Here is a 72,089-nt window from a genome sequence, read left to right as displayed (position 1 = left end):
GCTTGCTTTGAGTGAGGAAAACACCCATGACCATTGTTTGTTGAAGGGGAGAAACACTGGGGAGTGATGAAAAGAAGATAGGAGGAAGTCAAAGGTAAAGAAGGACTTGGCTTCTGAGGGTCCTTCTATGGTCTAGTCAAGTGGTTCTCAACCTGTGGGTTGTGACACCATTCACAGGGTTGCACACCAGATATCCTGCATATCAGATATTTATATTACAATTCAGAACAGTAGCAGAAATCAATATTATTAAGTAGCAATGTAATGATTTTATGCCTGGGGGAGGGGGTCTCTACAACATGAAGAACTGTACTAAAAGGGTCGTAGCATTAGGGAAGTTGAGAACTACTCTTCTAAACGTTTCTACTACAAAGTTCTGTGCATGCCAAAATATGGTTCTTTGTGTTTTCACACTCTGATCCTCCAAAATATGATACTTATTAACACAGAATCTATGGTGATTCATTCTATGTAAACCAAGCTCTCTCTCTCTCTCTCTCTCTCTCTCTCTCTCTCTGTGGTGTGTGTGTATGTGTGCATGTCAATACTTTTATTCTGTTTCATTTACATACATCTCTATTCAACCCTACAGAAAATATTAGTGTTCATATTTTGGAATGTTTTGAAATGAATGCTATGGTTTGGATAATTTTATGTAATTTTTTTTTGCTCTTCTGTGGAAGATCAATTTTTTATTAGATATTTTCTTTATATTTCAAATGCTATCCCAAAAGTTCCCTATACCCTCCCACTGCCCTGCTTCCCTACCCACCCACTCCCATTTCTTGGCCCTTGCATTCCCCTGTACTGGGGCATATAATCTTTGCAAGATCAAGGGGCTTCTCTTCCCAGTGATGGCCGACTAGGCCGTCTTCTGCTACGTATGCAGCTAGAGACACGGGCTCTGGGGGTACTGATTAGTTCATATTGTTGTTTCACCTATAGGGTTGCAGACCCCATTCAGCTCCTTGGGTACTTTCTCTAGCTCCTCCACTGGGGGCCCTGTGTCCCATCCTATAGATGACTGTGAGCATCCACTTCTGTATTTGCCGGGCACTGGCATAGCCTCACAGGAGACAGCTATATCAGGGTCCTTTCAGCAAAATCTTGCTGGCATATGCAATAGTGTCTGGGTTTAGTGGGTGATTATGGGATGGATCCCCAGGTGGGGTAGTCTCTGGCTGGTACATCCTTTTATCTTATCTCCAAACTTTGTCTCTGTAACTCCTTCCATGGGTGTTTTGTTCCCTATTCTAAGGAGGAATGAAGTATCCATGCAAAGGAATCAAATGGTTATATACATCAACAAATATGCATGCGATTTATTTATTTCTTCCAGTATATTTGAGCACATCATAAAAAATACTTGAACAGTTATATAGATTCAATGTATGTTTATGTGATATAAACAAAGAAAATACAAATTTCTACAATAGGGCATGTGTAATTGTCTCACTTTATATTCTGTTACTTGATGTGGTCATAAGGAAAAATCACAAATAAAAACATCACACAAATATCTAATAGCAAAAACTTAAAGAGAAGTTTCTTACATCTGTTTTTTTTAAATTCAGTTATCAGGCAAATGGATGGAACTAGAAAATATCACCCTGAGTGAGGTAACCCAGACACAGAAGAACACACATGGTATTTACTCAGTAATAAGTGGATACTAAGCCAAATGCTCACAACGCATGATACAATCTACAGATCATATGGATCATAGAAGGAAGGAAGATCAGTCCTGCATGGAGAGGAAAGAAGGATGATTGTGGGAGATGCAAGGAGAGGGGAACAAGGGAGGGAGAAAGGAGGATGAGGAAACAAGGGTGGCCTTATTAGAATCTGGAGGAGACAGGAGACATGAGAGAGGTACAAAGGGTCAGGAAATCGAATAAACATAGGTAGCAGGGGGGATGAGGAACTGGGGATAGTCACTGGAGGGTCCCAAAAACCAGAGAAACGTGAGACTCACAGGACCCGATGGGATTGACTTTAGCCATTGAAATTAGCCATAATGCGCAAAGAAGGGAATGATAGAACCTGTGGAGACCACCTCCAGTGGATAGGCACGGCCCCTGGCTAAGGGATGGAGCCACCCAACCATCTCAAAGTTTTTTTGTTTTGTTTTGTTTTGTTTTTTAACCCAGAAATGTTGCTCTCCAAAGGAAGCACAGGGACAAATAAATGGAACAGACACTGATGGAAGGGCAAACCGGAAATGGCCCCACCCGGGAGGGATACATCATTTCCGCAGACACCAAATCCAAAACTCTTGCCAGGGATCAAGAGGTGCTTGCAGAGAGGAACCAAGTGTGGCAGTTCCTTGGGGAGGGCTGCCAGCAACTGGTCAAGGCAGAGGCAGAGGCTTGGAGTCAACCATTGGGCTGAACTAGGAGGGGGGGGGGGGGAAGGCGGGGGTGGGGGGAGGCTGGTGGGGGAGCTGGCAGAGGGGGATTGCAATCCCATCTGAAGAATATCATAGGCTGGCCTGACCACCAAGTTCTCTCAGAGACTAGACCACCAACCAAGGAGTGAACTAGTGATCTTTGGCTCCAGATACATTTGTAGCAGAGGATGGCCTTGCCAGACAGCAACGGGTGGGGAGGCCCTTGGTCCCAGGGAGGTTTGATGCCCCAGAATAGGGGGATGATGCCGGCTGTGGGGGAGAATGTGGGGGAGTGGGGGAGCACTCCCATACAGGCAAAAGGGAGAGGGGAGGGCAGATGTGGGTTGGGGGTGGTGGTGGCGGAGCAGGTAACCAGGAAGTGGGATATCATTTGAGATGTAAACGAATGGAATGATTAATATTAATAAAAGAAAAAAATAAAATTTATACCGTAGGATCAATAGAATTAGTTGAATTTCACAAAGAATGCTATCTTCATTTTTACCTTGAAAGATATGATATTGGTAAAACTACTACATTTTCTTCATTCTCATTATTATTTTTTGTGATGAGTATTTTGCCAGCATGTATATCTCTTGAATGCCTCATGGCTATGGACGATCCTGTTGAATCCCCTTGAACTGGAGTCAAAGATGTCGTGAGCTACCAGGTGAATGCTGGGAACTGAACTTCGGCAAGACCTGGTGATGCTCTTAACCACGGAGCCATTTCTCTAGCCCCTCATGCTTACCCCTTACCACTATTTAGAAGTCTGATTTTATTCTGAGTCCTGGCAATTTATATTTCCTTACATTGATAGTGCCTCTTTTACCATCAAAGAAAAAATTAGGTCAATTGCTCTCTAAATTTAGGTATGGGAAATAATTTGATAGAAAATATTTTTCAAACTTTAGGGAAAAGGCAGTTTAGTTTGTATCTATAATCACAGGTATTTTCCCTGGGTTTGAAATGAAGCAGTGTTTACACAAATATCTAAAAATTACCATAGAAAAACCTATCACTTCTCTTTTCTACAGTAGCAATTGGCCGAGAGTAAATATTTGTTTATTCAGTAATTTGTTTAAAAAACACTAAAAAAAGGAACTTGGGTTTTAGAGCAAGCTTTGGGTTTGCTAAACAAACTCCCACTTGGCCACAAAGTTCTTTGTAGCTACTTAAATACATTCCCTAAAAAGGATGAAACATAAAAGTTGTTTTTGCAAAGCCTTCCATTTAGGCAGGATTCAGTGCAACCTAAAATGAAATGTTAAAGCTCCTGGTTTGGGAACTTTTACTTTTGTCCATAGCAGATTCCATCCCACTAAGTGCTTTGTCCTGAGGATGTTGCACCGTGGTCCAGGTAAGTATGACATGTGGCTCTTTATTAATCATCTCCCAATGACATCTTAGATTCCTACCTGAGATTCTAACAGCTTCTGCATTTCTGGCTGCCATCTAGATCCTTCCACTAGTCAGAGAAAATGCTTTTGTCTTCATATTAAAGACACCGGAGACCTACTTTGTGTGATATGATGTCTCCCCATGACTGGAGGAAAGGGGAGGGGTCAGGTCTCAACTTATCTGTTTCATAAAGAACATGACTGCTATACACATACTGCAATTTGAAAATTTGGTATTGCATGCCAACAAGATTTTGCTGACATGACCCTGATATAGCTGTCTCCTGTGAGGCTATGCCAGTGCCTGGCAAATACAGAAGTGGATGTTCACAATCATCCTATAGGGGTCTGAAACCCTATAGGAGGAACAGCAATATGAACTAGCCAGTACCTCCTGAGCTCTCTAGCTGCATGTGGAGCAGAAGATGGCCTAGTCGGCCATCATTGAGAGGAGAGGCCCTTGGTCTTGCAAAGATTATATGCCCCAGTACAGGGGAATGCCAGGGCCAGGAAGCAGGAGTGGGTGGGTTGGGAAGCAGGGCCAGGGGAGGGTATAGGGAACTTTCGGGATAACATTTGAAATGTAAATGAATCTAGCTGCATATGTATCAGAAGATGGCCTAGTCAGCCATCATTGGAAAGAGAGGCCCATTGGTCTTGCAAACTTTATATGCCTCAGTACAGAGGAACACCAGGGCCAAGAAGTGGGAGTGGGGGGAATGGGAGTGGGAGAGGAGGGTATGGGGGGACTTTTGGGATAGCATTGGAAATGTAAATGAAGAAAATACCTAATTAAAAAAAAGAAATGTAAATGAAGAAAATATTCAATAAAAATTGTTTAAAAAAAAAAGAAAGAAAACTTGGTATTGTAATAGAGTGTATTTCTTTTCCATTTGACTATAACACCTTGGGCTGCCTGGAACAAAAGATCAAAAAATCATGAGATTCCATCGAGTAAATTTTTTTAAATTAAATATGACTGTATCATTTTCTCCTTTTCACTTTCCATTCCCCTGATTCTCCCATAGACTCCTCTCATTGCTCTCTCTCAACTTCATGACCTCTCTCTCTATCATTAATATATATTAAAGAACATGTGTGTGTGTGTGTGTGTGTGTGTGTGTGTGTGTGTGTTAGTGCATGTGTGTCACACAGACTCATAAAATCTGCTCAGCCTGTGAAATGGTAATGTTTATAATTTGTAATGTCCTGATTCCATGTTTAGTTGGTTGGTTGGTTAGCTGGTTATGTATATTTTTAAAGATGACTAATATTTCTCCATTTTGGACTTAAACTTATTATGTATCTGAAAACTTAGTATCTCCTGCCTCCCAAGTGCTCAGGTTACATTTCAAGCCAAGCTGGTAGACCTTGTTTTTGTTGTTGTTTTATTAGCTATTCCATGTCTCCTAAGCTTTAAGGTATGTCAACAGAAGGCACCCATTTTCAGCAAAAACTTGAGGTTTCTGGGTATTTTCAGAGCCAGCCCTGTGATTCTGAAGTCATTTTCCTAAAGCTTCACTGAGCTGGTCCTGCTTCAGCCCCCTGGAGCTCAAGGTGTTGAAGAAACAAAATCACACCACAGAGAGGAAGCAAAGAGACACTGACCTGACAGTAAAGAAAATTCCCCCTTGGTGGATTCATTTTAAATCACATCCTGTCTGCTGTCTTCTTTAAAGATACAGGCTGGAGAAGCCACACCTTTTGGGGGCCCAATATTCATTTTCATCATGTTTCTGTTTCTGAACTCTGACCGTACTTCTTCATACTTTGGAATTTGGCTTTCAACCTGATTGAAGAGTTAGAATGACCATTTACCCACACACCAAAGCAGAAAAGCGAAAACAAGGCCAGCCTTTCTTCACCTATCTGGGTAGAGAGACTTGTTTTACAAACCATAGGTCACCTTGGCTATATATTGTCTTTGCTGGGACTGAACCTCATATTGATACACAATAGACATTTTAATAAGGTAAAGTATGATAGGAGAATAATTATTCAGTAGCAGCAAGGAGCTCTTTGGGACTTAAGAGATGGCTTACAGAAAATGAGCTTGGTTTGCAAACCTGAGGGGTTGAGTTTACAATTTCAGATCCCATATAAAACTTGGGTGTTCATAGCAGTTCTAATTTTAACCCTGAAAATGGAGACAGGGAAGGCCCGAGCAAACTGGCTGTACAGATTAGCTTGAAACAAGGAAGAAAGGGCTCCTGTCTCAATACATCAGTAGCTCGATATTGAGGAAGACATTAGGACTCCAGTTTTCAGTCTTCATATACACGTTCTGTACACAGGCATGCCAGCATACATGTAAGTATGCGTAGACACATATCACTCACATCTCCAGTTCCTTCACAGGTCCTTTTCAAAATTAAGTCAAGTGTAATTAAGCCTCTCAGATCTGCAGCATGGAACACGGAGGACCTTAAAATGGAGATGAAGTCACATGACTCCACAGCAGCCTTTCCCGTGCCTGCAATGCCTACAAATGGCCTGTCAGGGGGTAGGGTGGGGGGTCTGTCTCTTGCTAACCCAGTTCTGGAGAAGTCTGGCGGAATTCTGTGGGAAGGTAGTAGCAGGGAGTAGCAAGGCTGATTAAGCCATCGTTTATATTGATTTAGTAGCCAGCGGTTTGAACTGATGCTTTATCAACTCCAAAATTCAAACCCTGGCTGGAACCCGAGTTATCCATCAAGAAGGATTACAGACGGAAAATGATCCATAAATTTAACAGACTGATTCTTGTTATCTCCAGAGATTTCTCTGCCACTTAAAAATGATGTCTAGAGAACAATTTGCATCTAAAATGGCCTTGGAAAGAGGCAAAAGGCCAGCGCTTCAAATTAATGAATCGTCGGGTTACAGAGGAATGCTCCTAGCAAAATGAAGCAAAACACATTGCGCCAAATTCCAATCCAATCAATAACAACCTAGTGGATTGCTGCTTCTTTACCCTTTTTAAAGTGTTCCTACTCAAATTTAAGTCTCAGTAAGGGTAGTGTATTGAGAACAAAAGGTTCTGTTAACATGGAAGAAGCACGGGTTCTAATGCAAGCTGAGCTATCACTTTCTGCAGTGATAGTGGCCTCCCTGGACTCCTCCTTCATCAGTTGTGAGAATTAAAACCAAGGACCTTTCTGAACTGTTACTAGAAAATATTGCAACTTGTGATTTTATAAGAAAAAAAATCTAAAAGCTAGCAGTATTTTTTCTAATGAATTTCCCCGTTCGTTCTTTTTCTTCTAGTATAAAAGAAAGGAGATTTCATATTTTAATTTCTTTGAAAATTCATTTTTTAACTTTTTTAACAGTTATATGTGTGGGGCTGGGGGTGTATTGTGAAAGCAGGCTAGTATTTACAAGAGAAGGTTCTCTCCATCTACCATGTGGGTCCTAGATATCTATCTTAGGTCATCAGGCCTCATGATAAGTGCCATTATCTGCAGAGCTATTTTACTAGTCCTACACATCTGCCTTTAAATAAGATTTGTATGTGCATCTCCATGACAAAATATCCACAGGCTATGTCAATATGATATTGCATCCTGTCCATCACTTCCAGTGAGGTTGTGTGCATGTGTGTGTCTACATACTATGTATGATTATGTGTGTGTTCCCCTTCTATGTTCCTCTTATTTATACTTTTAATCTGAGTTTGAGGCCACCCTGGTCTACACAGTGAGTTCCAGGACAGTCAGAGCTACACAGAGAAACCCTGTCTTAAAAAAAAAAAAGAAACGAAAAGAAAAAAGAAAAGAAAGAAAGAAAGAAAGAAAGAAAGAAAGAAAAAGAAAAAGAAGAAGAAAAGAAAAACAAAAAGAAAAAGGATAAGAAAAAGAAAAAACATGTTTCACTTATTTGCCAATATTATTTGGCCAATATGGTAAAATGCTCAAACAAAATATAAGACCAAGGTTACATATACCAGACCAAATAAGTCTTCTAAAAAGTATTTATTTATTTGCTTACTTACTTACTTAAGTTACAAATATATACGTTTACAGGAAGTTGTAAGCTATCCACAGTTAATCTGGGGTCCTCTGCAAGAGCAGCAAGTGCTCTTAACTGCTTAGCCCCCCCTTTAGTTCCAAATGAGTTCTTCTTTTCACTGAGAAGCATAACAAATTTCCTTGATTGATGAGAATGTTGCAAACCAAACAGATTTTTATTAAGAGAAGAGATAAAACCATTAAATATAGCATATAAAATGGTGCATCACTGATGAGTACAATATTTTCAATATAAAACACTAAAAAATGTATAGCTGTTTCAAAGGTAATGTTTTATGAGTTAGAATATTTTTGCTGATTTATGGTTGCATTTTCATTAGAATTTATTATTTTAAGCAATCCCACATAGATGCCAAATGCCATCATATGTAAGTAGAAGTGCTAACGAGATATTTATAATAGGAGAGATTGCCTGTGAGGCCATTTGTAAGCTATGATATGTCATTAGACACCATCAAATGGCAAATATGAGTCAAATTCAGGATAAGCGAACTTTTATAAAACATAAGGAAATTCAGTAGATTTCTCTCTGCAACTGCATAGCAATATACAAATTATTATTGTCATAATTTTTTGTCTATTATTTTGAAACCTACTAAACATAAAAACCAATGTCTCATGGATGGCTATTTATTAAAGCCAGTATCCGTAAGAAATACAGCAAAGAATTTTGACCTTTTGTGCCTAACCCAACATAGATTAAATATTTTATTTGCTCCAATAAATGTGTGTGCATGCGCATGTGTATGTATTTAGAAATGTTTTGGCCATTCCAATTGTATGCTAAAGAATACTCATTGTCTATCGAGAAGGTTATAATAACTGCTTTTCAGAAAAGCAATGTTCTTTTTGCAGGGCTCCTCTTTCTTTATACAATACATGATATTTTATAATTATTTTAAAGAAAGAGCTGTGACTGTCCAATGCAGTGAGCTCAGTATGTTTGACCTCTCACTACAATGCTGCCCCATGTGTTTGCAGATGTTAGTTTCTTGAGTGAAATGTGAAGGAAATTTTTACAAAGAAGCCTGAAGCTGTTAGTCCAGAGAAAAATCTTTATTAGAAAAAAAAATGCTCAGTGATAAGTAGCCTCATTCCTCTATGGTAGAACCTCACCAAGAGCACTTGAAGCTAGAGAAGCTGACTTGGGAAAGGAGAGTCTGCTTTGAGGATGAGGTTGGGGCAATCTCTATGCTGTTTGGGCTACTTCTGTAACATGCTTCTAATGTTTTCACTTTCTCTAGCAGAAAGACGGATTCTAGTGATGAAAGTGGAGACCAGATAAGAAGGAGGAGTCCATGTCTCACAGTGTTTCCCTGAATTCCATTGTGCAAACAGCCAGTTGGTCTACCTACCTTCCTGTTATTCTACAATGTTGTTCTAAGATAGGACAATACCCTACTGGTGAGTCAGTCTGAGGGCTTGAAATGTCACATTCTGCTACTCTTAGGCCACCTAATTATGATATATCCCTTGAAAGTGACTGTATTGTTTAGACTCATAGAAGAAAATCTTTGCATTCTCTAGAATCTATTTTTTTTTAGAAGCAAACACACAAAATCTCCAAGTGAACCCAGAGCTTATCACAGATCCAGCACCTGCCCCTCTGTGATGATATCCTACACTTAACATGTGCCACCCAAATCTCCCATACTGCTTTACTTCTGTTAGAGAAGAATTGCAAAAAGATTATCTTTCAGAGTTCCCTAATGCTGGGCACAAATTCCTGCTGTTTGGTTTGTTGGCTTGCATCCTGAATATTACAGTATTACTTATTTGCTTTTGGCTATGATTTTTAACAAGGCCTGCCTTGACTAGATTGGGTATCTTTGAGGACATAGTCTCACATGTAGATATTCACTCAGAGATTAGATTTATTATTATTATTATTATTAATTATTAATTAGATTTATCCAGAGAGAAAATACTCTTAAAGTACAATGCACATAACAACTTAATAGGCATTCCCTTGTAGCCACTTATCAACATTTTTTTAAAAGAATAAGATTTTTTTAAAGATGTATAAATTCATTACTTTCCCATAAGTGCTCCGTGAATAGCTGTTCCCCCAATATACATACTCAAGGAACAGCGCTGGGACAGGATAGATAATGACAAATATTTCTTGAATGATGTTCAGGAAGTGGAAAATGAATAATTAAGGGGTTTTGAGCCAAAAACCACATTCTCACTCTTATGTTCCTTTCTACTTTTGACCCTTTCTCTGTTCCATGGCCTTCAGTGTTGGCCTCACTAGGGTTAGTGTACTGCTTCGTATCAACCTAATATGATCAACCCACGTTCACAGGGGGCTTACCACAGTGTTCAATTAAGGGGTCTTCGACTGGTACCCATTGATATCACACTGTCATGGTTGTACTTTGATATGAAAGGGAAATACCTGGTGACTGGTGTAAATTCTGCTGGGTATTGCTCGCCTAACACATAACCCCGACCATTTTCTCTCTGACCATTTCTCTGCTCCAAAGCAGATCATTAAATTGCTCCCAGGCAGAAAGCACAGGACCAGAACAGCGGGACACTTTTGTAATAAGACCTTGTAAATTGAAAGCCCTGGATCCCTTCCCCACTGTGCGAACCTGCTGAGACTGGTTCCTTTTAACATTGCATCAATAGGACCTTCAGACCTAGTTAATTAAAGGCAGTATATCTAGGCAGACTTTCATTGCTTACAAGGATTGCATGCTTGACAATCCTTAAAAATCAGTTCCTATCTTCATACATCCCAGGACAAATGGAAACTTTCAGTGATCACCTTATACTGCAAGTAGCTCTCGCTTCCTCTGCAATGCAGTTTCTAACTTATATCTTAGGCTAGAACTGGAGTGGCCCGACTTAAGAATCCTACCATGCTCTTACATATACACATGCATTTCCATCCAGTCTGATATGAGGACCATCTAGCAGTGATTAACTAAGTCCATTTGTTAAATCCCTGCTGGTTAAAGGAAAGGCTTATAATTGCAAATATCACGGCCATACAGTTACAAACTGGGTGCCTGCTGGGAAATGTGGACCTCAAAGTGGAGGTGTCATTAAAACCTCTAAGTGAGCCAGCATAGTTAATCACTCAATTAGACTCTCATTATCATCTGCCCTGCATCAAAAAGGCCTCCCGCAGGCCAGAAGGGGTTGTAACCAGTCACTTTGACAGGTGATCCCCTCCTCACATACAATGGCCACAAAGGGCCTTGGAGGGGTTATCAGCAGGACATGGCCTGTATCTTGGCCTAAGCAGACGCCCAGGGAGTTTAGACAGCCAGTACTGAGGAGATCAAAGGGAGAGAAACAGCTGATTCCAGACTGGCTGGTGTCAGCCTGGAGTTTCCTCTGTCAAAGGCAGAGGGAGAACTATCTTATTGATTGCTGGCCTTGGTGCTCAGCCCGCACCAAGGCCACCTCTGGGAACGGCTTGGAGGAATGTCTGGCCTTTGGAGGCCTCAGCGGTGGCGACATTAAAACTAGGCTTCCTCTCAGTTCAGAAAATCCTGTTAGAGAAGATTGGGGTGTGAAATAGTCACCTTGACACCACCCAGTGGCAGGCAAATGACTAAAAACAGCTATTGGTACTGTGTGAGCGACCATTCCCATCGACTGACATATTGAAATTACCAGCCAACTTTTGGGAGGTGTAGTAGTTCGCTTCTCCTGTGTCCACCCAACATCGCTACCCTGGATCTAATTGTTACAGGTCACTAAGCTCCTCCTCTGGGTTAGGGAAACTTCTCCGACTTGTTTTCCACATCCTGGACAGCTCTGACAATGGCGCCCATGTTTCCCAGACTTCCCTTCAATTCAAATTTGCCTGAATTGTTTGCTTTGTAGTCTTCATTATCATCAGACTAGGATTGTGCCAGGCTTTTGGAACTAAAACTGTTAAAAGACATTTCCCCCAAGCGCCGAGGTGTCGGGGGAATGTTGCTGGTCACCATATCCAATATAATTGTGAGGGTTTTATGGACAGATTCATGACTGTTCAGTTAGATTCTGGCCTTCTTGGCTAACTTCTCTCACCATCACATGAGCAGTTTCTGACAGCATGCCTTATCGTTGTTGATGTTAGCATTAAGCACTTTAGGTAGCCTGTGTTAGTCATTTTCTCTGTGGTGAAGTTGTACTTTCCCAACCAATGGTTTATATTGTAATCTACAGAAGTCAATAAGTAAACAAGCAAACAAACAAATAAATAATAAACCCTAAGAGATGGGTTGCAATAGCCCTCAAGAACAAGTGTTGTATCTTTGATATCGGACATCTACTCTCCTCCTGCATGTATTTTTTAATAAATAATATTACATAGGTTTGCACTCATGACCTGACGTTTTTACTTTGTGATTTTTATCTGACATATCTAGCTAATTTTAAGCCTCTCTTGTTTCTTTGCATATGTTGTTGGTATTCCTTCTAGGCTCCGCCCAACAGCTACCTGTCAACATCCAGGTAGGCTGGCTTGCTATAAAAGTGACTGTTTGGCCCCCTCCTCACTCTTTACACCTCTCTTTCTTTTATCCCTCTTTCACCCCGCCTGCCCTCTCTCTGTCCTCTGTCCCCTCTCTTTCTCTGCCTCTACTCCCTTCTCAACTCCGCCTCCTATGCCCTAAATAAGCTCTATTCTATACTAGACTTGTTCTATGTATGGCTGGTTCTGGGGGAGGGGTGCCTTAGCAAGGACCAATGCTGCGCTCTATAAAATATATCCTTGACTTTTTAAAAATATAGCATAGGTCAACTTCTTTTCAAAGTGATTTAAATAGGCAACTTTTCCCTTCAGCTCCTCAAGCAACATTGCTTTATTCATGAGTGATACTGTAGGTATTTTCTGTATTTCTCCAGACTACAAAAGCTACTTTTTGTAAGTTCTTTATTAGTAGGGAACACTCATGAGATTTGACAGTATTTAGTATGTGTATTAAGCAAGAGAAACAAAAACAACAGTGTGTGTGTGTGTGTGTGTGTGTGTGTGTGTGTGTGTGTGTGTGTGTAGGATGGATAGATAGATAGATAGATAGATAGATAGATAGATAGATAGATAGATTGATAGACAGACAGACTGGGGAAAAGGAGCAACTTGACCATACAGTAATTAGATAACGCAAGCCTACCTCTAGTGACTAAGGTTAACATCAACAATGTGTGTGTGTGTGTGTGTGTGTGTGTGTGTGTGTGTGTGTGTGTGTGTGTGTGTGTGTAAAACACAGGAGATAAACTAGGTTGAATCTCATGTTAGGGGATAAATCAACCCAATAATAGCTTCCTGCATTCTAAGAGGCAGAAACTTTAGTAGTCACTCAGCCCTCTAAGCTGGATACCTCGACAGTTCCAGTATAGGCTAAAAGTCTGGATGTTCACAGAGTCTATCTTGGAAGGCTGAAGCTCAGTGGATGGTGGTGGCAACCGCAGGACTGATGGACCCACTTGCTGAGGAGGAAACTTAGGCAAGCGTGTATACCTGCTCTGCTCAGGGACCCTTCTCGGATCTGGACCACTCATTGGAAAGTGAAGCCCAATTGAGAGCAGATCTTTCTCTTTCTGCTAATCTTATCTGGAACTGGTCTGGCAAGCACTTGTGGAGATGAGTCTCCTTGTTGAATACAAATGAAAGAGTGTTTGAAAGGCTCATCCTAATATTTGAATAGGATCTGAGTAATTCATCCATGGACAGAAAGTGCTTACAAACAAACAAACAAAAAACAAAACAAACAATATTAGCAGAAGCAAACCGTTAGCAGAAACACAATAGAAACATAGGAAATGATTTAAAACAGCTGGCTAAAGTTTATAAACAATAATTCGGGGAGAGTGAGCAGAATTAAAAATTGGAGGTATTTACATTCTAAATGCTTAATTCTTAATTTAGCAGAAATAATTCATGTGCTAGTTTGCCACAGAAACTCTTTGAATCCAGCAATTAATAGAGAAATCTGTATGAATTTTAAAATGCTTTAATTCACCAAAAGAAAATGATTATAGTAGACCCCCTCACACTTTCTTAAGTGCTAAAACACTCAAGGAAATATTATATTCTATATTTATTTTCAAAAGTTGTTCTTTTTTATAATATTTTTCATAATTTTTTCATAATTTTAAAATAAGTATTTTGTAGTTTGTAATTAAAATTTTGGTATAATGAGTTTTGCTAAAGGCTTTTGAATTATGAGCTTAGACTAGTGACCAGACAAATGAAGAACAACCCATCAATACATTGATTCAGTCATTCGTTTCTTGAGATATTAAACAATTTTACATTAAACATATTCTTTATAAAATATTTTGACACAAAATGGGGTAATAGTGAAAGATTGTACTAACTGATTTTGTGTCTAAGGAAGAGGGTCCTGAGAATCTTTAGTCACATAAAAAGATTTATTTTACTTTAATGTATATGTATGTGTGTGTGTGTATGTGTGCATGTCTGGGAGTATACAAAGTGTATGAACCGATGTCTGCGGAGGTCAGGGAAGTCCTTGAATCCTCTAGAGCTACATTAACAGGGAGCTGTGAGCAGGAAAGCATCTTAACTTCTGAGCCTTCCTCCCATGCCAAATTCATGCATATACCGATTGGAAACTAATATAGCTATGTGCAGTAATAAGGTTACCAAAAATAGGGGGAAAAAATCTTTGTTCCTGTACTCCCAGTCTTCTCTGTACTGTAAAAACATTAATGAGAAATCTCCTTCACAGCGCATGACAAGATTTACACATACACTTGAATAGTTAGTGAAAAATTTTGTTTCTGAAATTTCTGCCTCCTTCCCTCCTCCTCTTTCCCTCTTCCTCCCTCTTCTTCCTCCTTCCCTCCTCCTTTCCCTCTCCTCCTCCCTTCTTCTTCCCTCCTCTTCATTTTTATCCTTTCCTTCTTCCTATAGAAATACATGTTGTGTTATACTTTGATTTCTACGAATTATAAAAATGCTGTCATGAAAAGATACCTTCCATGCACACACAGAAACATGCACCCTTACCTTTTCATCAGAGCAAAAGGCAGACTTTATTCTGCAACAGTAACCTTTGTATAGATTTCTCATTAACATAGTCACAATGAATTAAGTGACATTGCAGCTTTTCTGTAAACATGACTCTTGGTCACCCACTGAATTTTCCACTTGTAGCTGTCCCCTTTCCCCCATCGTCTTTTCAAGTGAGGACAAAATTCATATGCGTCTTTCCACACATTTATTTTAAACAAAAGGAAAGGGAGCGATGTCCTGTGGCGGTTAGAATACCAATAGATCACTAGCAATGCACTTGAGATGCACCAAAGAATTTCATAAGTGATTATTAAATGAGATACAATTAATAAGAATAATTCATCACATATATTATGATTATTGAAGGGGATGCCCAAACCATATCTATATATTTATTTGGTCTTGCAAATCAACGTCTCACTTGATTTCTGTACCTATGAGAAGAACCAACATAGGTTATGCAAGGATCAGTGATTGACAGGTAAGGCTTCCAATCTCAGCTTCCTTGTCCCAGGTCCTGCTTCTTCTTTACCTATCTGCGCAAAAATGAGAAATACATTATTCTGTGCCCCATTTTCCTCTTCTTTAAAATGAGCAAGAATATCATCTTCCTTACAGGACTCACAGTAGATTTGATAGTTAAAACAAGTAAAACCTCCAGAAGAATGTGCGTCTGAGAGTGATTCCTAATTGCCCTGTGAGATTCCGAAATGGTACAGGCACCCTCTAACCACGATCACCATCACTGGTGGGCATCAAAGCATTCAACATCTGCGGATACCCTGCTAGAATATGCTCCTAACCATTATTCTTTCATGTCTCCTACACACAGTAAGAAACACAGGGGTACCAGGACACCTCTGGGACTACAGGACCATGGAACTTTTTTGAGCCAGGGCTTCCCGCAGGAGTGTACAGCAGAAGCCCAGATGAGGGCAGCTGTCCAGGCAGTGATGTATGACAGATGACTTGTTGCTGCAATGGATCATCAGAGCCCGGCTACGCTGGTGACATGTCACATGCATACTTCATCTGAGCAGTGCCTGGCAGGAACAGCAGCCTGGAAACCACCCTGCACCATAAATTTCAATCCAGCCAAATAAAAGAGCTGTAATTTTCTTTTCTTCTAAATTAAAGATTGACACTCGGGAAAGGCAGCACAGAAGAACCTTTCATATGACCCAGTTGCTTGCCAAAGATCCCAGAGGTACCGTAGTCCTCTAAGCACTGTCAGCAGCAGCCACATCGAAGAGGGAAACCCTGGTACTTGATGTTGACTGTTTCTTAACCAGACTGTTCCAATGTGTGACCTTCTCATGCAGACTACTATGTGAACTGGATAGAGCCTGTCCTGCTCTCTGGGTGCAGCAATGGTTTTCCTATGGGCCATTAGTCTACATTCAGTTTTGATATCATTTGCTAAGATTATACACAATGCATTTCTTCATTGATGTGAAAATGGTGAACAGGCATAAATTTAGTGAATTTTAACCAGAATGGCAATTCATCCCCAGTTTTTTGGGGGGATAAAATAGAGAACAATATAAATCCATCCAGCAGCTTGCATTTCATTGCAGCTGAAAAGGGATACTAAGAATTGGTACACATGAGTGAAATAATTGCACCTACTGCTAAGAATGCTATAGGAGAGTGAAGGCATGGTGACAAGATGAAGAACAGCCTGGCTAAGTTGGTCAGGACGACCTTAACTAAGGAGATCCCTATGGTCTCAATGAGGAGAAGCAAATAAGGAAGATTGAAGGACTAAATTGCCCTGAGCAGATGGAAAGGAAAATTGATGCTCTGAGACAAAAATCCCTTGACAAGGAAGACCCAGAAGTGAGACTATGCAGTACCCACATGAGGAAACTTGGAAAGAATTGAGAGAAGGGAGCTGAGGTGATTGGTTAATTTGTAGTTCACTTTGTGTCTTTACACTTTGCTGTGAGATTGGGAAAACTGCTTAGGTGCACGCGTATGCTTGTGGGCACAAATGAAGTGGAAGAGAGGGAGGAAGAGGAGATGTATGGAAAGACTAGGGAGTGAGAGAGAGACAGAGGGGGGAGACAGAGACAGGCAAACAGAGAGGCAGAGATGGAGACAGGCAAGGACGAGGACACAGACACAGAAACAGACACAGACACAAAGACACAGAAACAGACACAGACACACACAGAGACACAGACACACACACACACAGATGTGAAGTCCTACAAGATTGACTTCAATGTTGCAATATTTTGAAAAGCATACTTTCAAGAAGCTAGTACCGATCTTCTCTGCCATTGGATGCTGAAGGACTACAGCATCAACTGTCAGAAGACAGTAACTTTAATATGAGACAATTCCAGGGAGTGGACTGCAGAGAACTCCTTTTTTAAGTTTATATTTTGAGACTTTTATACATGAACACTGCATCAACACCTCTCCCACTCCCTCCAACTTCCCCCATGTCTCCTTTCCAAGCTTCATGTTTTCTTCATTAATTATAATTGTTACACACACACACACACACACAGAGAGAGAGAGAGAGAGAGAGAGAGAGAGAGAGAGAGAGAGAGAGAGAGAGAGAGAGAACGCATAGTGCATTTGTCATTCCTTTTATATATGAGTCCAGGGTTGACCACTTGGGACTGGGTAGGCTGTGTAGGAGCTTGTCCTTAAGTGATTCTCTCTTTCTGAGTAGCTCTTCTTCTAGGTATGGTAGTCCTTCACATTTCTTTTCTGTCCACATTGAAAACTTGAACGAACTAGTTGGTTTCAAAGGGATCAGATAAAAGGAGTTATTTTAGAAGGTGGCAGTTAGACCTGGGGAATTCTCTTAAAGATGGAATATAACAAAGCAAATTAAAATATTGAATAGCATCAACCATAAAGAGAGAAAAAAACAGTTGGAGAAAATGAACTTCCATGAAGCACGGGGTCACAGACCCAGCATGTAAGACTGGTAAGAAATGTTTGTAGACTTTATAGAATGAGAGATGGCCAGAGATGACATACCTCTGATGGTTGTGTATAGTAGATGTGGGAATCGTTCAAAAGTCTCCTCTTAATGAACAATTCTCTCTTGCTATACAGTGTCTGTGCATTTCACCTGTAAGCTTTACCTTTTTCTTTTTTTCTGTAGAGTCCCAGCCATTATAAATCTGCTCTTCACTGAATCCATACTTCTTAAGAAGGTCAATGCTATGAAAAGATGCACTGTGAAATATTTTCTTTAAATGCAATTTTAAAGGAGGGAAAAGACAGACACTCAAAGACCGTTCCTGAGTTGAGCATACTTCTGTAGCTTGTTTTAAAGAAGTGTGTTGTCTCTGAGTTGTAAAGGCTACAAGACTGAATACGAGGAGGGAGAGACAGAGAGAGACAGAGAGAGACAGAGAGAGAGAGAGAGAGAGAGAGAGAGAGAGAGAGAGAGAGAGAGAGAGGTGGATAACAGAAATAGACAAAAGCAGACGGAGGTCACAAGGCTATATTGTTAGAAAAGTGTCTCTAAAATACTGGAGGAAATCCATACAGAGTAAATGTTATGCCAAACATCTCTTGGCTTATGTGAAAAAAAAAAGTGAACATATTCCACTGACTGGCTGGAAAATACTCTCTGGGGCCATCGCTGTTTTTCCTGCGGCTGTACCTGTGTGGTTTCATTGAAGACTTACTTGGGCAGACAGTGTTGGCAATTCAAGGCCGAGGCGCCAAGGGTTTCTTAGAAATGTATTTCATGGTACAGTATCAAGGAGTAACATTTATCTTGGAAGTGCTTCCACGGGAGAATCGGGATGCTGTGGGGGTAATTTTGTTGTTTTCCCATATAAGGTTAATGGGCCTAAATTAATTATAAACCAACAGTTCCACGGAAATACCTTCATGTTTCTCTTTTAGTTTTCAAAATCGTAGGCTACTTGGCTCGGAACAGACTCTACTCTCTACCTATCAAAGGATCCAGTGTGTGTTCTGTTAGTCACCCAAATGTAGAGGTTTCTTTTTTTTTTCCTTCTTTCCTTTCTGTGTCTCAACCGACCGAAAGAAATATTGCAAAAAGAACATGGGCTGGGTTTAAGAAATCTACCAAATAAATGAATCTGAAAATACTTCTTCAGCACTCAGTGAATTGAGGCAATATTGAAGGAGGAAGGAAATAGCTCTACCCACCTTGGTTCTCCTCACAAGAAGAAAATTAAAAATTTAAAGTCTGTGTATGGTCCAAAGTGTCTCTTGTCCTAGACTGTAAGGAAGAGGTCCTGTCTCCTTCTCTCTGTTGCTACCCATACTCAGTTATGTACCAAGGATAGCCATGGTCCTAAACACAGCTCCCCTAGACCACATTACAGTCTACTCTCTCAGATGCTTGGCACTAACGAAGAGAAGAGTGGCAGGGCTATGGTCCTGAGGACACAGCTAACTGGACAAAGAATCAGACTGTGACATTAATGAGTCCATTTGGATTTTGAAGGTTTATATTATGAGATCTTAATGAGAATTTTTAAAAAAAAAATTCTTCAAATGGTCAAATGATTTATATAATAAAGCTTGATGAAGAAAAACCAATTTTTTAATTTCCTTCTCATGTTTAGCTTTGCTTTGTTTGTTTATGTAAAAGGAGTTATTTACACCACGTTTAACCATGTTTGCTCTAATCCACAAATGTGAAGAAAAGCATTCTTTTACCAACTGTGATCTCTCATGCTATCTTTTGTTAGGAACCAAGATACTTAGCTTTGCTTTTAAAACATGTCAACTCTCGAGAGGTACTTCAAGTAAATACTTGTGTGTTTAGTCAAAGTGCATAATTGTCTGAGCCAGTGAGAATGCCGAACATGCACTTGAAAGCAAAAATGCCCATGGATGAACCTGAGTTCCAGAGACCCACCCGGATCATTAAAAATTCCCTCATCACTCTTAGCAAAGGGGTGGATCGTGCTTCTTGTACACAGAGACCTTCAAAGCACGTCTCATAGTCAAGGAGAGTCCAGAGAACTGAAGCAGGAGATTGATTGTTTCCATGTAAGGAAAGACAAATGGAGAGGTGTATTTAGTCTAAAAGGCAGGAAAACTGTGAGGCTGTGATTGCTTATTTGCTCGAGATTGGCATGAGTGGTGGAAATGGAAATGTTCCTTAGTGTTTCAGAGCCTGAGGAATATGCCTACCTTGTTCCTCTCAGAAAAGCCTGCCTTACAGAGAGAAACTGGGAATGAATTAGTGAAAAGCCTGTGACCCATTTCAGTACTAGACATCTCTAAGAATCACGAAGATATTGGATCATACCAAATGAAATATATCTTGATGTAAATAATATCTTCAAATATCCTTTTAGAACCTGGCTTTTCCCAATGGACAGAATATAGGAAGAAAATTGGAAGAATGTATCCCATTTAATATGTACTACTGTTTTCATTCTTCATTATTATGAAGATTATAATTAATATTTCCTGAATATTCTGACATACTATTTAGCCCATTATTTTATGCATCTTTATAAATTAAAAAAAAAGACTAATAAACAAAGACAGCCCCAGTATTGGCATTTAAACCCCTGCCACCAACCTTTACAGAGGGCTAGGAAAATTTCTTCATAACCTCACTACTCCTCATTACAAGCTAAAGATATCTGGCACTCTTTCATTATCTGTGACAATTTTGGTTTTTTGTTTGTTTATTTGTTTTAATGGCTTTTGATGTGACAATTTGATATCGGTTATATATGATAAAAAGTACAACTTTGAAACATTTTTCACTTAAAATAAATATTTATTCTTGTTACTTTAATGTCATATTTTATTCTATGGTGTTCAGTAGAAATGTAGTGAAAACTAGTAGTCAGCAGTCTATGCTAAGGCAAGATGTTGAAAGATTAGGGTCCATGAGTCTTTCTCACAGGTAGAAAGATGCTTAGCTAGAGAACCAGGTTTCCAACTGTCAGGCCAACTGGACAGATGGGGGGAGGGTCATAATTTTTTTCTAATATGTAACCCAGCAACACTTTTTAAAAGAATATTTTCATGTTTTTATATTTATGAGTGTTTGTCTGCATGTATATGTGCACCATGGCTGTACCTGGTACCCTTAGAAGCTGGAGTGGGTGTGGACCCTCTGAAACTGGCATCACAAATGGTCATGAGGTGCTGGGAACCAAACTGAATCCTCTGTAGGAACAGCAAGTGCGGCTGAACCACCTCTCCTGCTCATTAGCAACATTTTTTTCCTTTTAAAATATTTTCTTGGTTTTACCCTTTTCAGTTTCATTTTGTTATAATTAATAAATTGAAGATAATGAGTTACGTAAATATTCTTTTAGAATGCACGTAGTTTGCTTACTCTCATGCCACGCAATGGGACACAAACTGTAGCAGGTCATTTGGAAAAGCCGTAGGTGTCAACGTGTTTCTCCTACAGCAGTAGATAGCATTCCCTCTGGAGTGACTGTCTACTCTCTGGGTGGTGATGTCATTGGCATGGGATCGTCAGGAGAAGAACTAGAGGAGTCTACCTTCTTGACAATGTGGCCATATGAGTGTCAAGAGCAAATCAGAGTTCTGGGGGTACTGTGCACAGGGTGCTCCTCCCAGAAGCTAAAAAAGGATGCTCCTCCCAGATGCTATACAAGAACCAGTCACAAATAATGGTTATGTTTAAACATATATGGCTCTCGACAGAGACATGCTTCATAGCTGAAATGATTGCCAGCACTTCCAAAACAAACCAGCAAGCACCTGCAGAATAAGAAAAAGAGAACCTGTCCATGAAGGACGGAGTGAGCAAAGTAGTAATGGAAAAAAAATCCATAATATTCATTAAAAGCCTTCCAACTTAGGTCATAATGCAAATCCCATCCAATGCTACATGTGTTTAAGAAGCCATAGCAATCATGTGTATGGTGTGGTCATAAGTACTACAAAATATACTCATCAAAATTTTAGACTTCTCAGAACTCATGTAAAAACCAGCCGGCCATGATGATACATGTTTGTGGAACCAGGGGTGGGTAGAACCATGAGGCATGTTGGTCAGCCACGGAGAGACCATGTCTCAAGAAGAAAGTAGAGGAGACCTGGACAATTACACTTGAAGATGTCCTCTGGCCTACACACTCCCAACTCCAACATACACTATACACGTATGCATCCACATACACAGACATACCCTGAAAAGTCCATAATATTGCTCAAGCAATGAAATGAATGCCGTCTGATACCTTTGCCCGTATTGTTCCATCACTGTAAGATGCTAAGGAATGATATATGATAGACTTTTTCAGAATAAAAGGGACCTTTCATGACACTGTATTTAGCCATTCAAACCTGCATGCTTATGCTTCTCCTCCTTTCTGAGGGTTCAGTAAATGTGATCAGTGATGCAAATGGAGATGCCTCCTCGTGTTAGCTATGCGTCTCCTTGTCTCCCTGCATCAGGTGGCTCCATTCCACTTTGCTGGAACCGCGAACACAATGATTCAGTTCTTAAAAGAAAAAATAAAGTAAATCCATTACAGAGCCAACTTTTCACGACCAATAATCTCTTAGTATTGCTTTGTGTAAGAAGGAGTACAGCTTTGTTTAATGAAGGAGAGAAGGGGGGAAAAACCCCTAGGCTTCTGGGACTGTTATAAATTCACCATAGAGCCATGTGCTGCTGGCCAATTTTGCTTCCAACTTCGTTTGTGACACAGAGAAATTCAAATGAGTAATATTGTTGTCAGAGATGATTAATCTTCTCTTACAGTGAAGACGTCAGCCGTAATTCACCTTTACCAATGGACTTGGCTTTGTCAGAGTCGGGGAGAAGGGCATGGGCATTATTCTTGTTCTAGGTAAGTAGAGCTCTAAACAGTCTCCCCTGAAAACATGCATGTGAGTGATATTACGCAGACTCTGCAGGTTATATTTATGTGTGTGTGTGTGTGTGTGTGTGTGTGTGTGTGTGTGTGTGTGTGTGTGTAGTGTGTGTATGTAGTGTGTGTATATAGTGTGTGTGTCTGTGTGTGTGTGTAACAACAATTAATGAAGAAATTTGAAAGAGAGCAAGGAGTGATATATAGGAGAGTAGGGAGGGGAAAAGGGGAAGGGAGAAATGGTGTAAATACATTATAATATTAAAATAAAAAATGAAAAAAAAATCAATAGAAGTAGCTAGAAACACCAACAGGGAGAGGCAGGATTGTTAGAAACCTGGGCCTTCCTTAAATGCCATCATGATGGCCCAGGAGATGGGGAACCATTTCTAAACCTGCTGTTCTTGAGGTGGTAGTAATTAATGATAGCAATTGTTGCTATCAGAACCCTTTCTTCTTTTTGGTGTCTGTGTGTAGGCGGTGACTACAGACTATATGTGCATTTGCATGTGTGTATATGTGCATGCCTGTTTATGTGCCTGGGGAGTCTTGAGGCTGACAGTAGTGTTTTACTTGATTGCTTTACAGACTAGATCCTGAGGCAATGTCCCACTTGAAAAAAAAGAGCCCACTGAATCAGTTACTCTCTCTGGATAGCTTGCTCTGGAAAATCCTCTATTTCAGCTTCTGGTTTATAGGTGTATTTCAGGGGTTTTTTGTTTGTTTGTTTGTTTGTTTTGTTTTGTTTATATAGGCTTACAAGTGTATCTTAGGAGGCATGGCACTTACAGGTACTGGCTAACTGAATGCTGGTCCTTATGCTTGTATGACACTGATCCACATTTAAATCCCTAATAAATACTCCTTGTTCATCTTTGGTCCTTTACCAATGAGCTAACACATGATGTTATTGGACTTGTGTTATACATATGAATGTGCCTGAGACTGGAGGTACCTAGGTTTCTCTTTAATCCACACCTAATATGTCCTATGACAAATCTGCAAAAGTTTGCAGATTTCATTCCTAGTCCCTCCTTAACAAAATGTAGAAAGCTACCAGATAGCTAGTAACATCTGAGAGTTTTCTTTTCCTGAAATTGTCACTTCAAATTTGTAGCCAAAAATCTGTGCACATAAAAGCTTATAGATACATAACTAACTCTTATATGAGTTTCTTCTTAAACCGTAGCATTTCACGAAGGAGAGAAAAAAAATCGAATGAATCCAGCGGTGTTCTAGAGAAAATACTGAAGTATAGCTCATTCCTTATCTTCATTCTTGAGTCTCGCCAGTTTCAATCAATGACCAACGGAAGCAGCCCAATAGTAGCTTCTAATAGATTCTATGGCTATTCACACTTGTTTTCCTATGCTCAGCTGGTTCTTATAAGCAAGAGTTGAGGTGGATAGAACAGATGTGTTAAATATTTAGACGTGCCTAAGATAAAACTCAAAGAATGTTGAGAAACGGTCAGCTTGGTAAAGCTTGTAGCTGCGCTTACTCTTTTCATTAGCACCTGGCCAAATGAATTATTTACATAAAGTTTTTTCAGTGCTTTGCCTTTTAGACTTGAAGAGCTAGAGAGGATGCAACTGTGATGCAAATAAAAACCCCAGGTTCTTCGCAGAGCATCCACAGTACGCTTTGAATGAAGGTGGTCATGCTTCGTTCGATTAAATGTGCTATAAAAGTCGCTTGCATGGCTGTGGTAGTTTCCTTCCTCACTGGTCTACCCCACTCTAGCCTCTTCCTGTGTCTTGGCTGCCCCAACAGGCTCCTGCCAGTGCAAATTTCCTGCTGTCTTGGAACCTGACCGAACTGGGTCTGGGCAGGTTGTTTACAGCAGTGGGGAGGGCCAAGGAGAAAATGGCCTCCACAAGGGTTGTAAGAAGCTTAGGATGAGCAACTCGTCTTCAGAGAACACAAGTTTTGAAAGGTTGATCAAGCCATAGAATCTGAGCTATAGGAATCTGAGCTTATCCTGATTTCAGCCGGAAATGAACATTTGATTGTTCTGACTTTTGGTCTTCGTCTTAAAGAATGCCACGAGGTTAAAGGTGGAGAAACCATTTTGCTATAACCACGGTAGAGAGCACATACACTAATCACTGGCACATTCTGTAAACTAACAGAGGCCCAGATGTCTAAGGGCCCTTGTCTTCATTCTCTAGTCATTCACAGGGGCTTTTATGCATCACTGAAACCCTTGCAGAAAAGACAGTTTGCCCTGTTGAACAGTCTTTCCCCAATGAAATTCCATCAGAAGATGGGAATACACTGTGAGACAGGCCCTAACCTTCTGCGGGTCCTAGGTTACAGAGTTTGGTAGTACCTAACAGCTGCCAATGTTTTCCGGGAGATGACTAGGAGCAGACCTTGGTCCCCCCCTGCAGTTGTACTTAATTTTCTGCACTCTCATCTTCTCTTTATTATAAAGTTCCTATCTCGGACTTATAGTTAAGATATATATGTATACATTTCCGAGATTCTGATCTCTAATTTTGTTCCTAGAAAAGATTAGCTCTGGCGGGCTCTGATGCAAGAAATGAGTTAATCCCTCGATGGACTCATATTATGATGTAGACTATAAAGATTTTATAATAGGTGGAGCTTTCTTGAAGGAAATAGGTCCTGGTTGGGGGCATATCCTGATGCCTTCTTATATTTCTTCTTTCTGCTTCCATACTACGTAAAGTAAACAGCTTCTCTCCACCCCATAATCCCATCTCTGCTATGATGTTGTGCCCGTCCATATTCACGGGGTCAGATGACTAGGAACTGAACCTCTGCTACTGGTGAGAGCCAGAAGCACATACTTCCATTTTTTGGATTATTTTCAGTGGTATTTTTTTAAAGCTGATAATAAAGCTAAAAGAATGGTAAAGTTAATCACAACAATGGCTCTCATCCCTTCTTAAACAGAATCGCAACAGTTCTATTGCCACCTGGGCCAAGGGTCAGCTGAAAGTGATGGGATCAAAAAAACTAGGAGATGGTGGAAAAGGACAGAAAGCTACAGAGACAGTTCTTCTTTTTCTTTTTTAATGGTAGAATTTAGATCAGAGTTTGTCTGTCTGTCTGTCTGTCTCTCTCTCTCTCTGTGTAAACTTGTTCTTGTGTGTGCATCATATCATTTCTTGGGCAAGTGCTTCCTTGTGACTCAGAGCAATCAGCATATTCTGTCACACATGACTTTGTTCTACGCTGACTTGTTGGATGGTCAAGCTTTTTAATGTATTGATTGGTTGGTTGATCAATTCACTGATTGGTATGAAGGATAGATGGATGGAGAATCTGTGGATTGAGGGGAGTGCAGATAGCTCTCATCCTGGTCTCTGCTCTAGATTAGAGGAATCTCACGTAAGCGCCAAAGACTGCTACCCCATTAGAAAGAAAATCACTTGGCTGCCCCAATCTTTTGCGTCCAATTTATGTCCAATTTGCAGACTTTCAACATTGCAACCTCACAGTTCATAAAATCAAACTCAGCCTGAGCTAAGTCTCCAGGTAATGGGTTTAGGATCACGGGAGGTGTTACCTGCAGTTCATGATGGGTAACTTTCTTGTTAACTAAAGTCCCTTTAGCTAAATGAGTTCCAGCTTTAAGTCTCCCCTCTCTCTCTTTTTTTTGGCATGAGTTTTTGGGGTGGGGGTTGGGCAGGCGTAGAATTTTATTAGGCTGCGCGTGGAGAGCTTTTCATTGCAAAGGCAACAGGGGAAAAAATGGGATAAGCCAGTCTTTGTATAAACGGAAGGTGGTGAAAGGAAGGCTGTGTATAGGGGCGAGGGGATCAACCCTCAGGCTCCTCTTGGCTATATGGAGACTCCAGGAGACGGCCTGGTGCTCAGAGTGGAGCCTGGCTATTTCCGCAGGTAGCTGAGGCTCTGCAGGGAAGGCCTAGCTAGAGAAACCGCAGAAGGAGGGGGGCTGGAAGGACTCTGTGGGAGCGCTTACCATCAGTTGTCCAGTCCTGTACCTCTGATTTTAGCAGCAGTCTCCCTTTCCCCCTCTTGCCTTAAGAGAGTTTTAATCTTTTGTCGGCCATTGAAAGGAGGTCACCAGCATTCTAGGTGTGTGTCTCAAGCTAAGAATCTGTATGTGTATAGTGTCATCAATCTGTGTATACAGACACACTAGTGATTTGAGAAGCTGTCCCAGAACCCTAAGTAGAAGGACTTCTTCCAACTTGGTGGCTTTTCGGCTCTTCGTTTGAGAAGTTGGATTAATTTGATGTGCATGTTTTAAAAATAGTCATTTATGGTACTGTGTGATTTAAACAGCTCATGGAATTGTATTTAATATGACCCTCTGGCAGCTGCAATGCCAAGTTCAGCCACTTCTATATTTTGACTTCAGTTTCTTTACTGAAATCACCAAGCTGCAAGCAGCTTACTCCTTATCTGTATATACACACCTCTTACACTTTGTGAGGCTAGTCTTGGTTGTCAACTCCATGGACCTAGGAAGAGAAAGTCTCCTTGAAGACCCACTTCCATCAGATTGATCTGTAGGTAGCTCTATGGGGAGTTTTCATGAATGCAGACTGGTGTCAGAGGGTCTAGTTGACATGGATGGTACCTTCCCAAGACAGGTGGGCCTGGGCTATTTAAGAAAGGGATTATAGATATCCGAGCTAGCCAGTGAGAGCAAGGCATCCAGCAGCACTTTCCCCTGACCTCTTACATCCCTCATAACCATGCTTCCTGTTTCAAGACAGAACCTCACTAAGCTGTCAGGCAGGGTTCGAATTTAGAATCCTCTTCCACAGCCTCCTCAGCATCTGAGATAGCATATAAGCTCATTATTATTCTTTAATTACATACTGAAAGTATGTGATTTTTACATGTATTTAATTATAGGTTTTCCAATCATATAGGGCTAGGAGATATATAGGCCAGATTTGATATATTCTACAAGGCTTTTTTTCAGGATTGACAAATGATGTCTTGACCATTGTGCTATTATAACAGTATCTTACCAGAATAACACACACACACACACACACACATACACACTACACACATGCACACACATATGGACACACACATACATACAGATATGTACACATACAAATTCATATACACATATACAAATATGCATACACATATATAAATGCACATACACATATACACAGGCATATACATACATGCACATACAAATAAGCAAACACATGCATACACATCTATGAGATGTTTTTAATGGCAAGATATTCCCATGATAATAATCTTGTGTTGTATCTTTTGATATAGTTTAATACAAGAAAATAACTGCAGGGCAATGGTAGTACACACTTTTCATCCTAGCACTTGGGAGGCAGAAGCAGGCAGATCTCCATGAGTTCGAGGCCAGCCTGGTCCACAGATCAAATTTCAGGACAGCCAAGGCTACACAGCAAAATCTTGTCTCAAAAACAAACCAAAACAAACCAAAGAAAACAAACAAACAAACAAAAAAACAGAAACAAACAAACAAAAACAAAATGAGTATTTTTCCAAGCTAAAATTTCTAAGTTCACAATTCATGTTTTACACAATTTTAAAAAAATAATCATCACACAAGAACTTGAGAAAGGACTTCCAGGAAATATGTTAGTATTCCTGGGAAATGTGTAAAAAAAAAGTTCCTAGGAAAATTAATCAGCAGAGTGCAGTCTCCTGGGAAATGATTCAATGATAGACACAGGTGAAACTTGATCATTTCTTCTGGAACTTTCAGGGCCAAGCCATTCAAATCTGAGAGTGAGGAGCAAGTATATTGATTTTTGTTTGTTTTCTTGCTTGCTTTTTTTGTGTTTTTACTTCCAGAGGCTGTTCTTTGCTCTACTTAAGGACAACCTTATTGGCTTCCTGCCTCGGGCCTGGTCTGGTGATGACACTTCCACCACAGAAGACCCTGCCTTCTGCGTCCCAGTCTGTGAGTCTGAAGGAAGACGGGCTTATGGGAAATTTCAAGCCTTCTCTTCGTCCTGTGCCCTTTGAAGACTAAATTGTTTGCTCAGAACTTGGACTCTACACGCTTGCCTTCTGGTTTTTGTCAGGCCCTGAGAGGAGACAGTCAGCCAAATGTGGTGTTCTGAGTGGGAAAGGTGGCTAACCTGAACCCCAAACACCTCTCCCTACTGTGGACCCCTGGGTATTTCGGGGTTTGCTTTTAAAACCAAGCATCACAGGACATCCAAAGATGAGGTCAGGCAATTACACAGTGGCAGTAGTATCTTATTTTAAAAAATGATGGGGAACCTCTAGGTGTTAGGGTTTGGCAAACTCACTTAGCAAAATATTTTAGTTTTAAAAATGTGGAGAACACCATGTCCCAAGGACATTTGTCTTTTAGTTTTCATAATAACTTACAATAAGAATGTAAAACTTATTGCTTCTGGTTCATCTGAGCTCTACTGTTTTCAGAATAGATATTATACAGATAAAATATATATGCTTATTACATATATTACTTATTATATAAAGATAAAATATACTTATTATCTTATTATATTACACATAACATAATAAGATTTTTCAATAGTTTGAACAATGATAATAATAATAACTGTCATTATTATTATTATTAATTTCGCCATGAGAGCCAGTAAGAATTGCACAGGGGTAGCAAGTGATGGCTAAGCCACAAGAGGAACGTAGAAAGATCAGTTGTCTCATAAAACCTCAGCTTTGACATGTATTCAGTTAGGGATTAGTCACTGCTTGCCAGGGTAGTATGTTTAACCCTTTCGATGCTGTTTTCTTTACCTGTAAAATGAGTCTAATGACAGTAATGTCGAACAGTTAATGTCAGATAGGTGCCCTTGAACACATTTTTTACATTTACATCTTTGTGTGTTGTGGGGGTGGTCAGGTATGTAGAGGTCAGAGGGTAATCTGCGGGTGTGGGCTCTCTGGTTTCATCATGCGGATTCTGAGGGTTGAACTCAGGATCTTTACCCGATGATCCATCTCACCAGCTCAGAAGTTATTGGTATAGCAGCCATAAAGCACCTGACAAGGCATCTCCCAATGAAAATGAAAGAAATCAATGGCAAAGCTAATAAGAAAATAAACTTGTATGGTGCAAAATAAGTCTTGCTCCCTTCAATGAAACAATGTCCTGGGTTTCTAGATTAATGAGCTTAATAATATAAAGGCACCAGTACCAGCATCAGCTCCACCATCAGCATCAGCACCAGCATTAGCATCAGCACTAGCACAGGCATCAGCACTAGCATCAACATCCACACCAGCATCAGCATCAGCATCAGCATCAGCATCAGCATCAGTTCTCTTCATTTTCTGAGTTGTCTATGAAACTTCATCATGTGTCTAACTACGGAAAGTATCTGTGTGTCCTTACGTGTGTGCTTATATCATGCTACTCAGCTGGGAAAAGGAAATCTCATTTTACAAAAGAGGTGGTTGGGACTTTAAAAATTTAAAACAAGAGTCAGTGAGGTAGCTCAGCAGGTAGACGAGAGCTTATTGTACAAGTCTCATGACAGAAGTTTGACCCCCAGATCCCAAGGTGGAAGTAACGAACCAATTCCCAAATGGTATTCCTTGACCTCCATCTGTATCCTGGTACACATACACCCCTACACACACACACACACACACACACACACACACACACACACACACACACACACACATTAAAATAATTTAATAGCAGAAAATAAAAATACAGGTTTTGAATAAAATACTGGACAGCTTGTATTGATCTTCACCCTCTTACAAACCAAGAGGACGGCAGTTGACATTGTGACTGTAATAGTTAAGAGTAAACACCTGTACGAAAACATAATAACTCTTTCAAGAAGCTTTTTTCCTTGTTAATTTGAAATGGCTTCTGCTATTTGAAACTTACTTCCTTTCTCCAACAAAATAGTTTTATTTCATAAGTGAATATGTGTGAACTTTGACGATTTCATTGCCCAGGGTTGTGCGTTCCATATGCACCAGTCAGCTACATATAATATTGTGTGCACAGTGCTGAGTGAATAGAAGATAATATGGCCAAGGAGACTTCTAGAATACCCTTCAATATATACCTAAAATCAATGTTTCAAAATCAAAGGGGTATGTATCTATTAGAGCTGCGTATCTATAGATATATTGTGGCAGTTTACATAGTTCACTCTGCAGTGTCAATATTTTTTACATGAATTTCTTCACTAGAGGGGTTTATTTTTCTGAAAGAGATACAGAAGTTGTGAGCTGGTAGTGGGGCTTCTAAATGTGCAAAGATGAAGTTTCAAAAGTGGCCTTATGAGGAAAATAGTCCCTTATCAGGCTTCCATCTAGGATCCATAGGAGCTATATGCTCCAAGGTCCTAACTGAATTTTTAATTACATCTGTTCATAAATTCCACTGAACTTCTAAGAAGACAGACAAAGCTTGAGCATGCCTTGCATTCTATCTTCTGTCTTATGCAATCTCTTTTCAGTAGTTCCAGTAAAATGTAACCAGAGTATACATTTCCAATTTGGGGCTAAAGAATGAAAGAAAATCAAGAATGACTTAGAAACAACTCAGTTTAAAAGATACAGGACTGTCTCCACATCCAGTGTTAAAAGTATTGCTGATCTTTTAAAAAGTCAGAAGAAGAAAAGAAGTCTTCAGAGATGGCTCTGTAGGTTGCTCGGGAGGACCTGATTTCAGATCTCCGGTACTCAAGAGAAAGTAGGGTATAGTAACACGATTGGCAAGCCCAGCAGTGAGGAGAAATGACACCCAAATTCTTGGGTCTCCTAAGCCAGCCCATCCAACAGACACTGTGATTTACAGGCTCAGTGAGGGACCTTGTCTTAAAAAAATAAATAAGTAAGATGGGACTGAAGAGACAGTTTAGCAGTTAAGGTTGTTCTCTTCTTGCAGAAGTGGGAGCTTGGTTCTCAGTACCCAGGTCATGTGACATACAACTGCCTGTAACTCCAGCATCCAAAGATCTAATACCTCTGACCTCCATGGGCATGCTTGCGTACACACACACACACACACACACACACTCAGACACATACATGAATACCCATACACACATACAGAGGCGCACACACACAGACTCATCACTAACATTAACAGTAAGAAAATACATCTTAAAAAATAAGATGGAGAAATGAATAAAGAATGCCATACAATGTCAAATTCTGCCTTCCACATGTCCTAATGGGTGGGGACATTTGCACATTCTTCCAGGCATGTACTGGTATGTCACAATACTCCACAAAGTGTGCAATATGAAATAATGGCCACTTTACTAATCTGTTCATGCTGCTGCCCAAGGGCCAATACTTTGTACACAGAACTGACTTGACTTAAGGATATATTGTTGTGAGTTCACATTTCAAGAGCAAGTCAGTTGATGACTTGCATCAAGCTACGGCCTGTGTTCAAAGCTTCTAGGTTCTCCACCTAACTCTCTTTTTATGGATAGCGTGCAAAACTGACTTCTTGGTGAAATTGGTTTTTAACACAGCCAAGCTTCCTAAGGACCAGGCTCAGAACTGATCCAGAGTGGCTATGGCCACCTTTCATGCACTAATATGAAGCAGAGTCAAACTCGGTCCAATGAGAGAGATAACACAAGCCTGAGTCAGACAGCAGACATGTTCTGTTGGAAGCACTGCTACACCACACAGAAACTGGCGAAGCAAATGTATATATCAGTTTGGTCGTAATACCTTCAAACTGAAAGCACTAAGATAACCTTCAATGAACAAAGTATTAAAACTCTATTTCATCCACACTATTGAATGCTGATCAGTAGTGAAGAGAAACAAGCAGAGGAGTTTAGATTAAATTATAGAAAACAGTAGGGAATTACCAAAAATTCAAATAAAATAAAAAGAAAATAAAATCAGAGGTGTATTACTTTGTGAAATAAATATTTTATGGTAATATTAAAAAAAAAAAACAGTAGTTGCTTGACAGAACTAAGCCGAGGCAGGGGATGATCTGACAGTCCCCAGGTGAATTTCAAATGCTTTATGATAGCAAAATATCGTCAAGTAGAGAAAAAGGACACAAGATAAATACAGCACACCTCTTTAGGGGCAGTATCACATGGGTGTTTTTATACTTTGCATGACAATATATGCATTTTATAAAGCGACTTTGAAGTCTAAGTCATAACCCATATAAAACATAACAGTCCCTGACACCTAAAAACCATTCAAGGATAATACTGTGTCTTAGTTTCATTTCTCAGTATTAAAATGCCAGGACAAAAAAAAAAAAAAGAGTACATAAGAAAAATATTCATTCCAGCTTACAATCTCAGGTTACAGCCCCTCATTGTGGAGAAGTCAGTAAAGAAACTTCAAATATCAGTCATATCATATCTACTGTCAAAAGTAGAGAGAACTGAATGAATATGTACCTAGATCCTTACTTGCTTCTATTTACCCACTGTTGTAGAGTTCAGGGTCATCTGCTTTAAGGAATTGTACTGCCCACAGTGGACTGTATCTTCCAATGTCAATGAACTTAATGAAAATGGTGCCTCACACATATGCCCACAGACCAATCCACTGTTTAAAAAAAAATCCCTCATTGCAACTCTTTCTGGGTTGTTTTCAGGTTGTGACAACCAACAAAGCTAACTATTAATGACATCCATGTATCCTTGACTAAACACCGACTACCAAAATTGACTATGAATTTGTAGATTTCAGCACATCTCTGCTTAAATTAAAATTTAGATGACTGCTTATGTCAAGAAGAGATTGCTGTCCTTACCAAGTAACAGTTAATCATTGTTTTCTTATTTCATTGTTTGCACTAAATTCAGGAATAAACTTCAGAAGGTAATTAATTTTGGTTTTAAAGGAAATTCTCATAGAGTCTTAATCTTCCATATGTCTATTAAACAATCATTCCACAGAAGAAAAGTGATTTAGAGATGATCAACAAAATATAAAAATTCAACCATTAGACAGAAATGTCCCGTCCTTTCTTCCACAGAATACCAATCTCAATTTGCACCACATTAATATAAAATGGTTCATTTTTCAAGTGCAATGTACTTAAGAAAGCATGGGTGAGAAAATTTGGGCATTTTCAAAGGTTTAGCTCACTTTCATGGCATGAAAATAAATTAAATTTTGCTAGCTAGAGAAGGTTAAAAGTTAATTAATCGGTCAGTTGATAGCTTCTCTACTGATCTAGGGACCATCAAAGGGTGTCCAGTTAACCAGGACACCACTTCATAAATTGAAAACAACCTAAAAGTAATGACTTTGTAATTACTGCACTGTAATTAGATAAAAGGGTGGCTTTTTGGAAAGCAAAAAGATGGGAGAGATAGCCGTCCCACATTAAAAGAATAAGGTCTCTTAAGAGGCCTATTTAAATGTTCCTTAATTTTAGCCAATGTGTCAAATTGGACAGGGGTTTGATAAGAACCAAAACATCCAGAACACTGGAAAATAAAAGTTCACAAAAGAAAGCTTCCTTTAGAACTAGAGTGGAAGCCACCGACCTCTGTTTCCCTGGCTCCCAGGAGCTCAACAGCTTTCAAATTGCTTAAATAGTTAGCAGCGAGGTGATGCATAAATTGTCTAAGACAAGACATCAGTGATCTACAAACACTGCTGTGACTTAAGGCAACTCGACCAGCACTATAATTTCTGCAATGTGATATGCAATTAATTCCTCCTTAAACTAAAAAACAATGAAAATTTCATTATGCCTACATCTCACAATAAACTCGGATCCACTGAGCCTTTTTTCTTCCTGCTCATTTAAGTCCTTATAATTAATTCTGGATTTATGTCCTTTTCTGGCCAGTGTTTCAGTCTCCTCGCTAACTATTTAAGCAATTTGAAAGCTGTTGAGGTCCCGGGAGCCAGGGAAACAGAGGTCGGTCAGCTTCCACTCTACTTGTAAACGAAGCTTTCTTTTGTGAACTTCTGTTTTTTCAGTGTTTTGGATTTTCCTTTAGCCTAGTAATTAAATGTTATTGTCTTTGTTTTATGCTCAAGTCTAAGCGTAGGCTCTAGGGAAAGAGATGGGGCCAGGTATTCACACCCCAAAGATAGCCTAGTAGCACCATTTTCTAACTTTTAATTATTTTCTTGGTTTCATTTCCTGAAACTCTATTGTCATAATTAATAAATTAAAAATATCAAGTTGCACACATGTTCTAGAACCTTCCCGGGCTGTCTGTTTACCCTCACTTGTATTGCTATTTCATTCTTTATCTGGTACGGACTCACTTGCGTAAAAATATTTCAGGGTCATACATAGAAGGAAATAGCAAAATACCTCCCCCTTCCCCAGAAGCTTAGAGGAAAAGGAGTCAGCTCCAGGTTCATGGATGATGATAATGATGTCTAAAATAAGACCTAGCATGGCAGAACAAAACAGTCTTTATCTGACTTATGCACACATGCATGGCCCTGCACACCTGCACACACACAACCACATGCTCATATACTGTATTTACATGCATTACACATACATATAACATGCGTCACACACACACACACATAACATGTACACAAGCACACACACACACACACACAGAGAGAGAGAGAGAGAGAGAGAGAGAGAGAGAGATTTAACCTTCCTGCCAAGTCAGTATATCTGACCATGACCCTGACCCTACATTTGCAATACATTACTTTGCAAAAGTCTCTTTGTACACTTAGGCAGAGGGCATTTATACCACGCCTTTATGCTCACTGCTCTATGTCTGCAGACTGTCAGTGCTCTTTGGATTCTATAGGAAATAGAGACCTTTCTTTCTAGTCCAGCCTCCTTTTGATGTGCCTTGTTGTTCTTTGAGAAGAATGCTTTGCTGTTCCCTTAGGCCAATGATTCTGTTAGCATTCCTTCTAGGCTCCACCCCACAGTTACCTGGCAACAGCCAGGTATTCCTGACTCACTATAAAAGGGGCTGCTTGCCCCCTCCTCTCTTTCATATTCTCTTATCCCTCTTACTCTCTCTCCCTCTCTCCCCATCTCCCTTCCATGTGTTCCTGGCCTGCCTCTCTTCTCTCTTTTCTTGTTTTTTCTCTTCTCTGTTCTCTGTGCTCTCCTCTCTCCCTCCCTCCCTCCCTCCCTCCCTCCCTCCCTCCCTCCCTCCCTCCTTCCCTCCCTTCTTCTCTCTCTTTCTGTCTCTACTCCCTTCCCAACTCCCCTTCCCATGCCCTAAATAAACTCTATTTCATATTATATCCATCCTATATACCCCTGGTACCTCCAGGGGAAGGGATGACTCAGAGGACCCATGGGGCACGTCTACCAAAACACATCGTGTCCTCTTCTCTTTTTTATAAAACACAACAATTTCAGTCTGTATACATTTCAGACATCAAATGCCCAGTTGGGCAGATGCACAGAACCTGAGTATTTTACAAAACAAGCAGGCTGACGGGGACAGTCACAGTCATGTGACTTATATAAGTCTTAAATATGTATTTGCAAAATTTCCAGTGTATTCTATGCCAGGTCACACAGGGGCTGGGGACAGGATAATTTTAGGAGAGACAACAAACGGAGTAAAATTCTGCGAAGCAGTGGAATGATTTTTTTTAACCTCTCTTCTTCTTTCTAATAGTATTGGGAGCAAAAGTGGGTTGATGTATCTCATGGTTACTCTGGGCAACACAAAGCTTCCGAGGTCATAGCTAGAACAGTGACACAAATATATCCAACAAGGGGGCATCAGAAAGACTTTATTAATCAGCTTAATTTGTTCGTACTGATTAATGAGTTTTTTTTTTTTCTTTAAGTCAAAGAAAAGATTTTTTTTTTCTTTCCCTTTTAAAACTTGGTGTCTAAATGAACCAGCTGCAGTTGCTTTGGGGGATTTTTTTTTTCTTTGCTGTGGCAGTGTGAGAAACCATCTGTGTCGGTTTCTTTCAGAGTCTCCCAGGCTCTGTCCAGGTGTTGAGATTTAAGGCTGTGTCCTTCCTGACATCAGCTGCACAGGATGGGCGCTCACCCTCACTGTCAGCACCTTGTGAACAAGAGAAGGCCCTCTTTGTGCCCCAGCTCAAGGCCCAGCAGTGTGGCTATCTCTTTCTGTTTCAAATTAACATCAGTGGTAATTTCCGCTGGTTATGCTCCTCTAAAGGAACTCTATATCCCTCAACTCTTCTCGGCTCGCAGGGCTCCGTGGGAGGCTGTTAAGATATGCAAATGATGTTGTCTCAGAGGCGTCCCGTGGGTAATCACCCACACCCGTCGCCTTCCTCTTAACAAACTGAAAAGGAAATGTTCCAGTTTGGCTCTTAATACTGGAGGGAAAAGTAACTGTGATTTTTAGTTTTTTTCCTGAGACCCTTTTCATCAGTAAGAGATTTTTTTTTTCCACGTAAGGTTAAATTCCAGACTTTTAGAATACTGGGGAAAGAGAAAAGAATAGTAAAATGATGAAAGCAATTTTTAAAAGAATCAGGAAGCTGCCATTGTTCGTGTGTTTGTCAATTCTTCGCTAGACAACAAAATTTTAAGCAGTTCATTGAATTCTGAAGACTGATTTGTAGGGAATAAAAGTGTTCTTTTCTTACTTACCCTTTGCAAGGTACCTACCTGACTGTGAGCCTTACCAGGAAATACAGAGGAGCAAGAGAAAAGAAAGCAAATATTAAATATAGGATTTTTTATGTGACAGAAATTTTCAGAAAAAAAAAAAAAAGACCCAAAGAAAAGGGGGGAAAATTCGTGGTTTTCTTGTGATCAGGCACGAGGAGGAGGTGTGGAGAGTGAAGAGTACCTTGCAATATTAATAACCTGGGAGGGAGGCTCTGAGATCTTAGTGGTTAGACCCTCTGTGTCCTGTATGTCCTGGGTCTTCACGATCTGGCTGCTTTGTTTCCTTCAGGTTTAAAGAGGGTACCTCCAAAACAATGAGTGTATTTGCCTTCCACAGGATAACAGGTAGGTTAAGGAGGGAGTAGGCTCTTCATTTTGCCATTTTCCAGATCTAAAAGAAGCCACATTTTAAGACCCCCCTCTCTCCCCCACCCCCACTTCCCTCTCTGTCTCTCTCTGTGTCTGTGTCTCTCAAAAGATTCATTTTAATTTTTATGTATGTCTCTGTGTTCTCATGCGCATGAGAGTGCAGGTGGCCCCCCCAGAGGTCAGAGGCCATCTCATTGCCTGGAGCTAGAGTCCTAGGGGGTTGTAAGTAGTCAGATATGTGAGCTATGCATCCAACCCCCAGTCCTCTGCAAGAATAGCAAGTGTCCTTAACCACCGACCCATCTTCCCAGACTCCCCATGCCCAGTTTGAATGGTTGACTAAGTCTTTATGGTGAAGAGTAAGGTCTTACCTTTGTGACTGAATAGCTAAGATGATTTAGTTTAGCCTGACTCATGTTCCAATTTTAGAGTTGACCTTGTGACTTGAATTACTTGAGCATCTCTAAACTTTGCAGCTCTCCTCTCTACCTCTGATAACAACCTGCTTCATGCCGTAACTAGGGTAAAGCAGGCCAGGGTTCTAGTCACATGGCCCATCACTTATTTGAAGAACGCTTCATTATTTGTTATTTAATTGTTTAGCAACTAGTGGTTGCTTACACATCCTACTAAGGGTGTGGCTTTTTTGTTTTTGACATATTTCGATATCATGCATCTGGTAAGCTGCCTCTGAACTTATTATGTTATTTTGTCATATGTTACAAAAGCTTCTAGTATTTATATTAGAACTGTCGAAGGGCTTTTCTATAACGACGTATTTCTTTTCTGTGAGGAGCAGGTGTGGCCGCGGCCCCAACATGGCGCCCGGGACTGCTGCCAAGTCTGACTTCCTCATATCCTTCAAGATAGTCACGTACCTTGAGCTGCATTGCGCAGATGCACCACGACGTAAGATCAGATGATGTGACAAATGCAGTCCTGAGCCAATGAACTGTGCCTACGTGGACTGGGGTGAGGGGGGGGGGGTGGACTGGAGGGGATAAAGGGGGATGGCGGAGAGAGGTCGGGGATTCTTTTTCTACACATTTGTGAAGTTCCTGAATAAACTGCCTTGAGAAGGACATCGGGTTTTGTCGCTTCTTTTCTGCTGGTCAGAGACGGTAGCAACACTTTTTCTTTTTTCTTTGGATGGGTGAATTTAATTTTATTTTTTAATAGATATTTTCTTCATTTACATTATGAATGTTATCCCCTTCCCTGGTCCCCTTCCCTCAAAACCCCCTATCCTATCCCCCATTCTCTTGTTCTACCCACTCCCACTTCCCTGCCCTGGCATTCCCCTGCACTGGGGCATGGAACCTTCCCAGGACCAAGGGCCTCTCCTCCCATTGATGCCCAACAAGGCCATCCTCTGCTACATATGCAGCTAGAGCCATGGTCTCTCCTTGTGTACTCTTTGGTTGTTGATTTAGTCCCTGGGAGCTCTGGGGCATCTGGTTGGTTCATCTTGTTGTTCCCCTCACATAATGAAATATACTGTATGACGTAACTCTGGCTTTTCCTTCTTGGCCCTCACGGCCATTCTCACCTCCTGTCCCAGCCTCTCCTACATCCAGCATGTTCCTCTGCCCCAACTGGTCACATTCTCTCCTGTATCTTCCCTTTCACCCTTCCTGACAAAATCCAAATTTTATAAACAGTGCCCAATGCGTGACAACGCACAGGAGAACTTTCACCAATGATCATCTTTTACCAACTGCTCCTGGAAGTATTAATGATGTTATAAGAAAACATACACTTTATGAAGTACAGTGTGAAATTAAAAAAAAAAAAGACTTGTGCTAACAGTATATTTGATTTTTTTTTCTTTTTAAAAAAACATATTTCTCGGCGTGTCTCTGACTCGTGTGCCCGCCCCTTGGGTTGCTTTTCTCCCACTGGCTTTACCTTGACCAGCCTATGGGATGAGGGGTTTTGCCTTATCTTACTGTATATTGTTTTGTCATGTTTAGTTATTGTCTTTTAGAGGCTTCCCTCTTTCACAGGGAAACTGAGCAGAGGGGGGTTTCTAAAGGCAAGCAGGGAGGGGTGCTAGAAGAGTGGGGGGATGGGAAACTTTCTTAACTATTTACAGTATTTATACCAATAAATACACAGAAGGCATACACTGAGGTAAAACCTGCTACCTCAGCAAGGTAACTTTACTTTCTTAACTGTTTAAAATACCTATTTACAAGCCTGATCCTACAACTAACCAGCTAGCTCTTTAGAAATAATCTATCTGTGCCATTCTCCTGAGCTAGTCTACCTTTCTCTTGAGCTCTCCTACCCCAAGAGGGCTCCTTAGCTCTCTTTGCTAGAATACCGTTTTACCTGGGTCCTGATAGCTGCTTCTCTGCTATTCCTGCAAGCCCCAAGAGAAAATCCCTATCTCTCACTCAGAGCGCCTTTCACAAAGGACCTTCCAAGCCAAAAGAGAAAGAAAGAGCCCTGTCAAAGGTCCAACTGCTAATAAAAGAAGTCTCTAGCTCATTTCCTAGTCCTATCAGGCTGAACCAGGTCACTGTCATGGTGTATGTTTGGGGGGTGTGCAGGGGTGGGGCGATGGGAGGAATTCCAAGTCAAGTCAGTAAGGGTTGGCTCAACCACTTTACCTGTACGGCAGGGTAGCTTGAGGCTACCCAGTTGGCTTTGCCTGGTCTTGGAGCAAAAACCATAAGACCTCTCCCTACCAACTTGCCTTAAAATAGGCAAGAACTCTCCATACTTTACATTCTTATCAATGGAGGCTTTTAGAGGCACATCCAAACTTCATCTCTCAGGACACACCTAACTGTATCTGACAAATGCAATATCTATTTAAACTTTTATATTTTTCCAACAACTAGGTTTGGGTTTTCTATGTACATCTATCAATTATCCTTCAAATATATATATATATATATATATATATATATATATATATATATATATTTATATTTATATTTACTAATAAAATATATAACATATACATATATTTACCAATAACCATATATAATATAAATACATATAAAATATAAATATATACATATACACACGTACACACACACACTCTATGTCAGACAAATGTCTGCAAATTAAATTGTTTTGGTTATGGTGGGGTCTAAATGATGCCAACTCTACAATTAATTTCTAGAAATGTAGTTTTACTGCATTTCCCAGTTATTAGATACTTTATTCAAAGTAACATTTGTAGCCACTGACACTGGTCTTAGATAATCTCCGATGTCTGGGATAGAAGCAAACTAGGCAAATAAAAGCCTAGTTGCTAGAAGTTCAATACAGTGTGGTTGAGGTATCAGGGGCTGTAGATGGGGTCTCTAATGCTGACAGTGTTTAATAATGCGATATTATATGAAGCTCAAATTCCAGCGTCTGGAATAAATTTAATTGTAACACAGCTATGCTGTTTGTTTATGTAAAATCTACCGCTACCCTTGTCTTAGATTAGTTTAGGAAGAGATTATGTGACTTTCTAAAAAGGAATCTATTTACTATCAGGGACTTTATAGAAAAAAAAATCGGCTGGCTTGTTCTACAGAGCAACAGATGGACTATGTAATCCTTTCTAGTCGTGGTGACAAACTAAAATTTATTATTTTATTTATTTACATTTCAAATATCCCCCTGCCTGGTCCCCCCTCCATGAGCCTCCCACCCAATTCCCCCTCCCCTTCCTCTCTAAGAGGGTACTCTCCCACCCACTCACCCACACACCCATCCACCCACTCCTGTCTCACCCCTCTAGCATCCCCCTTCTCTGTGGCATCAAACCACCACAGGACCAAGCACATTGCTTCCCACTGAGGCCAGACAAGGCAGACCTGTGTCACACAGGTAGCAGGGTTCAATTTGTGATTTTGTTTTGATGATATCAGAGGTTACTCATATTTTAAAGTGAAGAAAAAGTATGGTAATACCAATTCTATGTGGTTGTAATACCAATTAGATGAAATCAACATGAATTGATGTCTTCAAAGAAAAAATCTTGACTAATCAAGGGCTGACTTAAAATGGCCCCCTCACACCCCTCGCCCCCTTTCCCCCCTTACCCCCCTTCCCCCCTTCACCCCCCACCCCAAATGCATCTCTAGAGGGCAGGTAATGAAAACACTTTTAAATGAAACCAATCAGTGGAACAATTTGTTAGATCCTGTGAATCTCTGTCACCTTCAATGTGAGATTCATACTTGTCATTACTTTTGGAAATTAATAGTCAAAAACCACATCTAGCTAAGTGTGTCTGTAAGAACTCTTGTTACAACTCTATTTGCTAAAAACCAATTCTTCACGAATTAAAACAAATGTCATCAGGCCTAACTTCTATGGCAGTTTCATGAGTCCAAGCTGATTTAAAACAATTCTTTTGGTAAATCAGGAAAAGTAATACTCATGAATAATTATGATATGTAAATCTAGTATGCGAATGCGTGGTTGTTGATGCTAAGGAATACATTTTAAGTCTTAAATGATTTCCTTGACTGGTTCTATATGGAGAAAATCCATTTACATAAATATTAATTTAGTGGTGCACATTTTCCATTTCTAATGTTTTGAAATGGAAAAAAAAAAGGAAAACAAACACCTGAATCTTTGCTATAACTCAAGTAAACCCAGACTGGTACAGTTCCAGCAGATGTTTGCAGCTATGGAAATGAAATGCAGAGACGAGAGGGGAGCTTGATAAAGATGTAGATGTTTTTGTGTGCATATATTCAAGGCCAGGTATAGCCACAGATTTATGTGGGCAGACTGTAAGCTTAAAGAATTGTGCCTTATAAAGTTGTTTTTCCTGACCAAGATTTGTATTGTCAGTAATTTTGTAAATGGGCCCCGGGGGACAGCATTTGTTAATGGCCAGCCTGATGGATGAGGCCAATTTTTGTCGTTCTTCATTTAGAAAGCACTTGTTTGCCTCCGTTCGCTTGTGGCAGGCAGGTTGAAGCAAATGGAGCCAGGCTTCCAGATGACTTAGGAAGCCCAGGGTTTCTGCCAACAATATGCATCAGGAAAAGTACTGCAGCGGCTCAGTACACCAGGAAGGAATCTAACGAAAGCTGGAACCCCTTCCCATATATAACCACGGCCTCTCAACTATCCTTTTGTGCCCTTTTAATAATGTCACTGTTCCTTTGATGGATGTAGTTCAAAATAAACAAACAAACAAACAAACATCAGTGTTCTGCCTGGGAGAAAAATATGTCCAATTAATAACAGATAGTGAATGGAATTCTTGCTGTAAGAAATGATAAACCATATGCAATATATTGATTAATTAATGTGTGTGTCTGTGATGTGTGTGTTTGCATATATGTGCATGTGCTCCTATGTAACATAATGACCATATAGAGGTCAGAGGACAAGTATAGGGATTTGGTTGTCTTCTTCTACCAGAACTTTGCTTTGAACCCTGAGTGCGAGGTCTGCACAGTAGACGTCTATACCCTCTCATCTCAGTAGCTCTGTTTTTGTTTTTAAGTGTAACCATTAATTTGTTGAACACACACACACACACACACACACACACACACACACACACACACACTAAAATATTGATTGTGATTTTCTTCCAGATTGGCAGACCAAAGATGAAGTCTAAAATACTGGAGAGAAAATAACACCGTTCCTCCTGCCACACAGGGTTCACAGAGTGCTATGGACAAAAGAACAGACTAACAAGGGAGAAGCAAAGATGTTTACCTAATAGAAGTTCTATGTAACCAACTCCTCTTCAGAAAGGAAGACCCAAGGCATAGAAAAACTGTATTGGCACAGGCAGTCAGGCAGAAGTGGGATTCGGGAGACAGCATGTGCTCTATACCCAATAGACAAGAGGAATGAGCAAAGCTCGTTTGTTCAAATTCTTCTTGGTGTGTCTATGACATCTCACTCTTCAAGTATGAGGCAGGATGTTCCTCACAGGAGTGTAAAGAGGTGATGGGCAGGTAGGTGATTTTCCTGTGTTTTAGAGCCAGCTTCATGGGCAAGGCAGGGTCCTCTGGCCAATGTGTCACCTTTGAAGGTGTAATGCCTTATGAAATGCATATGGGAATACTTTTTTGAATACTAATGGAGTGTGCCTAGCACCCAAGAGGTGGATGTTGGAAGGTCAGATATTCAGGGACAGCCTGAGCTACACACTGAAGTTAAGATCAGCTTGGGTACAGAAGACCCTGTTTAATGACTAGCCCTTCTCTGCTGGAGCATGGTGGATATATGGTTTTATCCAACTAAAACTCAGACTGAGCTGTACTTCCTTAAAGCAATATGTCCTATCAGGTGACAGGGCCTTTAGAGGGTAACTGGACCATGGGCCACCAACCTATGTATGTATATGAACATGAGTAGTTGAGTAAGACTCTGACAAACCTCACCAGGTCTCATCAGACCCTGATGAACTGGGTCAGGTCTCACAGGAGCAAGTGTGCTTCCATGCCAGCAGGTTATCAGGAGACCTATGCTCACATCAACCTGACACTCTCATACACACTGCCACCTTGAAATGCTGCTCCCCTTGATAACCTGCCAGTTCGGGCCATTGATCTTGACTTTGTCTGCCTCTAGGACTGTGGTTTCTTTTCTTTATGTGTTTACATCCTCAGGTGTTTTGCTGTTGTAGTACAAAATGGACTAAGTTAGACGGGATCACTATTTTCTTCCTGAAAATGAAGAATAACCTTTATTATTATTACTATTATTATTAAAATCAGAATTCTCCTTAATCGGCCCAAGCGAGTACTTCTGGCAAGTGCACATAAAAGCCAGAATGAGCTTGTGGATGGAGGATGAGTTGCTCAAGGCCAGGCTTGTAGTGGATTCATTCTTCTAACTCCATAAAGAGCTTTACTAACAGAAAGAGAGTGATATCAGGGTGTGCTCTGTATACAGACAATTTTAGCGAGAGTTTTAAAATTCAATTTTATTTTAGATCATTGCTGATTCAACCAACCCAAATTTTATACTGCGCAGTATGAAAACATGTGCAAGGAGAATGCAAACCAGGGTCGTGGACCCACTCCCTGGGTTGCAAATGGTTGTATTGCTCAGCAGTCCTGGTACATGGTAGACCAGTCTTATATATCAAATGAGAGGAAAGAGCTACCAGTGCAATATCTTAGCTGCAGAAAGAATGGCATGCATGCAGTCAACAATACCAAAAAAATCTCCCATTACTGATGGTCTTTGTGGCTTTATCTGACCAATCCCAAACACAGTTTTATGTCTTTCTCACCAGAAAGGTTCTCTGGAGATAATGCTATAAAATTATTCAATAATTAAAGTGAATTATAGTTCATTAATTTATCTATTTATCTAGCCTTTAAATTATTAGCATAGTAAAGGTTCTATTTAATTCCATCCCACAGAGATACTTTTTCAAGAGCAGGGAGGATTTCGAAGTAAATGGTAGATATTTAGGGCTGGTCAGGATCTAGTCATCGAAAGCCGCCATAGTTATACTTTAAAATGCCTGCTGCTCTCTCCTTGTCATGGGATGAAAGCTACTAAGATCTATTGACACGTCTAAGGGATTTTCAAATGCTCTGAGATCGTATTAATTCAGAAGAAATAAGGGCTAGTATGGGTATTTTTCCTGAACATATACCATGTGTGTGAATGGTTCTCACAGAGTTCAGAAAAAAGCAATGAGTTACAGATGGTTGTGAGCCACCATGCGAATGTTGGGAATTGAATTTGGGTCCTTAGCAAGAACATCAATTATTCTTTTTTTTTTTTTTTTTTTTTTCTTCAAGACAGGATTTCTCTGTCTAGCCCTGGCTGTCCTGGAACTCATTTTGTAGACCAGGCTGGCCTCAAACTCAGAAATCCGCCTGCTTCTGCCTCCCAAGTGCTGGGATTAAAGGCGTGTGCCACCACTGCCTGGCAACATCAAGTATTCTTCACTTCTGAAACATCTCTCTAATGTTCTTCTAATGACTAGAAGATAATCCGCTTTTACACTTTGAGCCATTATATAGTAAACACTTCACACTCTGCCATGCATGTCACCATGAATGGGGAGGACTCTGGCCTGGTACAGACAAGAGGTTCTATAGTTGCACCACCTAATAGGGTGACTGCTGGCTGTGCTTGACTGTGTTAATTGAAAGTTAAGTCAAGTGAACTTGAATGATATTAGAAATTCCTTAAAGATACCAGCCACACTTCAAGTGTTCAATGGTTGAGGACAGACAGTGGCTACCTCACTGGAAACGGCAGATACAGAATATGCTCATCAATACAGAAAAGGTCAGGGCACTGTAGAGTAATTATATTTTAAATCATCTCTCTCTCTCTCTCTCTCTCTCTCTCTCTCTCAATCTCTCTCTCTCTCTCTCTCTGGCCATGTCTCTTTTCTTCCCTTCCTCTTCCCCCCTTCCCTCCCTCTCTCTGTCTCTGTCTCTGTCTCTCTCTCTCTGTGGTGTGTGTGTGTGTGTGTGTGTGTGTGTGTGTGTGTGTGTGTTTGTGTGTGAATGAGTATAGGTGCCCTCAGAAGCTCTAAGAGTTCATAATATCCCCAGACTCTGGAGTTACAGGTGTAAGTGATGTTACACACATATTGGGAATTGAACTCAGGTACTCTGAAAGAGCAGAAAGTCCGCCTAACTGATGAGCCATCTCTCCATCTCGTCAATAACTTCTTATATTAAAACCACATAGTTTTTTTTTAATGTTTTATTGTCAATGTGGTGGGGTGTTTTTGTTTTCAGCTGCTCAACTCAGCCATTCCAGCTTAAAACAACCACAGACAACAGCCAAGCTTGTAACTTTAACATTGTACGTTTTGACAAGTAAGACAAATAAGGATAGAAAGGGAAATAACCGAAAATCCAGTCCTTTTACAAATGTAACTGGAGGTGATCCAGAAATAAAGTAATTTTTAATTACGTAGACATGGTACTTTAACTTTGGAAAGCATTGACTAGCCTAGGGAGATGTTCTTGGTTTGTATTTAGACAGTAACTAAGTTAGAGAGACACTATCCCAAGCTGCTCATTGACACACACATTCATGTCCTCCTGTTCAATGTAGGGATTTACAAATGTTTTAACCTGACTTTGTTGGCTTGCTGGTGGTTTATAAAACGCATATTATCTCATTTGCTTTTCTAATCAGAGGAGTATACACAAGTATACTTGAATTTTGGTGGTCTTACAACAAACACACTGTTGGCTTGGTGAAGGGAATCGACACACTCAGCACTGCTGCTCAGGCATAGAACTGCCTGACTCTATTTAGTCTGTTTCTATCTATGTGTTTTATAAACACCATGGGAATGAGGGCAATGAGACAAAACAGCCATTGTCGGGAGGTGGCCAGGCATATAAAGCTTGCAGAATTTGGGGATAATGTTTAATGGGTTATCATAGTTTACAATTTCCAGATAATCATTTGGAATTTAGAGGACAATTTTGTAGACAAAAATGTGTTTCCCCCCTCACTAATATAGCCATTTCTTCAGGCAAATATGAAAAGAGTGTTTGCTCTTTCTGCACTCACACGTTGCTGCATCTTTAGCCCCGTGAATTATATACATATCATCCGGGACACCTGTGACAGGAAAATGATGGGACGGGCAGTCTGTGTTCCTTGAGAATCTACAACTAGACAGAATGACTGCAACCAATTATAAGTCATAAAAGTGTATCCACACACAGTATGGATATGGGGATAGACCAAATCTACATTTACATCCCTGCATCTGTCCGCTAAAACCAGACACACATTATGGACTTGTGCATATACACATGTGCGCCTACTGATAAACAGAAAAAACAAAACCCATAGATGTTAAATAACTGTGTAAATAAATAAATAGTGAATGTGAAAATATATCTTGAAGATAAAATAATTCTTTAAAAGTATGCAGTGTGCCAGGAAATTAGGGCATAATCAGATGTTCAGACAATATTTTATTAGAAGTCAGATTTAGCCTTAAATATTTTTTTTTCTGTTTATCAAGCAATAGCATTCTAAAGGGGATGTTTAGAATTATGAAAAAAAAAGTCATGTCTCATTTTTAAAATCACTTTTATAGCCTGATTTAGTTGGGCTAATTTGGCACAAAATCGACCAGAAAGGTAACTATTTCTAGACGTTAATTGCTAGTGCTTTCATATTTAAAACTCTGTTTGCATATAGGCTAGCGTATATAATTTTGATAATCAAACTTCTGTCAGGCTGCACATTTGTGTGTGTCATAAAGGGGAAGCCTGTTTCCTTTTGCAGTTGAAAAAAACCTTCATTTGGGTAATGGTGTGAGTTTTCCATCCGAGATGGTTATTCAGGCATTTGCCAGTTATAGGAAGGGGCAGGATGCTAAGCTTTGCCTCAAGATTCATTTATAAGTCCTGTTTGGCATCATTTTCTCTGAGAACAGGCTCTGTTATATGTTTCGGAGAAATTGAAACCATATGTTGACACCTAAAAATTTTTGAGAAATACCACTAGAGTTTGCAAGAAAACATATAAATATAATCAACTCGTTGTAGGGTGAGTCTACCAGGAGACTCCATAATGCTTCACTTGTTTGTGGCAGGGCCATGTTGGTGATGTCTTAATTCCATTGCCTGTAACACAGGGCGATCAAGTTGAAACTGACTGGGTTAATATTAAACTCTTCATCTTGTACTTCCAGATTGAAATGAAAACATTTAATAGTACTTGCTTCAGTTTTGGTAATAATTATGTTTCCTTGATGACACTTGACATATAAATATAAAGCTTTTTCTTTTCTTTCTTTCTTTTTTTTTTTTTTTAAATCAAAACACCAGGTTCTTGGAACAAAAGTCAGGCCAACATGAAGCATCTAAGAAAACAGTTCAGAGCAAATTCAGCCTGGCAGCTGTCTGATGAACTACTGAGCCCCTCTCTACCTTCAGGGGTGCTCTGTCCAGTTGCTTTGGTCTACAAATATAGGGGAAGAAAAGTCTTTCCCGCAAACCGAATTAAATCTTAATTCAAATATTGATAGACACCTGACACAGTTCCCTATCAAAGTCGGTCTTTATTTAAAGCTAGACATGGAAAAATTTCCCAGTGGCTTCCAAACCCTATGCACTAGGGTAACCGTGGTAATAGAATATTGTAACACCTTCCTCACTCCATCCCTGTGAACATGACTTATGTTCATATGTGTCTGCTTAAGAATGCGTTTCATTGAAATAAGTAAGATTCCCAGATCAGAGACTAAATCAGGCTTGGACTGTAGCTCATTGGGTGGACTTTAGTCTTGAAGGCATGGTGCCCTTGGTTCAATCCCCAAGACAGAAAACAAGAAAAAAACAAAAAACAAAATAAGCCTGCAAAACAAAGAAAATCCTTGAGTGACATCCTCGCTGTGTTAGAATTGGGGGATTCCCCCCCCCCCAACATGGAGGACACAGAGAGGAAACAGTAATCTTGGTTATGTGATTCTGTTTGAATAGGAAATTTTGTGATAATATCCCTGGAAGTCAAAATTGTATCTGGTCATCACCACACCCACCGAAGATTCTCAGTCTTACTGCCATTATCCTACATGGAGTTGTTTTTATCTCACTGTGTCCAAAACACATGACAGAGACAACAGGAGAGAAACTATTTTGGCTCATGGTTTTTGAGGTATTTACTATTATGGAGGTGGGAACCTGGCATAACTGTCTGCTCACATGGGAATAGACAAGGTAGACCCTAAAGTGACTATAGCCTTCGAAAGTGTTCCGCTAGTGGCTTTTTCTTGTGAGCCAGGTTCAGTCTCCTAAAGGCTCCGCAGCCTTGGAGTTAGTGTCCTAGGTACAATATAACATGAGCCTGTGTAGGATATGCTGGACTCAAGCATAATGCCCCATCCCCACTCTCTTTGCTATAACCGAGCATCCATCGTTGACTGTTCCATAGACTTCTCAATGAATATCTTTCTTTTTCCATTTTACTTGAGAATTTCATCCTTCAATACACTGCATTTGTACATTACCATTCCAACCCCTTCTGTCCCCTGCCTTATCATCTCTTAAATCCTTGAACTGTGCTATAATTGTTTTGGTTTGTATATACTGTTGATATTGTTTCCCCCTTGTCAGCATGCATAGTATTTTTGGACATTGTGAGAGCTGTTCTAGGAAAGAGAATGTTCAGGTTAGTACGAGTTTGATTTCTGGCCTGATATAGTGTCTTCAGCAAGGAGATCTTAGCTTGGTGCTCCCAGAGAAAACAAAGAATAGCAATACTCTTTATTGTTTGTTGGTGAGGTCTGTCTCTTGGACCCCTAAGACCAAAAACATGAAGGGAAGTTTCTCTTGCCTGGCACTTGGCTTTTTATTAGAATGTTAATGGCTCTTTTGGGGGCCACATTATCATACAACTTAGAGTATTCCACATATATCTATATTTAGATGTCACTATTGCCATTATATGCATATGTTTAATGTTAATCACTTACTATTGGGGGGTTGGGGTCTCATTCCTGAAAACAATGGCTCTCTATCCCCTCAGCAGCCATTGGCTGGCTGTGGCTTTTTGTGTAGAGGTGGATCATGTTAAATTTTCATCTCTCCATGCTAACATGTTGACTGCTTTGGTCTTTGTAGGTCTTGCACAGGCAATCATACTGTTTAGGGCCTATGGAGCAGCACCCCTGCCCTACCCAGGAGACATTACTGTGCAGCAGTTATCCCAGTCTTTACAATGCTGCAATCTATCCACCCCACCTCCTCTTAAACAGTGTGAGCATTCGGTACAGGGATTGTGTTATATATGTTCCATTGAGCGTGTCAAGGTCATACATTCTCTACATTCTGACCAGTTGCATATCTCTATAGTAGCCTCTGTCTACTGTAAAATGAAGCTTTTGTTTGTGTTGTTGTTTTGTTTTTGTTTTTATTTTTAATGAGTGTGATCTGAGTTTGTCTATGAATGTAAGTGTTTAGAAGGCAGTTGGAACATATGTTAATTTAGGAGCATGATAGTACTAGATTCTCCTCTAAGGTTTATTACTTCTTCAGCCATTGGTTTGTGGCTATGTTTACCTTACCAGAGATGAATTCCTTCCTACTGAATAAGGCTTTGGCCCGGCTAGGCCGAACTCCCAAGACACAACTGCCATCACTGTATCCCTGGTGATATCTTATCAACTAGTTATTGGTGATATCATCTAGTTATTGGTGAGGTTCTGAGGCTTTACAGAGGTAAACAGCTAGGACTTCTGATAGTATATTTCTCCTTGGCAACTTGTACAGAACCTTCTAAGGCTATGGGTGCTATCAGTGAATGCAAGGCTTCAAGGTCAGGACCAGTTTGATTTCTCCAAGTTGTGTGACTTTAGGTGTGTGATATCTTCATCCACAGGGACTTATGTTCATGTTCCAGCAGGCAACCAGATACAACAATAACAGTCCATATTGTTTCAGTGATAACTTGAACCCTCACCTGACCAAAACTCAAAGAGCATGGCAGTAGGGATTTTGTCTGATAGTCAGTAACACCACTAAAATTATACAAATGTGTGTAAATGTGTGTGTCTGTGTGTGTGTGTGTATAATCTGCAGCGTTACCTATTATCTATCTATCTATCTATCTATCTATCTATCTATCTATCTATCTATCTATATTTATCCATTTATCATCTCTCTCTTTCTCTCTCTCTCACTCATCTATCTATTGATAGATTTGGGTATTTAATAAATACTGTTATAAAATAATAATAAGTTCCTTGTTGGCTTTTTCAACATCTTCAGTATTATTTATCTTTCTATCATTTTTCACTCTCCCTCTCCCTTCTCAACCCCCACTTTTCTCTTTCTAGCACCCATGTTGTGCTATACTCTCCAGGGTTCCTACTATATATTTCTGAAAGGCCCATTTATACCTATTACCCTAGGTATTATAGTCTCAAGCCTAAAGTTTTAGGTCTAGGATAGACAGATTAAAGAGAATTTGTGATGCTTGTCTTCCTGGGTCTAGGTTACTTCACACATTGTGATATTTTCTAGTTGTTTTGATTTACCTGGGGATTTTACTATATCATTTGTTTTACAGAGGAGTAGAATTTTATTGTATATATGTCCCATATTTTCATTATCTATTCATCAGTTGATGATCATCTAGACCCTTCCATTTCTTAGCTGTTGTAAATAGAGTGTCTGTGTACATGATTTTTGCTATTGGTTTCTATTTGTATCATTTATTACTCCAAGACTCACCAATAAATCAGGACATTTCTCTTAAGATGTGGTCTGGCTGATCAGTTCCTAAGCAACATATTACATTAATGATGCATGATTAAAAGCAAAAGCACCCTCATGTCTAAGGTAAAGTTGCAATATACCTTTCTAAAATTAATTAATTAGTTAATTAATTAATTTTAAACTCCAGATTATATTCCCATCCTGCCTCACCCTCCAACTGTTCCACATCCCATACCTCCTCCTTGCCCCCTGTCTCCACGAGGATGTCCCCAGCCCGCATCCCCACCCCAGCAGACCTCTAAATTCCCTGGTGTTTTTTGTTACATAAAAAGGTGAAATCAAGAACCATAAAAATAACAAGACAGACATCTGGTATCTGTAGTACCCAGTAACTTAAAACCAAGAGGTAAAAACAATACAAAGGAAAACAAAAACTAATAATTATTTACCGTGTTTGAAAAAAAATATATATATATGTGCGATTTATATATACATAAATGTATACATGTATATATGCACATATACATTGCACATACATGTACATACGTATATACTCATTGTATAGATGCATATATGTATATGCATATATCTCTATACATATGTATATATAGTCAACTGTCTCCTATCATGTATTTTCTTTAACAAAATGATAGATATTGAAACCATGACTTGTTTTCGCTGCAACTCACTTCTGGTTCAGCTCTTAAAGCCAAAAGCCATGAAATGAAATAACCGGGCTGAAGTTCAGAACCGCTGGAATAGGAACATCTTTTCATATGTCAAAGGCTGCAGTAAAGGATAGACAGGTTGAAGACTCACCTTGCTCTTAATGCTTGATGCTTACAGGCAACCTCAGCACCATAGAAGCAGCTACACCATGTGAGTTTATGATTCCTTCTACACCTGGCCCATAGATTAGCCCCTTGACCCACTTTCCCTAAGATATATACATAATTCCTAGTCAAATACTGACGTTAATTATGAATGTACATTTTCACATTTGCAAGCTCTGGGTTTCACTACCACGTGACTTCTCTTCTGAGTGGCAGAATCCATACTCCATAAAGCGAGCTACTGTGCACCTTCTTTGAAGATGCTCATAAAACAGTGGGTTTAGTACATCTGGGAAAAAAGAAACTAAAACGGGGCAGGTCTCCGATGGAAAATGTGGCTCTGTTATGCCCTGTTCCCACTAAATATCTTGGAAACTGGGCAGTATGAACACGGCTCTCTGGAGCGAGGCCAGAAAGGAACACTGGGTGCTCTCTTACAAAAACCCTGAAAGCAGCAAGCAACGCATAAACAGTACGCAGCCTGAGTCCGAAAATGGACCGTTTTATGCTCCCTAATGGAAGGAGAGCTTATTTGTTCATGGATTTATAGCAACAATGTGATGTCATCAAGTGATTTATGGCCAGGAGCAGAGCAAGTGTCAATATACAGAGGTGGGTGGAAACATCCTTTTCTCACCAAGAAACCTGTCCCCACAGAAGGTTGTCTTTGCCTTAGGTCGGGAAACCCAAGTGGTTATGTTACTGGAAATGGGATGAGGGGGGCACAATTGCTGTAGACATCCATCTTGGTTAAGGATTTGAGGAATGTAATACTAGCTTAGTGAGAACATGAGAAAGATGGCTGTGAACGAGATCAGCTAGTTCTTGAGTGAGAGTTACTGTGCTGCACAGGTGGCTAGAAATGATACTTTGTAATAAAATAATAAATTCTGACAAATTAGTATAAAAGCATGAAACTACTTTAAAATGTGTGCATTTGCTAGTGTGTGTTTGTGTGTTTGAGCACAGGTATACATGCATACATGCATATATTAACTGTTTAGTAGACAGTTCTAGGAAGCTTACAAACCCAAAATAGTAAGAAACACAGGCTTACATGATCTCAATAGATCTCTACTTCCGGTCCCTTTTTGCTCAGCTTTCATTCTTCTTCAATGCCCTCTGAGGTTTTACCACATCCCTTCAGTTATGTATTTCCACAGCCTATAGCTTTTAAAGACTGCGTACTATAGTGTGTGTCAACTTCCTGCTATCTTTGCACATGTCAGTAGCTGCTCTTCTCCCGTGACTGGAATTTTCCATTGTATGGGCACAGTTGGTTTATCCTTTCATGAGCTCAAGGACATTTTACTTCTCTCCATTTTGTAGGAAGTAGAAGCAAAATAGCTAAAAAGAAAAATCCACACACAAACAGACTTTTGTGCAACTCTAGACTTTTATGTCTTTGAAGTATAAACCTTGGCGTATGTTTGCTGATGTGTATGGTGACTTGGTAAGATAGCATCTGACAGCTTTGCAAGCTGGGCCATTGTGTGGCCCACCTGCCAGCCAATCAGAGCCACAGCTTCTCACCCTCTCTACTCCTATTGCCAGGCTTTTCTGCTTATTCTGCTGCTTGCTCTTTGGACAGACATCTAGGATGTTTCATTCTGGTAAAATTTTTATTTTTAGTAGCCAGTATCCTGTCTTTTGTTTGCTTGCTTGTTTGTTTTGTTTTGTCTCTAGACAAGGTTTCTCTGTGTAGCCCTGATTGTCCTGGGACAGATTCTGTAGACCAGGCTGGCCTCAAATTCAGAAATCTGCTGTCCTTAGCCTCCTAAGTACTGAGATTAAAGGTGTGTGCCTTCACCACCAGGCTAACCAGGGTGTGGAGGCACATGCATATATATATATATATATATATATATATATATATATATATATATATATATAGCTTAGTGAGAACATGAGAAAGATGGCTGTGAACGAGATCAGCTAGTTCTTGAGTGAGAGTTAATGTGCTGCACAGGTGGCTAGAAAAGATACTTTGTAATAAAATAATAAATTATATATACATATTATCCATATATATTGATGAGTATATATAATGAATATATGTATATCAGAAGCATTTTAAAGCTGTGTTATATAATAAACTGCTTATTCTAACATGTAGCCTAGCCTTTTCTTACTGAAGTATTATTTAAAGAACAGACATTTCTAAAATTCAGTAACATTCTCTCAACAGTTCTTTTTCTTTTAATGGGAAATATTATTGATAGAGCACTAAGACATTTTGTTTGACCAATTTTACAAAGATAGTACATGATTTTAATTAGAGGAAAAATTAGTGTATGTGTGTGTGAGAAAGAGAGTGTGAGGGTATATGTTTATTTACCTTGTTAGTAGTCTCAGCAGCTCTATTCTCCTGAAATTTATTTTTACTTATATATTTATATTCCATACAATGGGTCATTATGAATTATTTCCCATGGTGCAATGCCTTGAGTTTTAGGTTCATTTTGTGACATATCTTGTCACAAAATTTTTCCATAGTGATTTGAGACTAGGACTGAAGTTGTTCCCTGGTCCAGGGTATTTAGACAGGAAGATTATAGCCAGGAGAGTAAAAGCTCTGACGAGTTCAGCATGGGCCTAACTTCTACTGCTCAAGAAAGAGGATTGACTGACTTTCAGATAGGGCTTAAACTAAGTTCAGGTCGTATCTTTTCCAAAACTTATATTACCTCACCCCTTTACATCCAAGTTGTCTAATTTATAAGCATTAAGTAGATTTTTATATTCTTTTAAAATGGACTTTTATATACATACATATATAATTTTAATATATTCTTGGGATGATCAACTATGATATAATCATAGATTTTATTCTTATTTCTAAGTCTGTGCCTCTTCTGTGTCTTGGCAGTTCTAGACATACATATATTCACCCATACACACAAACATAAATAATACATATGTATAAACATACATACATACACACACCCATATAAGTTTATACATTCTTTTGAAATACAGTTTTTTACCTATGTTATTTTACTATGCTTTTAAATTTTAAATTAAAGCTGTATCTCTTATTTATGGCTTCCTCCCATCTGTTTATTTTGTTTTTTCTGAAGATTGGTAACTTGGATATTTAGTTTTTTTTTTTTTCAAAAATTATTTCTTCCTTTCTAGTGTCTACCAAAGGAAACCACTCATGAGTCTTCATTAATTTTTGTTTTAGAACCAACATATTTCTATAAATCTTGAAAAATATTTGGGTACTAAATTACAAACAAAGAGACTACTTTTGAAGGAAGTTTAGGAAGTACCCAGTCGTGATATAAAGACTGGCAAATGGCGTGCTGCCGTGTTCTAGAAGTCATGATGGTTATCAAACGGAACAGTCATGGAGTCACAGTGTCCAGCCTGACAGAGCCTTACCGCCAAGCCAAGAACAGAAGCCATGAATGCCTTTGGGTCCACTGGGAAGAGTTCATGCTGAAACTCCTACACAAATCAAGTCTATGAAAGAAACCCAAGCCTTAGAAAATGGAAATAGGCAGAACTCCATCTACCAACGCGAGGAGAGACAGGAAACTGTCTGTCTGTCTCGGTCTGGGTGTGGAAAAAGTTTTTCCCAAGAGAAATTAACATCATACCCATTAATAAATTAAAAAAAAATGCTTCCTGGAGAAAAAAATGGGTCTAGTAAAAATTTCTCAGCATATATCAGTAATCAACCACAAATAAAACAATAAAATAAAATAGCAGTATGTACTTATAATAAGAGAGAAAATGGGGAAGATTGATGTTTCTCAATGACGTTATAAAGGAGGATGGTGGGCATGCTCACTGGTTAGCAGCAGGAGGGCAGACTGGTGCAGTTAATTTGGACATCACTCTTAACGTTATCTTGCAAGACTAATATTCTTATCATAAGACTCAGCGATCATCCTTGTTATTAACTACACAGGATGACAAGTGTGTCACAGCATACATCTGTGGTATTACAGCAGCCTTTGCTCTTGCCTATCATTGAAAACAGTGAAGATTCCTTTCTACTGGTCAAAGAACAAGCAAACTGGGCCATATACTTGCAACAGAATAGTATCCGTCAATAAAAATAATAACCTATCATAGTTCAGGAGACTAGTTCTGATGGGCATTCTGTGACTTTCGGCTACGATTGCTAATTTTAAATATTGTCCTAACTATGTTATGGTGTTGAGATGTCTGCTCAAACAGCAGTAGACTAGTACTAAGAAAAAAATTTTTAGATGTGGTTTACATTTAAACTGATTAAATTTGAGCAAAGCATATTAGTTTCCACGATGTGATAGGGTTTCATCAGGCCAATTGATAGCATGATAAGGCAAGACTGCAGTACCTCAGAAGAACCACGTTCATAACTCTAACCTCCAACTTGCATTCATAATTCACACTAACACTGTCTTAGTTTTTACCACTATGATGAAACACCATGACCAGGAGCAAGTTGGGAAAGAAAAGATTTGTTTGGCTTATACTTCAACATTACTATATTCTATATTCCCTCATCATTGAGGGAAACCAGGACAGGAACTCCAAGAGGGCAGTGAGGTGGAAAAATTCTAGTTTCTTTGTGGAAACTCAGTTGTATCATGTGATGTTTTTCTGGAAGCTGTCTTATGAGAGGATATTTTGCTGAAGCAGATCTGCGAGAGGATGTTTTCCTGAGGCTGACACTTGAGAGGATCCCTGAAAGTGCCTAAGAATAACCCAACAGTGAGTGAACAATGCTCTTGTATTGGTTCAACTTGCAATGCTTTGCTGGTCTTCACTGACTTCACTAGCCGTGACTTTGTAGAGAGAAAGGCAGCAAAGACCTCATGATGTTCTGGCTGCTTCTTGTCACTTTCAAAGAGTTGAGCCAATTTGGTGGAGTTTTGCAGTTTTTTTTCTGAATCAAGCCTCTGGTACTGATTCATGTTTGCTGTTTGCTGATTGGACTGGACTGCTGATATCATCACAAGGAAGACTGGTGTTGTCCCAAACAACTACTTCTAAACAGACCCACATCCCTCTTGTCTTATTAACCATTTCCTCCCCTAACTTTGCTCTTAAAGCAGGTTTTGAAAAATCTCAGCCTCCAGGGTAGGAATCAGGAAGCAAGAACTGATGTAGGGATGTCCATGGAGGATTGCTGATTAATAGTTTATGTGTCATTGCCTTCTCAGTCTGATTTCTTACAGAACCCAAGAAAACTATCCTAGAGAAGACACTCCCCACAGTGCTTTGGGCCTTCTTACATCAATCACTAATTAAGAAAACACCCAAGAATGTTACTTACAGCCAGGTCTTATGGAGGCATTTTCCCAATTGAGGTTTTATTCTCTCAGATGACTCTAGCCTGTGTTAAGTTGACATAAGTTTTGTCAGCACAATTAACCTCTTATCAAACTGACATACAAGCATATCTCTGTTAAGCTGTAATCCCTCCTTTCTTGTTCACCCACAAGATAATGCATTAATATCAACCTTGCAATACAAACATTCCAAAATCAAAAAGTCTCACCATCTTTAATGTCAAACAATATTAAAAAGTCTCTTCCAAATAGCCAGTCTCTTTTAAAGCCCAAAGTCTGTAAAACTCCAAGGGATCTTTTAAAAGTTCAGTCTTCAACTGTTAGCACCCATAAAAGCAAAAGCAAATTCAACTGAGTACCTTTCTACTTCAAGGTAAATGGCACCGCATATTAATTCATTGATAGTAAGATGTAAACATAGACACCCAGTCTGTCTCTTTGCTGGGCTCTACTCACTACTGCGTTCTCTCTGGGTGATCCTGGCTCAGAGGCACTGGCTTCCTAGTCAGATATGGCGACTCTTATCATTTCCACATGTGTTCTTAGATCAACTTTTCCCTCCCATGATCTCATCTAGATCATTTCTCAACAGTTACCTGAATATCACAGTTTTTTTTTTCTATATAGTGTCTGCTGGGACTTTCCCAAGATCAACAGGATCTAGAAGATTCCAGATTTCCTCTAGAAGATATGAATGAGTGATTTTAGCTCTCAAGAACATTCCCAAACCAAGAGGACAAGATCTCTGCATTCTACAACATATAGTTGCTTTAACGTACATTCCTCAATAAAATATATAGCTTGGCAATCAGATTTAAATTTAATTTAGAATATATACTTTTCATCTAAAGTTTTAGGACAAATCAAACTCAAATTAGTTTATCTTAACGACCCACTTCTTTCTTAAAGAAAAGAAAATGGAGAGAACAGTGAAATCTGAATGGCCCTGTAAATATTTGTGACAAATTCACTCAGATTTTATTTGCAGATAACTTTAAAGAATATCTTAAATATTATGGGGAATATCAACATGATATTGATGATGTTTAGGTTATACAAATGACTTGACATAATTTAAATTGTCAGATTGAATTAACTATATCTTCCTAGACATTATATTTCAACACAAATCATGACTGAAACACATTGTCTTCTACATTGGGTCAAATAATGCACAGATAACATGAAAAAGAGAAATGCAATAAAAAACAAACGTCTGTCTACGGCTCAAGTACCAAAATGAGACTGGTCGTATTTTTCTTTCTTACAATCACAACTCTGTTTGACACCTATTGCCGTAACCACTTTCCCAAACTCCACAGCTTGAGTGGGCTCAGATTTTTCACACCTTGACTCACACTGGAGCAGGTGTGAGAGAAAGAACAGAAGACAAGAGTGTGGCTAAAACCGCGCTCAGTTTCTCGTGGCAGCTTTGAGGAGCACAGAAGTCAGGCTTGATCAATAACTCAACCCACCTTTCCCTTTCCAATTAAAACTACACTGCACAGCCAGTGCCTTCCCTACGGATATCACTGCCACGCTGCATGAGAGCAGGTCCGTGCTGCAAAGATAGGCCAAACTGAATAAAACATTAAAGCAAGCACAGCACGGATGGAGAAATAAATATCGTTTTATTGTGAAACAAATCCTAGAGAACACTCTAAGGAGACCTTAAAATGGCGATGACTGTCCCCTTTCTCCACCCTTAGAGATGGCATCTATCCATCAACCCAATCTTCTCACTTTGTTTTCAAAATCACAGTTTGTGAATATATTTCAAAAAATGTGATTCAAAATAAGATTGTGTGCTTCAGCCCTGTAATGGAAGGGACACTCTTTCTCTTCCTTTACTCATTTTAGATATTTAAGTTACAAAGCCACTAAATGGGGGAGATATCACTTAATGCCAACATTGTATAAACAAACTTGGGGTACAGGAGATCTTAGTTCTTGATTTTACTTTAAAATTTGTTGATTTTTATATTTGGATTTTTGTGTTCACTAAATCCTAAAAGAGTATAATGGTTTCTTTTGTATCCATGGAAAAGATTTGTGTGTGTGTGTGTGTGTGTGTGTGTGTGTGTGTGTGTGTGCTTGCCTGAGGTATGCATGTGTGAGGTATGCATGTGTGAATAAAGAGTTGGTGGTTTTATTGTTTTGTTGTTGTTTTGGTTTAGTTTTGTTTTGTTTCCTTTTTGTGTTTTTGTTCTTGTAACGAGATCTTACTGCAGAGTCCTGGCTGCTTCTTGCTCTGTAGACCTAGCTGGCTTGCTAGTTACTCTTCAGCAGCCTGCATCAGACCCCAGACTGGCGAGATTCCAGGCATATACTACACTGCTGTACATGCCTTGATATCAGAGTCTAACATGCCTCTGAATCTATGCACTTCTGTGAGAAAAAGTTTCTAAACATTCTATACTTGAGGTAGAAAACTCTCTGTATAATAATAATAAAAAACAAAGATACAGATTTAACATGGTAAAACCATCTGAATGCTTCAATTTTTAAACTTAAATAGTATGACAAACCTTTGAAATTATTAAATCTTATTTAAAAAGAGATGAGATGTTGACTTAGTCAACATTTTAAGCACAGTGCAGCTATATATTTTCCCTGATGTCTAAATCGGGGTACATATACATGTTTATTTTTGTCTTCACGTGTGCTCAGGGATTGATGGACAACTGGTGGAGGACTCTAAAGACATATTAAAGACTTAACAAAAAGTCTGAAATTGAGAGGAAAGCCAGGGGACTCTTATCTATAAAAGCAGAGGAAAGAGTAAAGCAGATATTTTAACAATTAACCAAAGAGCAATAATTGATCATTTAGTTCTAAATATACTAGACCCACGAAGAGAGAGGTTTGTTACCAGGGCAAGTTGTGTGTGTGTGTGTGTGTGTGTGTTTGTGTTTGTGTGTGTGTGTATATATATAAATATGTTTATATGCTAATATGTGTTTATGAAAATGAATAATGCACTCTTTCTTTGGTCAGACAAATAATCCCCCTGAAATCTCAGCTATGGGAATCTCAGTTCGCCACCATAACTTTTGCTGTCCCTTCTCATCGAGAGCGTTTATGACATCGATGTTCCTCAGGAATGGCCTCCACCAGAAGCTTCAGTAGACAAACTATTCCGATCAGAGCTGGCAAGACCGACCGGAGCCACCTTCCTGGCGGAGGTCAAATCCTGGAATTTACTTATTTATTGTTTTTGAGCATCTGGGGTTTGAACTCAAGGCCTTGCCATGCTGAGCAAGCACGACTGAGGTGCCCTCAGCTCCAGCTACTGGAACGAGAGCCAATCCCTTCATCTGCTCAGTCTCGGGCAGTAAAACTCAAACATACTGTCATGTTGTATATTGTAACGTAATTTAAAATAGAGACTAAACATTTAATTTTTAATAATTTTTTTCCCTATGCAATTATCAGACTCCTATAGAAAGAGTGCTTGAACATGCCCCCTCACATTCTTAAAACTCCAAATTAAGGCAGATGATTGGAACCCGGGAAAAGTTGAGGATCGTTCGACAGCAGCGGCTTTTCATTAACCTTAAGGAAAATGAAGCTTTGCGTCCCTAATTAGTTTGTAGTTCTGGCTTCTGTCCCCAGACTAATGGATGTCGGGAATCAGAAGCCAGCTAGTGGAATGGATTTGATCGTTCGTCCATGTCGCCAGGCCAAGGGAAACTCGAAAGATTAAGTGCTAAGGAGCCATGGTTAGGTAATTCAGAAGGTGAAGTTGCTGCTCTGTTGGTTGGCGGATACGACGCTCCCTCGGTGCTGTGGCCTCTTCAGAGGACCATAAATGTCTGCTTGGGTCAGCTTGTAACCCAAGGAGAAGTGTGAAAACGGGGCCCAGCCTCTCCCTCCGTTTAGACTCCGTAAAGGGGCTTTTGACATACTCCCTTGGGTTTGTGGTTTCGCGAGCTAGGACTGACCACTGAATGTTTCTTTGTGGGTGTTCAGGAGGGAAAAAAAGATACATCTATAGACTCACACCCCACCCTGTGGTTCTGGAGGGCTGAAAGCTTTCAGTTGGGTTAGAATGAGGGCTTTTTTTTTTTTTCCTGTAATAGTGAACATGTTCCTCTTTAAAGTCACCTCTCTTGTTCATACCTGGAAGGGGCCTTTATTGTGGAACTTAAATTCTGTTTAAAAAAAAAATCTTTTTAAAGAAAAAAAAATCTCCTGACTTATTCTCATATTATTCTGGTAGGCTCAGGACCCATCTTCATGGTGAGTCTTCTCTATTATATATCAAAAGTCATAATTTGTTCAAATGGGAAACAATTCAGTTTTAACTTTGAGTGGAATGTTTGTTTTTCTTCCTGAAAGAACTGATCAAAGAAATTAAGGCTATAGTAAAACAATACAGTGAAGTGGGACAGAGGGAGGGGTAAGGATATTTCTGGCATGTGGTTGCTTGTTTTGAGTCTTCCTTTAGAGCATGTACGCAGTCCAAACACTTACATCATAATGCCTGAGCACATTTTAATCACTTGACTTCAAGTAATAAAAGGTTACACTTGCCATTTAATATCTTATTACTTCTTTACAGAGATGCCTTTCAAAGACTGAAAAAGAAATGCAGAGTGATTAAATTTTCAGAGTTAATCGATTTTATTCCTCCCCTTCGTCACTATTTATTTAGTCTACCTATTAAACCTAATTATATCATTTCATCGTTCACTGTAGAGGCCGGGGAGTTCTTCCCCATTGTTCCTCCTTTTAATTTGAGTAAACAACCTTACAGGGTACTTTCCTACAACAATGAATTTCCTTAAAATAACTTGTTATTTCACATATCCAGCCCCTTGCCATCAGCCTGTAAGAGCTTTGTCCTATTGATTACATGAAACCTGATTGTATTAGTTAATCTTCTGTTGCTGTCATGAGATACCATGGCCAAAGGCAACTAATGAAATTGAGAGTCTATTTTGGGTTGTAGTCCGGAGGCATAAGAGCCCATCCAGACAGTAAGAAGCAAAGCATGCTGGGAGGAACGGAAACTCGGAGTTCACATCTTCAAAGGAAGGGACAAAGCAGAGAAAGTAAACAGGTGTGTGTGTGTGTGTGTGTGTGTGTGTGTGTGTGAGGGGGAGGGGAGGCTAAGACTATAAACACCCAAAGCCTTCCCCAGGGGACAGACGTGAAGAAACACCTTCAGCCTCCAGTGAGAATGAATGCCTTGTGCTTTGTTGTGGGCAGGGGATAGTTCACGGAGAAGGGCTCTGACACAGAAGGTTTCAACATTACCTTTCCAAAATGCATATGTTTTCAGGATACTAATACTGAGAGACTTTCAATAAGCAAGAAGATTATAGCTGAGGTCTCCTTTATCTCGAAGAGAATTGAACTCTTCAAAAAAAAAAAAAAAAAAAAAAAAAAGACTTCTCAGAGCTAGTTTGATCTGCTATTTTTTGCCACTCATAGGCACGGGAGTTCGTCCTTGAAGGACAGGGAAGGAGCTATACTAACTCTGAGAACTGAGTCTGCTGGGTTAGGAGACTGGATATTTTCATCCTTCAGAAAGTTAAATTTCTTATAAATTGTTCAGCCTGTGGTATTTTGTCATAATGGCACCTAGCAGAGACAGCTTTTTCACCCCCTTCGGTGGATGAGCAAATGAAGCCCTGGGTTTGCATCAGCCCCAGTTGCTTCTCATAAGCTCTGCTTGACAAGGGCTTGTCACAACTCCCAAGAGTTCTCATTCTCGGAGATAAGCCTCACACTTCAGATATGGCCTTGGACCAAATGGTCACATTTCCCCTTTTCCTCCAATGAATCAGTAACCAGAATGTTCTGGTTTCTTCTCACATCCTTACAGAGTTGTGCTTATAGCTCCTCTCTTATCCCAAGGCACCAGAAAAGCTTCCAGTTCTCTATACCTCGATTCTCAAATTGGTGCAGACAAAGAACTTCTGCTCAGCACCCTCACTGCATACCCAGAATTCTCTATAGCAACTGTCTATCTAGAATTTATCTGACAGCTGTTATCTCCAACACACTAAAATATTACACTCCTTTGCTGTGGTGAATATCTTAGGCCAATCTCCTGTTTCTAGCAGATAGAATCATGCGATGCTGTAGAAAAACCGCGGGGGGGGGGGGGCTGCTGCGAGATGTTTGAAAGATTTATCCCCCCCCCCCTCTCTCTCTATATATATATATTCACAGAATAGCATTTTACCTTTAAGAACCACCTGAATTTCTTCTGACGATGAGCAAATATAATCTATTATAAAATTGTGAGGGAGAAATTGGGGGTTCCTGTGCGGAGTGGGAGGGGGGCTTTGGTGATTTGTGGTGTACTATAAAGTTGGGGATTCCAGGACATGGGTAGAAAAAGAAACTCCTTGGTATTCATGTGAGAGAAAGAAGATGGGGGTACCTGCATGGAGTTAAAGAGACAGATTTGGCAGTTCTTGCGGGGGGGGGGGGGGAGGGAGGTGGAAGGGAGAAGTTGGGGTCTTGGGAGAGAGGGAGGGTGTATCTCAGTGTGCGTATGATCAGAATGGTTGCCTACACATCGTTTAGAACACAAACCTATCATGGAGTAAATAAAATATATGCTGTTAAAATGGATAAAAGTGAAATACAGAAAATGTTTCTGGGTGGTAGCAATGCTAAGGTCCAGATGGAAATTTAGCTTGAATTTGGCTCACACTACTCCAGTCACTGCACATTTTCGACTATTTATTTTCATACCAAGTCTCTCCTAGTAAGGTGGGTATCAAATGGAAATTTTTTTTTCTGAAAGTGGCATTTCAAATAATAACAATAATAATAAAATCCTGGATCAGGAACAAGTTTTCCATTAGATGCATAAGGAAGCAGCATGGGGCGTTTGGACAGGCCTATATTTTCTTGCTAATTTAATCAGCGCAAGTATATGACATCTTTCCATTTCTTTATTAAAAGTTTGTTTTTCTATCCCTTTCAATGGTTGCTTCCAACTCGGAGTCATTGGTTGCTCTTGTGCTCAAAACCAAATGGCATCCATTTAATTTGTACCATGGGGGAAGGAAAGCTGGGGTCTGTGAGGTGGGCTTTATCCGTGCCATGGCTCCATATATAGAAAATCGATTTTCCAACCGTACCAAATGATAAAGTCCATCTTTGATATACGCCTGTCTCGCTGCTTTCCAGGTCTTAAGGCATCTGATCTCAGGTCAACTCCCCTTGGAGTGTAATTCAGAACACAGTCCCTTCCCTTTCGAGGTCTCATGCCACGGGGCACGGGTTTGTTTACTTTGGCTAAGACAGACCTTATGAAAGAAATTATTCTGCAGCCTAACTGACAAGGCTGGGCATGGGGTATAGAGAAATGGAGCCTCTCCCAGTGGCCCTTTGCCTGGAATTTGTCCTAAAAGCATGAAACTGAGTCAGATTTGTAGCAGACAGATGTGGGTAATATATGCACCACCTTTCCATCCTGGTGTCCGTTTGCATGGGAATGAAAGACGGCTGTCCTGAAGTGATGCTGTGGCTGTGGATGTTTCAAAAGATTTGGTCCTTGTTTGCTTGGAGAAATCTACTGTGGGGGCCCTTAGACAAACCAAAAGGAACTCCTGTGATGGTGGAGCACGTTTCTGAGAATAATGAGCTAAGAAAGTTTTATTATAGCTTGACCAATATGTTTGGTGTGAACAAAGAAATCTCTCGACTATGACGACAGGGCTCACCTCCATACCTTCACCTGTAAGATGGGTCTACTTGGCAAGTTGTGGCCATCTAGACAAATACCTCTTTTTACAAACTCCACCAACACCAAACTCTAAAACAAGGGACAAATAACTGAGTCAACAACTTTAACAGGGGACTAACAAGGGATCAAAGAGTTGGTTGCTGTGGTTCTGATGTCGTTGTGGATGAATTTCCAGAAGCTTTTAGAATTACTCTCAATAAGATTGTAACTGTGTGGTCGTTATAGCAGTCTGCCTGTAACATTTTCATTTTTCAGCAAACTATTCAACTTGCATAATAAATGATCTCTATGATTTATGGATGTTTTACTGTAAAGTCACATGGTGATTTTAGTGACATGGTGATTTCCTCACAATGAGCCAGATGGAGCATTAAGACTGGAGAGGTGACTCCGTATAAGAGAACTTGCTAGCTATATCAGGAGGAAGATGAGCTCAAATCCTCAGTACCCACAGCAAAAGCCAGACACGGCTATACCTGCTAATAATCTTAGAAGTGGGGAATGACGTTCCCCTGTACTGGGGCATATAAAGTTTGCATGTCCAATGGGCCTCTCTTTCCAGTGATGGCCGACTAGGCCATCTTTTGATACATATGCAGCTAGAGTCAAGAGCTCCAGGGTACTGGTTAGTTCATAATGTTGTTGCACCTACAAGGTTGCAGATCTCTTTAGCTCCTTGGATACTTTCTCTAGCTCCTCCATTGGGGGCCCTGTGATCCATCCAATAGCTGACTGTGAGCATCCACTTATGTGTTTGCTAGGCCCTGGCCTAGTCTCACAAGAGACAGCTATATCAGGGTCCTTTCAGCAAACACTTGCTAGTGTATGTAATGGTGTCATCGTTTGGAGGCTAATTATGGGATGGATCCCTGGATATGGCAGTCTCTAGATGGTCCATCCTTTTGTCTCAGCTCCAAACTTTGTCTCTGTAAACTTTATATGCCCCAGTACAGGGGAACGCCAGGGCCAAAAAGTGGGAATGGGTCGGTAGGGGTGTGGGGGGGGGAGGGTATGGTGGACTTTTGGGATAGTATTGGAAATGTAATTGAGGAAAATACGTAATAAAAAATATTTTTAAAAAAAAAGAAGTGGGGAATGATCCAAGATCCAAGATAGTCTTGAGAAGACAGTGACCATGAAGCCTGGGAGAAAAGGTGATTTTTCTGACTCTCCGAGAAACCCTTTCTCATGGTGATAGGGGTCAGAGTGACAGAGCAGGACACCTGAAGTCCTTACTGGACTCTGCTTGCATGTTTATAGAAATACATACTCAGATACTTGAGTGCATGCACAACACCCAGTGTCTAAACTTACAGTTTGTATCTTTAGTTCTTGTCTACTGGTTAGCAATAAAAGTTATTATTGACTCTATTTTAAAACATATATTATTTAGTGTCCTTTCTGTAAATTAAATTCTATATGAAATCTGGGAATTGGAATAACCTCATTCTCTTTCTTACTATTTCTTTGTCCAGTACCTTTCATCTAAGCCCAGAACTGACCTGGCTTGCACTCAGCCCCAGGCTTAAGTCTCATATCAGAGCAGGGATTGGAGAAAATACAGCCAGAGACTAGTACTAATTTTTGAATGATCAAAAGTCAGCCTTGGCATCATCCTGAGTGAGGTAACACATTCACAAAGGAACTCACACAATATGTACTCACTGATAAGTGGATATTAGCCCAAAACCTACGATACCCAAGATATAAGATACAATTTCCTAAACACATGAAACTCAAGAAAAATGAAGACTGAAGTGTGGACACTATGCCCCTCCTTAGAAGTGGGAACAAAACACCCTTGGAAGGAGTTACAGAGACAAAGTTTGGAGCTAAGATGAAAGGATGGACCATCTAGAGACTGCCATATCCAGGGATCCACCCCATAATCAGCATCCAAACGCTGACACCATTGCATACACCAGCAAGATTTTATCGAAAGGACCCAGATGTAGCTGTCTCTTGTGAGACTATGCCGGGGCATTGCAAACACAGAAGTGGAGGCTCACAGTCAGCTAATGGATGGATCACAGGGCTCCCAATGGAGGAGCTAGAGAAAGTACCCAAGGAGCTAAAGGGATCTGCAACCCTATAGGTGGAACAACATTATAAACTAACCAGTACCCCGGAGCTCTTGACTCTAGTTGCATATGTATCAAAAGATGTCCTAGTCGGCCATCACTGGAAAGAGAGGCCCATTGGACATGCAAACTATATATGCCCCAGTACAGGGGAACGCCAGGGCCAAAAAGGGGGAGTGGGTGGGTAGGGGAGTGGGGGTGGGTGGCTATGGGGGACTTTTGGTATAGCATTGGAAATGTAAATGAGCTAAATACCTAATAAAAAATGGAAAAGAAAGAAAAAGTCAGCCTTGGTCTTTATTACTTTTTCCCCTCTGTATCTGTAAACAGTTGAGAGAAAAGAAGTCTCATCAGGATCCACCTGTAGATGGAGAGCTGAAGAGAAATGTCAACTAATGGCTACTCCGAAAGGGAGAGTCAATCTTTCTTCTCCAGAAATGAGCTCCCAGGAGGTTACCTCATCTCAAATAGTCAGCCCTACACACATACATACAAACAACACAAAATGGAAGCATGGGGTGTGTGTATGTGTGTGTGTGTGTGTGTGTGTGCATGAGTGCACATGCATGTATGCTCACACATGCACACATGTGTGTGACATTGCTGATTCAAAAAGGAGAAGTAATGAACTTGAGGAGTGTGGGATAGGAAAGCAATTGGAGCCATAGAGTATAAGGTTAAAAAGGACCTATAATGTCCATGTATGGAACTCTAAGAAAAAATCAAATGTAAAAAAATTAAAGAAAATTAATAGCTCATGCATGAGAAATCTCTGAAAATGTTAATGCCTGGAAATGAAAGGCTTTACTGGAACTTGGTGGCAGGTGCCACTCTCCTGTTTGCTTGGTTGTCAGCTGTGTCTTCTTTTGGATACTACGGCACAGCTACATAGTAGTACCAGAAACTGTACCAAGCAAAGCTGAAAATATTTATTCAACCATTATAGGAAAACACTGAAAATTCCCAGTCTTAAGAAAGGAAAAGGATAGTCAGTGATATATTGCCCAAGAGTAAAAGTAGAAAAATAATACGAAGATGAGTGTAATAGAAGAAATAATAATGATAGAGTGCTTATAATTCTAATAATGTTAACAATATTGACCTACAATACTCACCTCTGCCCAAGCTTGATGTCTGTTGCTATGATAAAACTCTCCTTACGAAAAAACAAGTTAGGAAAGAAAGGATGTCTTTAGCTTATAGCTCCAGTTTACAGTGTCTTATTATGGAGAAGTCAAGTCAGGAATTGACAGTATCACATTCACAGTCAACAACAGAGAAGGAAGAAATTTGTGCATCCTTGCTTGCTGCTAGCTTTTTCCTCCCTTACACCATTCAAGACACCCTGCCTAGGGAATGGTACCACCCACAATGGAAGAAAGACTTGGGTGAATAGAAGGCCTCTATGGGGTGGGGGTGTGTGAAACTAAAGCTTATAAAACACCCACCACTTTTCTCACAGAATACCATTAAAACCTTCGGTTGGCATCCTAATAACTTACAGTTATAGTCACAGACCATTGCAACTCTCAAGCATCATCAGAGATGTTTCTCCCTCTCTCTCTCCCTCTCCCTCTTCCTCCACCTCCCCCTTGCTCCCTCTCTTTCCTATTTTCAGATTACTACCCACCCTCTCCATCCCTCCCTCCCTTTCTTTCTCCCTCCCTCGCTTCTATTTTTGGATAAGAAGTTGGTTGTGTAGGGAAGGGAGGTCGTTCTGGAATTAATGGGGGTGAACTTGATCAAAATGTGCCATACAAAATTATTAAAGAATGAATAAAAGTTAAGCTTCTTATCTAATGTTCAGGGTCTAGTGGGAGTGACATGCTCACAGAGGTATGTGCAAAATATCTTGGCGATGCTAGAAGAATTATGTTAGGAATTAACATACAAACCTAGTTTAGGCAGTACTCTATTTTCAATGTGTACATAGACACTAAGTCTTTTTGGCTATGTTTTAATGTTCTATGAAACACAAAATTAAAAAAAAGTTGTCATAAGGTTCTTATTTCAAGATTTATATCTAAGAGTAAATGGTCAGAAACAAATTAAAAATAAAAAATGAACCACATAATCTATATACCTTGCAAACTCCACTAACACCTAAAACCCCACTCCTTGATCCCTACATCTTGTGAAAAGGTAGCCAACAAATGTAACCACTGTCTTTCCCACCTCAGCAATCACCATCAACCCCAAATCCGAGGCAGCTGATACAATTTAGTGGTGCAGGAAGAGACGAGCATGTGCAAAAGCAAGCTCAGAAAAGTCAACTGGATTAAGGAGTGGAGACTGCAGTGATAAAGGGGACTTAGTTTTACAGCTGAGTTGGGCCGGAGGTAAGAAGGAGAATGAAAGAAGAAAAATCACCCTAGGTCTCTTTGCTTAAGTTATTTTGCAGATTTATCAAAAAACATGCACGTGGTAGAAAATGACTTCCAGAAGCCAGCATTTCAGCTAAGCCCTGCTGTGGCGGTTGGCTCTCGTGTGCAAACATGGCCTCATGCTCTGAGGTAATGTGAGGTAACTATTTACAGTCAGGGAACACTTGACACAGTCTCTTGCAGGATGCCTCAGCCTGAGCTCAGCTGGCAGGATGCTCCTGGATCCTCTACTCTGGTTAGACACTTGTGGAATGAACACATCTTGCCATGTACATTCACATTTAGGTTAAGCCATTTCTACTGAGTAAAGGAAAATAGACACTCACAAACATGCATATATCTTCACATACACACAAACTACATGTATACATTCACACGAACACAAAGACATGCTCACATATGTACACACACATATATACACATATATGCAAAAACAGATACTTATTCAGATAAATAGATGCATATACACACACTAACATAAACACATGCACATACATATATATGAGCATATAGACAAACACATATACAGATATATGTATGTACATATACATATATACATATATATACACATATACCCATATATATACCTACACCTGCACACATACATACATATTTATATATCTATATCTATCTACCTATCTATCTATGTGAACATATAGTCATACTGACAGACACATATATACTCACACATACATGTATATCTTCACATGCAAAAAATACACTTATATGTATATGCACATGTATGTCTATATTCAAATACTTATGTTCATGTATATACATATATGTGCCCCCACACATGCATGTATACATACACACATATACTCATTTACATAGACACACAGGTACGCATAAGATTATAGTTATCCATAGCACCTAATGTATATTAGCTCTGCCAGAGTAGATACTTTAATTGATCACAGCATTTAAAAGGAACAGCATTCTACAGGAGAGCTAGAACGTAGGGTTATTCGTGACTTTTGCTTTGTCCTGTGACACATTTAACTAGCTCCATCTGTATTGCTATTGGATTGAGATTATCCATTGGAACTTGATGGTGTCACCGGGGGCAACAACACTGAAGGCAAGACTTTCTCTCTGTGTGAAGGCACTGAGAATAATGGACTATTGGGTACTTAGGCTTAAAGAATGTACTTTCTTAAGGCTCTAAGACACTGAAAAAGAGAGTGCAAAATGTAAGAGTCCTGACACCATACGAAATGCTGGCAAATACTGTGTTCTGGGCAAAAAAAAAAAAAGAGCCATTGCAAACAAACTCACAGCAACTGCAGTTGCCTGCTCTGGGTCTCCACAAGAATGAGTCTGTCACTCTCAACTGAGAGAACAGTATACAGGCCACCAAAAACAAACAAACAAACACCCCCCAAAAAAAACAAAAACAAAAACAAAACAAACAAACAAACACAAATCCTGGAAGCACAGGTGCGATTTGGTCCATGAGGGACCAGTAATGGCAGTGAAGAGAGAAGGATGGTGGCATCTCAAAGACCAGGGCCACAGGCTGCCTTGCAAGGCTCAGGGCAACCCATAGGAGGCTATATATAGGGATCATGGGCAAAGCCAACACTATATGTTCTTGTAACTTAGCCTAACTGATTTAGGAGAGTATTGAGAGATGGAGGGATGAACATCTAACCTATAATCATAGAAAAAGTTAGGTAGGATTTGTGAAATTTGTGATATAAAATATATATCGAATAGGCCATGGAGATAGCTCAGTAGTTAGAGCACTGGCTGCTGACCTGGGTTCAGCTCCACAACACACTTATATTGTCTGGAGTGCTAGTTCCAGGGGATCCAACACAATCTCCTGGACCCCTTGGAGAGTAGGTCTGCAAACACATGAATCTTCAGTAAGGTGTAGTTAGTCAAACACTGAGAAAATATAGTTTATCTAATTGTTTTAGAATAGTCTAAAGCCCACCCGTACCTCAGAGAAAAATGAGAGTATGAAAGGAGGAAAAAAATATCACACAGGCAATGAAAGATTCGTCAACTCTAAGATCAACTGTGGTCCTAGAGAGAAAAATAATGTAATTATATAAAACATAAAGTATTTATCTTTTTGTTTATAGATCAATACATTCA

General features: G+C 39.9%; 1 long non-coding RNA gene across 1 annotated transcript; it reads right to left on the bottom strand.

Moving 5' to 3' along the window:
• Nucleotides 1–15,202: 15,202 nt before the first annotated feature.
• Nucleotides 15,203–52,551, bottom strand: Gm30337. The gene is made up of 3 exons (XR_389113.1): nucleotides 52,500–52,551; nucleotides 22,090–22,247; nucleotides 15,203–15,326 (listed from the first exon to the last, which is right to left on the bottom strand). It is a non-coding gene; the product is annotated as a predicted gene, 30337 (long non-coding RNA).
• Nucleotides 52,552–72,089: the final 19,538 nt, after the last annotated feature.

The sequence above is a fragment of the Mus musculus genome, chromosome 11 (genome assembly GCF_000001635.26).
Source record: "Mus musculus strain C57BL/6J chromosome 11, GRCm38.p6 C57BL/6J".
Lineage (NCBI taxonomy): Eukaryota > Metazoa > Chordata > Mammalia > Rodentia > Muridae > Mus > Mus musculus.
The sequence above is the reverse complement of the archived record's forward strand: the minus strand, read 5'-3'. Positions and strand labels throughout refer to the sequence as shown.